This window comes from Mya arenaria, chromosome 12 (genome assembly GCF_026914265.1).
Source record: "Mya arenaria isolate MELC-2E11 chromosome 12, ASM2691426v1".
In the NCBI taxonomy this organism is placed as follows: Eukaryota; Metazoa; Mollusca; class Bivalvia; order Myida; family Myidae; genus Mya; species Mya arenaria.
The window spans coordinates 318,552-390,640 of NC_069133.1; the positions used below are offsets into that span (position 1 = coordinate 318,552).

The 72,089-nt window shown below is 33.9% G+C and overlaps 2 protein-coding genes across 5 annotated transcripts; one reads left to right on the top strand and one right to left on the bottom strand.

Annotated features, from left to right (window-relative positions):
- Window positions 1-21,207: 21,207 nt before the first annotated feature.
- Window positions 21,208-32,219, top strand: LOC128210275 (alpha-(1,6)-fucosyltransferase-like). Of its 4 annotated transcripts, XR_008257135.1 has the most exons (13): window positions 21,208-21,628; window positions 21,765-21,960; window positions 22,809-22,914; window positions 24,272-24,462; window positions 25,349-25,466; window positions 27,344-27,584; window positions 27,917-28,154; window positions 28,460-28,543; window positions 28,938-29,030; window positions 29,116-29,272; window positions 29,936-30,088; window positions 31,210-31,476; window positions 31,986-32,219. XR_008257135.1 is itself a non-coding variant. In XM_052914507.1 (12 exons), exons 1-12 carry the CDS (start codon window positions 21,526-21,528, stop codon window positions 31,363-31,365), a joined length of 1,836 nt encoding a protein of 611 aa, XP_052770467.1. In that variant the 5' UTR covers window positions 21,208-21,525; the 3' UTR covers window positions 31,366-32,219. The 4 variants fall into 4 exon arrangements, 3 of the variants coding, with proteins under 3 accessions (XP_052770467.1, XP_052770468.1, XP_052770470.1); XM_052914507.1 differs by having other exon boundaries at window positions 31,210-32,219; XM_052914508.1 differs by having other exon boundaries at window positions 27,950-28,154; window positions 31,210-32,219.
- A 24,806-nt stretch (window positions 32,220-57,025) lies between these two features.
- On the bottom strand, window positions 57,026-68,631 carry LOC128211988 (alpha-(1,3)-fucosyltransferase C-like). Its single transcript, XM_052917190.1, has 2 exons — window positions 68,548-68,631; window positions 57,026-58,216 (listed from the first exon to the last, which is right to left on the bottom strand). The coding sequence occupies exons 1-2, from the start codon at window positions 68,567-68,569 to the stop codon at window positions 57,138-57,140; spliced, it is 1,101 nt and encodes a 366-aa protein (XP_052773150.1). The 5' UTR covers window positions 68,570-68,631; the 3' UTR covers window positions 57,026-57,137.
- Between the last annotated feature and the right edge of the window lie 3,458 nt (window positions 68,632-72,089).

Below are 72,089 nucleotides of genomic sequence, written 5' to 3' on the forward strand. Positions count from 1 at the left end.
TTTTGATGGGCGAGTATTAGTTAATTATTATGTCTGTGAACCGTGCATTGGAATTTATAATTAGAACGTGAACAATTAAACGACCGAATAAACTTTTATTCTGATGAAATGTCGGTTTGTTATTTTAATTAAGGTACAACATTGTGAGTTTAATATTTTTTTAAGTAGAATAAATGCACATCAGAAGAAAGATGGGAATCTAAAAGGTTTGACATTTTGACATTAGACAATTTTGGCTCGCTGGTACAATTTTGAGGGGAAACAAAATAATGAATATGTATGTCTTTATGAATTAATACAAGCTATGTATTGAATTTACTTTGATTAAATATAAGTTGGCATACATTGACAATATTTCATAGAAATGTCATGTACAACACAGATTTATGTTTATGTATTATCATCACACCTGGGAATGGACTGGTTGAATTGTTTAGAGCTTCACTCTCACAGATTGAACTTTTGGACATAAAAAATTTGTTTCAGATTAAGCTAACTTTTGTATAACTTTTCGATTCAAGCACAAAGACCACAGTAAATTGCTAAAAAACTGCCAAAGATTACAGTCTTTAATGCTTTGATAGCGCATCTTTAACAAGTCTAGACTTAGACATATATAGGTTGTGTCACATTTTCTAATGGTTTTTCTATCACGGGGTTTTCTAACTTCATGGTGATGAATTTGCCATATTGCTGTATTATATCAAATCTGCATTTCAAATGTCTGAAAGCCTTAAGCTTTTTGTGTATGTATAATTTCTTTTTTCAGTGACTTGACGTCCGTTTGCAATTTGACCTAATGCCTGAAGCCAAGATATCGCAGAATGGAACTCACATTCGTTGTGGAATGTTTTGTTGATGTTTGTTTTAACAGCCTTTATAAATTGTTGTTTGACAAGACAGTGGAATTTTAATCATACAACATTTTGAGCAAATGAAATGCTTATGTTAAGGCAGATTTACAATGACATTTAACATTACTCAAACATTCCATTTTTAAATCTTAGGAATTGATAAAGATAGTAGTTTTTCCTATGTCTATAAATAATGTTTAATAAAAAACAGCATATATTTGTTATTTCTTATCATACGTGTCTAACACGGTCAAACCCTACCTAGGTCTATCCCGTATAAGGTCCGTACATTCATCCGTGTACGGGTTCCGTATTCCAATATCGTACATATTGCGTGTACGGGTCCGTATATCCATCCCGTACACGCTGCATGTACGGAGTCCTATATCCATCCCGTACACGTTACGTTTATGGGGTTCATATGTTCACCCCATACACGTTGCGTGTTCGGGGTCCGTATATCCAAACCGTACACGTTGCGTGTACGGGGTCCGTAAATTCAACCCGTACACGTCGCATGTACGGGGTCCGTTTATCCATCCCGTATACGTTACATGTCGGGGTCCGTATATTCATCCCGTACACGTTGCATGTACGGGGTCCATATATCCATCCCGATCATGCGAGTGTACGGGCTTCGTTCATCCATACATATATTTTTTGCCAAAATATTCTATGCCAAAAATATGTATTTATTCAAAAATACGTGAAAGAAATAAAAAAAATTTTTATATACATTGATAACTCCGTATATCAACGGGTACGGGGATTGATATCCGGAAGTGCGTACACGGGGTGTTTCGCATACGTATTCGTGTACGGGTCGCGTACACGTTGGGTATACTGGTCCGAACACGCCCGTATATTCAAGATGTACGGGGCCGTTCTTTCCCGTATATTCAACCTTTTTCCGCAATGTGAGTACCAAGATATAATCCAGGATGCCTTCTCTACATTTAAGATTGCGAATGCTACTTCAGATTGTTTGAATTCTGAGCGATGCACATAAATGATATATATTATACTTTTCAAACTGTCCAATACCTGCACTCATGTAGGACAATTTCATAAATAGTTGAAACATTACATATGAACTTGAACTTTGCTGTCTGCCGGCGATATGTAACATAGATTCATTGCAATATTAATGGTGGTGAACTTCAAAATAAGTGAATGATCATGGGGAAAACATGACACACGCTTTTTATTGTTTAAATCAATTGTATTTCAACTGGATTTTAAGGAAAGTAATGTTTGTCATGAACGTGAAAAGCTAAACATTTATTTTTCCAATCTGAAGCGTTGCCTTTTTGCGTTGAAACCTATAGGAAAATTACTTAGTTATATTTTACCTAAAGGGATCAGAATGCTTTGTTAAAAAAGTGTCATTTTAGGTAAAATGTATTGCATTTCACAATATCTGTGAAACTATCTGCATTAAACGCATTAATCCTGTCCGGTTGAGCAAAATATGTAAAGCTATGTATAAATGCATAATTTGATGATTGAAATGCCATTTGAGCCAGGTTCATGTGAAAATTCTCGAATAATGATTTTTTAGCCAGAACGCATGCGCACAGGAGCTTGAATGACAGACAGAGAAACTAGAAAACCTGACACAGACTTTCAGATTGAACTAGAGTTGGGTGTATTCATGTATTAATGACTGATCGAAATTGTATTTTATAAACATGCAATGAGAGGGTTTAAATAAGGATATTCATACACTATCACTCTAATACTCATCACTTGAAAATGTTTCCACTTAAGTAACTTAGTTTTTCTGAATTGTTTGATGTTAAAGGGCTTTCCATTCGTAAATTTGTTTGCAAGTTTTTTTTTACGACATCTTTAACCCTTTTCCATATGCCAGATGCATGTAGCATATCATTCTCGCTTCGTAATATCTTTATTTCTTCATTTCTGTGACTTTACGAAGTTTAAAGATGTGTCTTGCAAAATTACTTTCATATTGTTCATAATATGGACACACATAAATTAATATGACTGTTCCTGATCGGCTGAAGATTAGTTATTTGAATGAATATCAAGTTCAGGATATTCATACAAAATTTCACAAGATTCAGTAAGCTCTGACTTATGTGACAATGCAATGGTTTGGTCATTATCGCATACTAATGTGTACAATTGTAGAGCTTTTAACTGATGTTGTCACAAGTTTGGTTTGTTCTGTTTTGTAGAACTGTACAGATATTCGACTCAATAAGAGTGAGGTTTGTGCACTTAAACTGGTTTAAACCCCCAGTAAATTTACATTTTACTGACCGTTCCAAAGCGGTACCTAACAATCCTTAATAAACATAGTTTTTTATATATAGTATGTATTCACTGTGCTCTTGTGGAGTTTTGTGCTGTTCTTCCATGTTTTTTGCTTGTGATTTTTTGTCAAATGTCTTTGGCGGATACCTAGTGCCATTAAACCGTGTTTATGTTTAAACTTTTTGCTACTGAGCTTGTTTCTATAGCTTTTTGCATGAATATCAATAGTAAAAGATGCTGTTGTCTTAATTACAAAAAGGTTTATACTTCAGAGTTTACTTTAAAACCATTATCTGAGGTAATGATATGATGCACATGTTTTTTCCATGACCAAAACTGTTTCTTGTTTGGGGATATATTACTTATTTCATACTATTTGTTTATTTAACTAAGGAAAAATGTTTCTTAAAATGTATATGTTTTCCCTATAAATCTTGCTATATTGGTGTGATTTATTTTTTATTTCAAATATTTACTTCAGTTTTTAAGTTGTATGTTTAAACTTTCGGATACTGAGATGGTTTCTGTAGATTTTCATAAAAATATTCAATTTTGAAAAATAGTTTGAGTTTAAAGATATTCATATCATAGGCATTTAATCTGGTTAAAACAATCTCTTTTTGACGAATGGAGGTTACTTTGAAATTTTCAAAGAGGACAGTTTCGCAGTAAGATATATTTCTTAAAGTAGTTATCTGCTGCTTTTGTCTTGAAGTGACTTATATTCATTACTATTTCGTGTATAAAATTATTAAGTATCTTTAAATAGTGGAAATACAAATTAAACCATTCTGTAAAAATCTAATGTCAAATAGAACAGTTTCGTTGTGAAGCGAGTATTAGGTTTTCGTCAATTTAGACCGCGAAACTGTTCTAAGTAACATATATTTATAAACGCATATTTTCAAAAGACATTTGTTAAATTTTGAGTCATACCTGTATTTCTGACATCACTTTTTTGCAGATTTCATCCACGGCAAGTAATAAATTCCTTAACAACCATTGAGTTCCATATTAGTCGAATTCCATTTCCTCCCATTTCCTCCATTGCAGCTTTAACTTCCGTTTTCGCCGTTTGCATTAGTACTATTTCTCCTGAAGAGACAAGAACGTTTTCCTCTGGAATATCACTTTTTTGTGTCATTGGCAACTCTTCCGTTAAATGAACACTAGATTCAGAACTCTTGAAGCGCTTTGGACATAGACTTCTATGGTGGCTGTTTCTCTCCCCACAATAGACACACACTTTGTTCTTCTTACACTCTGCTGTTTTATGTCCAACCTTTAAGCATCTAAAACAACTCTCCTTAAGCACTTGTTTACGCGCACTGAATGTCCGGTACTGGAGACACTCGTCACTCCAGTGATGTTTTGCGCAGTATCTACACATTTCCGAGTAATCTTTTCTTGGTTTTGATTGCTGCAGCGTTAGTTTCTTTGTATTTGCAACCAAAGCCTCAGCCGAACTTATTGCTTTATAACCATAGTTTGATTTATTTGGTATTCGATCACGCTCCGAACCACGATACAGCGATTTCCTAAAAATGACACTTCTAACATAGTTTTAATTCATATAACATTGTTTATCACAAAATAATTGATAATTTGGGTCATTGTCATAACAATGGTCGTGCAGTTCATATATGTCATCCATGTCATTAACTGGTTGCCTACTATCCAATGGATTACCTGGTACTCAGTACTTGGGAGTTGTATCCTTTGGGTGGAAGAAATGGCAACATCGCCCAATGAATGTATATTTTACATCTTTAGCATTACCTTTATGACTGCCTTTATTATTTACTATGATCAAACTTAGTTTAAGGTATTCCACAAAAAGCATATGTCGACTGTTCCATCAATCTGTTATGTTTAGTAAATGCACACTTAGGATTGAATGGGTGGATAACATTTTCTCTTTGATGCAATATACTATCATTATATATTATCAAAATATGTAACGTTTTTGCTGTTCATCCCCCGGTAATTGCCCACAACTTTAGTAATTCATCTTTGATTCAGTTTCCCTTGTTAATTGTATGTGGTCTTTTATTTCAGACAGTTTTTGATACTATGATTATTTTTCGAAAGTCAGGATGATCGTATTTTTTTGTTCCACATCCACCTTTAATTATATAATTTTTTACTTCTTTTCTGTGGTTCCATTTAGGCGAGTTGTGTAAACAAATCGTTGTATACTTTTGAGTAAATATTATGTGTATTAAATCTTAATTTACTTTAAGTAATAAAACTAGAATCAACTCCTTCATTTTATACAACGCTGTCATTGTTTTAGCAATACATTTATTTTGACTAACTTGTTGAGGAATGTCAATTGATCAAGTTCCATTTTCCTATTTTGATCGATTAAACTGTTAAGACGATTGTTTCCTTTTTGTTTTGAGATGTTCCTGTTCTTCTACATTATTAACTGATTTCACCCCAATCTTCTATTTTTACTGCATTACATGTCTAATTTCTATGTATCAGGTTTAAATAGCTTGCTTACATATCAATATATATGCAAAAAGCTACAGAAACATACATAGCTCAATACTAGCTCCTTGTTTTAGTTAAATGTTACGTTTTTTATTATTTATGTTTTGCTGCAGATCTTTGTTTCTTTAGAAGAAACTCTTTTCTTTCCAGTTATGACATTGTAGCAAACATTTACAAAAAAAACCATAAAGAAATACTAGCAATATATTTATTATCAAGATTACTTAATCTTGACTTTGTCATAACTACACTATCCTTAGTCTTAATTGACATCTATCAACAACTATTAACACTTATTTACGTTATTGTCCATTGATAGTAAACTGAATATCTGAAATGTTTGTACATGTTACGATAATTTCGTCATTCTTTGTATGGGTTAATTGATTTTAATTCTTTGTAGAGAATGTCATAGTAAAAATAACGTCCCTGAAGCTTCTTAAGTACTCACGGCATTCTGTGACATTTAATAGGCTGTATTTGAGGGGAAGCATGCACTTTGTTAGATGGAGGTTACCCAAACGTATCAAAATAAAGTGAGAAATTATGCAGCATCATAGTGTAAATTTCCAGTATTTCGTCATTTGAGATCAGACATTCATTTTTATCTTAAATATTATCCTTATTTTTTTTATAAATTTGTCTTAACTGTATACTAGTACACCCTTAAAATGATTCATTCCTAGCTGCGTTACCCATACAATATTTTCAAAGTTAGAGATTGGAATAGTTTTAGATAAAAAAGGTTATCCGTGAACTTATTCGATCGTCTTATGTGCGAATCTACTTGTAAATTTCGACCAATATGCACTTGCAATCCGCTACTACGATCCACCTGAATCCTTTACTAAATATATTTGTGCTGGTATGGGTACCGCTAATGCCCACAAAAGTTGTAAAAAGGCACTTCATTTTGCCATAGAGATAATAATCTAAGTGAAATGTTACCGTTTGATTTAGTAAGAGAACTACGTGGTCCCTTGGTGAGATATGGAACAGCATTTGTCATAATTTATGTTTATTTTTTTGTTTTGATTAAAAATTACATTGTCTTCCAATGCTGAACTAAATATTATACCATTTCCATTACCCGTAGCTAGTGGAGCTAATATTTTTGGAGCAAACTTTGCTACCATTTGAAGCATACAAGTTTCAAGTCTACCATAGTTACATTTCATTTGGATTTGTATATGTTTTTCATTTTGGTGCCGTTAACGTAAGTAGAAATTTGCTGGCCAAATTTAATCTAAGACTAATTGGATTTTTTTTGTTATATTATTTTGTCAAAGATTGCTTTGGTCACCCGTTAAATGTGTTGAATTAGTTTTTAGTTATTATCGTACCTTTTTTTTAAATGACAGGTTCGTTTTTAACTGTATCATTGCTAAACCTTTCTTCGTATACGATTAGTGCCAATACCTTGTAGTTGATAACATCACTCGAATATAATATAATAAGAAATATCTGCAAAATACATATCCTAAAATAATTGGATTTTTTACAGCTATATGTGACGGGAATGCGTAAACGCTTTTGTAAGAAATGAACTGGGAACACATACTATGTAAAGTATCAAATTGTTTTTTAAAAAGTATTAAGTATGTGAGTAAAATCACAAAACTCAATGAACAACAGAACAGCTGCGGCCTTTATTGGGGCAATAAAAAGGTTAAAACAATCACCAACAGAACAAAAATGTCAACATAATTATTTTAACATTAGGTATGAAGTCTAACCTGTTGTAAAAAATATAATCAACTGTACAAACTTAATAATCAGCCTTACAAATATTTCCAAATGAGTGAATTGAGCCTGAGTAACTGTTCTTACTTATCCAAACCAGACTTGAAAACCAGATATTAGATATGGTTTACCGCAAACCCTTCTGTTACATAAAACTATAAAGATGGAGTTCCATATCAAAGAAAGCGATCTTGGAAAGTACTCTAAATAACGATCAATTTAATATATTTAATCGGTGAACCTTCTGTAACATGAATCTAAATAAGGTACATTCAATAACAAATAAAGAGATCTTGCAAGTTACTCTTGATTAAGACCTATTAAATATGTTTCATCGGTGATTCTTCTGTAACATGAAGCTATATAAGGTTTATTCAATAACAAAGAAAGAGATCTTGCAAAGTACTCTTAATAGCGACCTTTCAAATATGTTTCATCTGTGACTCTTCTGTAACATGAAACTAAGTGGTATCCATCAAATATAGAGCTTGAAATACATGGAATTTGATTTTGTAAATAAAATCGTTAAATGTCCCAATATTTGATAGTTTAGGTATGTTTATGCATACACATTTACACTAAACCTAACTCTAGTCCCAACCCAGCAGTTATATTAAGATTACAATCACATATGATTGAATATAGTAAAAGTCAATAATTACTCATTAAACATATTATTGGCGTTTATTCATCGGAACTGCCTGAAAATACAACCAACGATAAACATAAAGCAATACGTAGCCTTGATTGAATTCTACACTGTTAGTTCAAAATACCTAAAACTGATAAAAATTGTTATCCAATCTAAGACGCTATAGAGAAAACGTAATTGCAGTTATCAATAATAAATAACAAATATTCTTTCTAATAGACCAATGTGACGTAATACCGTAATACTTTTATCAAAGTTATATTTAAGATATAATTAAGATTTAATTAAATGTATATGTGTCAACATACTGTATGTTTAGTAATGTAGGGCATATTTGATTGTCATTTGAATATGGAGATGGTTGACAGCCGACCTGGTACAAATGTACAAAATGGTCATGTTAATTACAAAAACGTGTATTCCTGTGGTTGTAAAGCTGTCATATGTAGACAACAAATTAGTATAAGAGAGATGATTTGGGATGTGAAAAGAGAGTTGGGTTAGGCAAGGCAAGGAACGCGGCCTTGGGTCCTTAATGGACGGCAGTTAGGATGTGGGATTACCTTAAATGTCATGCTGTATTATATACTGATTATTATACTTAGAAAGAACGTGGAACAATAAAGAACTGACATTCGAACGGTTGTTGTTTAATAACTTAAAGACTTCCAACAGTTTAAGTGAACACTTAGAGAGTTCTGTGGCTGTTACGTCACACCTGATCAGTGCCTGTCCTATCCAAATGAAGCTATGTTCATTTTATGCGTTTCCAACCATTTGTACTTTCTATCTCTTACATTTGAATCATACCCAATACTATTGTTTATCAGAATAGATGTGAACAGAACAGAACATAACAGAACATTTATTGTTAACCTGAACATATACAGTTCATCATTGTTATCAAGTGTATTTTGGATGAGCCCAACCAAAATTCATTCATATACAGAAGATGAAATTAACGCTTCACTAAAGATATTTGTAGTTGACTATTTAGATGTTACATTATATTTTCCTACAACACGAACAGAAATTTTCTATGATTTCCCTACAAATGTAATTATTTTAAATATATTTCGCACTGAAATACAGACTGTGTTAGGTTGTTACATGTGTTGTGTTACGCCGTCTGTTACACTGTCTGCCGAATTAACTTACTTCACATTTGAAAAAATTTCGTCCTTATGATCCAGATACGATAACAATCAACTTTTGTTTATTAATTTATATTTTTGTGATTTTTCCACATTTTCGGCGTAAAAATTAAATGCTTCTTTTCATCGAAATTATTGTTTCAAATGCCATGCATTGCAAATAAAGCTTTTAACACTAAAATGTTTGTTTCTAGGAAAGGCATGAAATGTGGATTATGTCTTCAGGTAATATGTAGTATAGGTCTTTAAATTGTTCTTTATGTGAACTTGTATAAGGTTGCAAAACGACAAATGTTTGTCTAATATAGGTACGACATGTATGCAATGTTGTGACATTTTTTGACCTCTGAGTAATGATTTATTGCTGGGAATGTTTTCGACCATTTTATCCTTTTTCAAAATGTAAAGTCAACTATTTATTTTCATTGAGCTGTGTGATTTTACTCACATTTTTAACACTTTTCGAATAACAATTTGTTAGTTAAAAGATAATGTGTTCCCAGTTCATTTTATACACAAGCGTTTACGCATTACGGTAACCTTGAGCTGTAAACTATCCATTTCTTTAAGAAATTGTCTTTCTCTAATATTCATATATTTTATGTAATCGAAATTGATTACTTTACACATTCAGAATTAATTCACAATTATTGAACACGTGATAATTTTGGCTCTTGACCAAGAAACAGTATGATTTAGTGCCCTAAATATCTCTAATATTTATATCAGCAATGGAATTAAACATAGTGAGAGAAACACACATCATATGTTATAAACCTTTTGCTATCAGTATCAAATTTCAAATCATCGAAGTTCTTTCTTTAATATTGAATGTATGCCATATAGGTTAAAGTTATAGAACGGTCGACGAGGAATCATTTTGAATCCTTCGAAATTAAGTGCGTTTTGAATCAGTTTAAAAAGGAATTTGAGAAAATTCAACGCGAAGCTGTATATTTTTTCCGGTGCAACATATTGTGAACCTTTAAACAATCTATATGTAGCAAGGTGCATATTTCAGTATTTTATCAGTTTGTGTGTTTGGTATGGTTCTATATCGTGTATTGTTTTGTATTGTTTGTGTATCGTCGTGTTAAGTGTTGTGCTACGTGGTTATTGTCCTCTTTGCGTTACTGTCCGTCTATGTCCGTCAATGTCCGTCTATGTCCGAGTGCGTCAGAGCGTGAATACTGGTTATGGGAGTTTGTCCAAATTTATAGAGTGATTGATTGGTTCATAATGCCTTTTCCCCTTTTTCCCGCTTCATTGCACACGCCCTTATTTATATATGCACATATATCATTCCGTTCTAAATCACCATCGACGTAAGTCAAGATTGCAATTGTAACAGTTGTTACTATATTCGCTCTTATCTTAGAGCTGAAATATTCTTACTTATTTAATATTCGCTCTTATCTTTGAGCTGAAATATTCTTTCATATATAATTATTATTTAGACGTGTCTGGTAAGTTTATTACTCATAGTTCTTAGAATGTTTTATGTATCTAACCGCGAAGTCTCCCTTGATATATTGACCGATCACTTTCCATTGTCTTTGTATTTTGTGGTATTAATCATATGATTAACATATACTTTTATATGTTTTATTATATGTTTTAGATTTCATTCGACAACGTAAATAAATATATTCGAACTCCGAAGTTGAGTGGTTTCGTCTTTGTACACCCACACTACAAATGGCTCCCCGATCGAGGTTGGCTTAGTCCAGAGCCAGGCCGTCGTGTCTCCAGACCAGACGTTGAAGGGATTTTGTCTGCGTTTTGACGCCCAGAAGAGGTTGAGAAGTCCAGCAGATCCGCCGGCACCTCCGTATTGGTATACCTCCCGTCCCTTTCCCCACCCATCCTCCCTGATCGTGCAATATACCCCCCAGTCTTTTCCCCCACCAATCCTCCCTGATCGTCTAGTATATTTCGGGAGAGACTCTTATCCTGTTTTATTTATCTGTCAAATTTGACAGTTATCAGCTGATCGCGTGTCACGTGACAGAAGAGGAGCACCGCTTATGGATTTCTGTGTTTTTTTCTGTGATATATGTGTTATTTGTAATTGTGGATTGTATTTTTTTTGTGGTGTGATTTTTTTCGTTGAACCGTGAGTACCCTTATTTTATACATAACTTGGTAAGTTTTTGATATTTTGGCTGTAACTATTTATTCCTTTTGAGTAAACCGGTTAGTTGACATTTATAAAGTGAAAATAGCGTGACCTAGATTTTTGGATTACTTTTTGGATTTATTGCTTTATTTACGGTAAGAGTACATATATTTTTCGTTTACTTCATTTCATTTAGTATTGATTTTGTCCGTTTTGCTTGAAATTGTTACTGTCATTTTGTTCTTTGTCAGTCATTTCATTTAGATCATATTTATCATTAGAAAACTTAAGTGTATTTATTATTGTGTTTTCCATCCTTCACAATATTACACATATAAATTAAACTACACATATACACATTACCCCTGCTTTAACCCATCCAAATTTCCCCTTGCGTGACCGGTTAAGTGTGGGCAAGTTACTGTATTCATTTGCATAGTTGTTTGTTTATTTGTTTTTTGTGTTTCTGTGTTCTTTGTTTCTGTGTTCTTTGTACATTATATGTTTCATATTTTGACCTGTCAGACTAGGTTATAAATATTTGCCCTTTTTCATATAATTTTCCTACTTTATTTCCAGTTTCCCTGTGATTATTTACATTTCAGAGTGTGATCTCACAGTTTTGATTAATTTGAGATTCTGAAATCATTTATTAAGTTTTGCTCACACACAATTGAGTACTTTAATTATTTATTGTTCATAGTAACTGTGTGATATAGCTAAACCAGGTGTATTTATGGTAGCTGTGTCATAGCTTAAGTAGAAATAGTTATGTAAATATACTTTGTATTAAAATATTTAGGGAACACCTTTTGACCCTGTTTGACCTTGAACTTGTAAATTAGACTGGTCCCCGGCCATTAAACTTATCACTTGTATTATTATACTTTTTAACGGATCTGTCCTTTGCTTTGTCTTTGGCCTTTACATTTAATTTCATAAATTTAATTAAATTAATTTATTTGTCATTTGAATTAAAGTTTAACATTCACATACATCAATAGGATAAGTTCAATTTTTTATTTCAATAAATCAACTTTGAAATTTATTTTCATCATAATTAATTAGACTTAATTTACACACATTAAAATTTAATTACACATACAGTACACATATAGTTTTACACATCCGTTGATATATTTTTTTTAATTGAAGATATACATTGGCATTTATTAATAATTCACTGGTGAGCATAGCACATTGTGATCACTAATACACTCATAGTCACACACAGTGTAGTGGATCATAGCCGCTTTCTGTTTTATTAATTTATTTTGTTTTATTTGCCCTTTCTTTTCTACTGTATTTTCTGTACATCATTTCTTCATTCTGGGTTTGTTATACCTTCTGTTGTTGTTGCTTTCTGTCACCATGAGTGACGAAGAAGCCCCCATGTCCGAGGAGAAGCTTGGTGCAGTTGTGGTGATATGTCATACCCATCTGAAGCTGAAATGTTACAGTTACTGTCCAGCAAGTATAATTACACCTAAGCTTGCCCCACCCATTTTTGATGTTAAGCCCAAACCTCTTTCAGGTTCTAATGTCAAGCCAAAGCCCCAACCATTGATGTCCCTTTTGACCCAGCCTTCCACGCCCCCATCTCATTTTGCTTTTACACCTTCTTCTTCTATGGCGACTAAGGCACCGAAGATCCCACCGTTCTCTGGTGATGATCCTACGCCTAAGTCAGAGATCAATTTTTATGAGTGGCGCCATGAGGTGCGGTGTCTGAGGAAAGACGCTTCTTTGTCTTCTTCCTTAGTGCTGCAAGCTATCAGGTCTTCATTACGGGGTACAGCTCGTCGTTTACTAGTTTCACTTGGTGAAAATATTACAGTAGACACGGTACTCCGGAAGCTTGAAGTGAATTATGGCGAACCTTCTCAAAAGTCTTTATCTATGAAGGAGTTTTTCAATTTGGCTCAAAGACCAGATGAGTCTGTCACATCTTTTGGTTGTCGGCTCGAGTCGGCTTTGACGCAAGCTTTTGACAGCGGCCGCATACCCATTGACAAATCGTAACGAACTGCTTTGCGAAAGACTATGGTCTGGTTTGCGCACAGAGATGTTGCGCACAAACACACGCCACAAGTTAGACGCAGCAGCAGATTATGACGCGTTTCTCCGGGATGTCCAGGTTGATAAAGAGCTGTCCCTTTCTTTACCAAAGTCCAAATCCCCCCATGCTTCTAGCCAACAGCAATCTATGCCCCCAGTTCTCAGCACCCCAACTTTGATAAGAAGCTTTCTGACTTAGAGCAACGGCTCAATTCCCGGATATCTTCTGTCCAGTCTGGTGTTGATAAAAAGTTTTCCACTATTTTACAGCGCCTAGACACTCTCACACTTTCGCCTGATGTTAGTGTACCCCCACCCCAATACATTCCTCCTTTGTTTTCCCCTTCCCAGGCGGCACCTCCCAGACCGCATGGTTACGGCCCTCCGACACCCAATGTATACTCTGGTGGTAACCGTGGTTCTCGCGTGGTAGAGGTGGTGGCCGCCATTCTTCTTTTGGTCAGTCCCCTAGTCACCCAAACTTTTAGCCGCCCCTGCCAGTGGCCACCCAGGGGTTGGCGCCGTTTTCGGCCAGTCTGTTAGTGTTTCTGATTGTTGGTGCGTCCAATACATCCAATGTTGTCGTTGATTCAGTTCCTACTATAGGTCTGATAGACAGTGGTTCCATGGTCACACTATTAGTGATACTTTCTTTAGGTCTTTGCCTAGTAAGCCTCCTTTGAAGGAATTGTCTGATTTGAATATCGACATAAATGTTACTGTTGCCAATGGTAACAAACTTGCCATTTTTGGGTATATTGAAATCACTCTGGCTGTTCCTGATTTGAATTTTGAACTTGATGTTCCAGTACTTGTAGTTCCCGACACTGGCAGTCATCCGGTGATTGTGGGCACCAATATCATTAGACGTTGTAAGTCAGCGTCTGTGGCACCCGCCCGTCCATTACCTGATTCTTGGCAATCATTTTTTGATGCCCTAGTCTGTGAACCTATTACAGTAAAGTCTACTAATGAGCATACTGTAGAACTTGGTCCTTATGAGTCTGTTACCCTTAACGGAATTGCCAGAGGTCTTAAACATGATGTTCAGAAGATTGTTACTGAGAACATTTCTCCTGATAGCCCATACCTTGTTAGACCCCATGTTTTGAAGGCCCCTCACCATGGTAATTATGTCAAGGTCCCTGTTAGGTTGTGCAACATGACTGCCAAACCCGTCTTTATCCGGCCAAAGTCAGACATATGTGTTGTAGACGAGGTCAAGGTCGTTGATAATCTTGCTTCTTCACTTCCTTCTTCCTCTTCTTCTTCTTCTAGTCTTGACCCAGTTGACGATCTTGGTGTCAAAATCGACATCGATAACTTGTCACCAGATCAGATTCTGCGGGTTCGCCAAGTACTTGGTAATTGGCGTCATATCTTTTCTACCGGCCCTACTGATCTTGGCTGTTCCAATATCGTCAAACATAAGATAGTTCTTACCAATGACACGCCCTTTAAGCAACCATACCGCAAGATTCCACCAGGAATGTATGAGGAGGTACGTCAGCATCTTAAAGATATGCTTGACTGCGGTGCGATTCGCGAAAGTGATAGCCCGTACTCCTCTAATGTAGTTCTTGTGCGAAAGAAAGACGGCTCATTGCGTTTTTTCTGGATTTCCGTATGTTGAATTCCAGGACACGTAAGGACGCCTATATGCTGCCAAGGTTCGATGATACCGTCGACACTTTGGTAGGTTCCAAGTTCTTCTCCAAGACTTACAGGTTACTGGCAAGTCGAAATGGAAGAAGAAGACAAGCACAAGACCGCATTTTCTGTAGGCAATCTTGGCTTCTTTGAGTGCAACCGAATGCCTTTCGGTCTGACGAACAGTGGCGCTACATTTCAGCGTCTTATGGAGAAATGTATGGGCGATTTAAACCTCAGAGAATGTCTTGTTTTCATTGACGATATCCTTATCTTCTCTGACTCTTTCGAAGAACATTTGTCCCGTCTCGAATCTGTTTTTCAACGCCTCCATTCTCATGGTCTTAAACTAAAACGCTTTAAGTCGTCAGTTACCTACCTTGGCCATGTTATCTCGGCCAATGGTATTTCCACTGACCCGGACAAGACATCTGCAATTTCTGATTGGCCCGTCCCTAAGAATGTCCAGGAGTTGCGTAGTTTTTTAGGGACTGCTGGTTTCTACCGTAGGTTTATACAGGGTTACTCTAAGATAGCCCATCCCCTTAACCAACTCCTCGAAGGGCACGGTTCCACCAAGTCTCTAAGAAGTCTAGGAAATCTAAAAGAAATTCCCCAGCCCCGTGGTCCTGGTCCGACGCCCAGCAACATTCTTTTGATCTTTTAAAGACTAAACTTACTTCTTCTCCCGTCCTAGCTTTCGCTGACTTCAGTAAACCCTTCATCGTCCATACAGACGCGTGTGGGACCGGTTTAGGCGCAGTTCTTTTACAGGAGCAGGAAGGCGAGGAGAAGGTGATTGCTTATGCGAGCCGAGGTCTTCGGGCAGGTGAGCGGAATTACCCGCTCATAAGCTAGAATTCCTCGCGCTCAAATGGGCTGTCACCGACAAGTTCCACGACTATTTGTTTGGTAACACCTTCACTGTTTTCACGGACAACAATCCATATGACTTGTCGTCTGCGAAGCTTGACGCGACAGGTCACCGCTGGGTGGCGGCCTTGTCTGCGTACAACTTCGATATTGTTTACAAGTCCGGCAAATCTAATAACGACTGTGATGGTTTGAGTCGTAAGCCACAGATGTTTTCTGAAGCTGTCAAAGCTATTTGTCTGGCAGCTACTACTTCTTTTGCTGCTGTTGAGAGTCTTTCTTGTGATAGTGACGCAGTCCTTGGAGATGATATTTTTTCAGATACTGTCCCAGTTAATCCTGTCGATTGGGTGCAGGAGCAGGCCAAGGATGCTGATGTTTCCAGAGTTGTTTCCATCCTGCGGTCCGGTTCTCGGCCGAGGGGGAGGAGTTGTCTCGAGAAGTCCGTTGTCTACTCCGTGACTTTCATCTCTTTCTCTTGATAATGGTATACTTTACAGAACCGCTACCGTGGATGGTGAGCAGGTCCGTCAGTTAGTTGTTCCTGCTGCTTACAGATCTGTTGCTTTTCGTGGTATCCACCATGATGTCGGTCATCCTGGCGCGACAAGACTCTATGGCTCGCCCGCCAACGCTTCTTTTGGCCTGGTATGGAATCCTTTATTAAGGATCATGTTTCTTCCTGTCTATCTTGTGTCTGTAGGAAGACGCCTGTGGTACCGCGCGCAGAACTCGTACCCATCAACACCACACGACCGATGCAGCTTGTATGCATGGATTTCTTGAAGCTCGAGAGGTCCAAGGGTGGGTACGAGGATGTCCTTGTCATAACGGACCACTTCACTCGTTATGCTAAGGCGATTCCGTCGCAACCAAAAGGCGACTACCACCGCCAAGGCCCTATATGAGCACTTTATTGTGCATTACAGTTTTCCCGAGCAATTGCATTCTGATCAAGGGCGTAATTTTGAGTCCAAGGTTATTAAGGAGTTATGTACTATTGCGAATGTCCACAAAACGTGCACTACACCTTTTCACCCTACGGGTAATCCTTCTGCGGAACGTTTCAATCGCACTCTTTTACGTATGCTTGGCACGCATAACGATGATCTTAAGGCCAACTGGAAAGATTACCTTCCAGCCCTTGTTCAAGCTTACAACGCAACTAAAAGTTCTTCTACAGGTTTTCCCCACATTTCCTGATGTTCGGCTGGCATCCCCGTTTGTCTGACGCTTTTATGGGCACCAGTCCGGGTAACCTTGCTGACTCTAATTATTCCAGCTACGCCGCAAGGTTACAGAAACGTATGCACTATGCATACAAGGTTGCCAGAGAGGCCGCACAAAAGCGAGCCAGCCAGAACAAGGCCCACTATGACCGTCGTGTTCACGAGAATAAGCTTGTCGTTGGTGATATCGTTTTGGTCAGGAATGTCAACCTCCAGGGAAGGCAGAAGCTCGCCATCCGATGGGAACGTAGCCCCTACGTTATCGTAGACGTTCCGTACGATGGTCAGCCGGTGTACAATGTTCGCCTGGAGTCCGGCAACGGACCTGCTTCTCCCTTTTCAGTCAATTCCCACTGACGAGGAGTCACCTGCACCTCAACCTGTCCCAAAAGCCAGACCGAGGACCAGAGCAGCCCCTGTGACAAGGAGTATGATGGCGACACTAGCTCGGATGAGTCAAGTTCCTCCGCTGTCTATATCATCCCTCAGCGTCGAGGTCTCCGTCGTTTCAGTCCTTCTCAACCGGCCACACGTCAATTCTTTAGCCCCGTCCTCCCTGTCCATACCCCTCATATTGTCCTCCACCTACGCCCAGTCCTGTCCCGTCCTTACGTACTCCTGATCCAGTTATTTCTAGACTTAGTCCGAGTCCTGTTACTCCCATACCCGTGCCCAGGCCGCGACGTACTAAACGTCCGCCTGATAGGTATGGCGAGTGGGCTTATCAGCAAACAGCTGAATTCTTTGTTTGAGACTAAGTAGATTGAGTAGGCTTATGTATGTTGTACTGCTCTCATTATAGCATTTCAGGTAGTTTTCACAACAGTATTAGTAGTTTTATTATTATAGCGCAGTGTACTATGGTTTTACCATTATAATATTCATATTGCGTTACAGGCATTTTCATTGCGAAGCGACTGCTGCCCTTTGTGACATATATGTATTAACAGTGTATCTGTTTGAGATATACTCTATTCTATTTGCCACATCCTTTGTCTTATTTTTTATATACAATACTTAAGCCTTTGGTTTACATTATGAGATTTTATTCTACTCGTAATATTATTTGAATACACTATCGTTGACACTTAATATTGATATCCATCATATTTCATTTCCTTGAGATAAAGTTATTTACTTTTTTTACCCGAAAGGTATGTTTCCTGAATGTAGGGTACATTCCAACCATGGGGGGAGTATGCAGCAATGTGCATATTTCAGTATTTTATTAGTTTGTGTGTTTGGTATGGTTCTATATCGTATATCGTTTTGTATTGTTTGTGTATCGTCGTGTTTAGTGTTGTGCTACGTGTTATTGTCCTCTGTGCGTTACTGTCCGTCTATGTCCGTCAATGTCCGTCTATGTCCGAGTGCGTCAGAGCGTGAATACTGGTTATGCGAGTTTGTCTAAATTTATAGAGTGATTGATTGGTTCATAATGCCTTTTCCCCTTTTTCCCGCTTCATTGCACACGCCCTTATTTATATATCACATATATCATTCCGTTCTGAAATCATCGACGCAAGTCAAGATTTCAATTGTAACAGTTGTTACTTATTCGCTCTTATCTTGAGCTGAAATATCTTACTTATTTAATATTCGCTCTTATCTTTGAGCTGAAATATTCATTCATATTAATTATTATTTAGACGTGCCTGGTAAGTTTATTACTCATAGTTCTTAGAATGTTTTATGTATTAACCGCGAAGTCTCCCTTGATATATTGACCGATCACTTCCATTGTCTTTGTATTTTGTGGTATTAATCATATGATTAACATATACTTTTATATGTTTTATTATATGTTTTAGATTTCATTCGACAACGTAAATAAATAGATTCGAACTCCGAAGTTGAGGGGTTTCGTCTTTGTACACGCACACTACATATACATCGGAATTGCCCTAGAACCACTAAGGGACAGAATACGCGAACAAAAGCTCGTCTTATTTTACATGATGATTGTTTTAATGACTCCGCACCACTTGTTGTCAATAGTACCCTTCCTTGTTGGAGATAAAACAACATATCATCTTCGTAACTCGAGAAATATCCGCTACAGCTATTCGCTTAGCTACAGTCACACTATTGTCTTCCTTTTACTATCTCTTCGTGAAATGCCCTACATGACGAAACTCGATCAGCCCTACTCATTCCAGCGTTAAAACCCAATCTGAACAAAACCAACATAACTTTTCCTCAGTTTTATTACGAAAAATATCGAAAGTCGAGTTGGCACCATGTAAGGCTACGCATGCATTCAGCTTTCTTAAGTAGCACTTATTCGCTGAAAAATGGTGTAGATTATAAATGTTGCCTGTGCGGGAAAATTAAAGGCACATAGCACTTTTCTTCGTTTGCCCACTTTACCCAGAATAAAGAGCAAGCTCACTTGACAAGTTACACATCCTCATACCAAACACACTTCATCTCTCTTAAAGTCTCTTGCGAAATACTATTTTTCCCAAAGTTTTATATTTTTTTCCAATTTGATAAATTCAGATTACGTTAATAAGAAAAGCAATGAATTTCTTGAAAGATAAACAAAATCTTGACAGGACTTGCTCTTTCACAGCATAGTGTATGATCACAAAAGTTAAAACATATAAATTTCCCATTATGTTAGATGTTTTGGCATGATTTTGTTTTTTCCACAAGTCAACTTTTTTCGAAATTTGCAAGGCACCGGCGGTAAAAATAATTCACTGGAAGATGATATTGGAAGTGTAGTCAAGAACATTATGTAAAAAAGAAAAATAAGAATGCCTAAGAATAGCATTGACCTTCCATAGTAAATATTAAATGTGTGTTTCATGTACACGACAAGAATTTGAGAAAGAAAATAAATATACAGCCAATTATTGCAATTGAGTATTGCTCTTAAGCATGCATATAAAACAAGAAGCATATGGTGTTGCCCTGTTGACTGAAATACAATTGATATTTTTGACATTTAACAAATTATGTGTACATCTTAGAGATTTTTCTTAACTGTATTCCAGTCTTAATTAAACATGGTAAATATTTCACACATCAAACAACATCGTTTTCATTTGACGTATATACGTTTAGGAAGACACAAGAAATAAAGTAGTTTAAAATGACTACGAAATTTTAGTACATGAATCTAACGTCGTGTATAAATATAAAACTTTTAAACGATATGATTGTTAATTTCGAATATATCGTTTAAACACAAGTAAAACTGAATAAAATGTGCTCGTTCTTAAGTTAGAATTTGTTGTAAGGTCGTTTATATACTTCCCTACTTTGAAAAGACGATCCAAGGTAAAGGCAAACTAAGAACGACTGTAGTGATTCCTTGCATCTTAAGTGAAAAGTTTAGGAAATATTTCCATTTAAGGAAATCTTACATTATACGAAAATTATGATCGACGTTAGGTGTATATTGTATACCAGCCCAGGGCTTTCTTTACGATTTATTTCGACTGAATCATCAAATTTCTTAAATTATGTTCCATAAAGGTTTCGTGTTTGGATTCGAACTCAAACGATATGTTCGTTTAATATTGATATGTATACGATAATTATGCGTGTAATTTTAATAATATACTTTTATAATGGCCTCATATGATTCTCGCAAAATTCAATATACAAAATGTGCAATGCATCGTCTTACTTGTCAACACGTGTCTTTCACGTGCAATTGCAATACTAAACTTTTGTTATGACACCATGTGTGTGACGCGAGATTCAATATCCAAAATGTGCAATGCATTGTCTGACATTCAACCTGTGACTTTTACCACCTTAGGTAGATCACCATAAATGTTTCAGTATTTCCTAGTAAATGCAATAAAACTGAAACATTAAAACAAAACAAGCAAATGTATGTCTAAAGGCCATTTAGGACAATTGCATCTCTTTTGAAGACGTATCCTTCACAACCTTAGAGGTACCATCATGAAATATTCAGTATTGCTTCCAAAATTTTAATTTAACTGAAACGCCATAGAAATCAATACAAGCAAAAGTATGTAATAAGGCCTCAATGTAACCCAAGACAGTTTTTTTCGGATTAAATTTGTTTCGTAACTTAAGACTTTTGTTTAAAACGGGTTTAGTATTTGTTCACATCGGAGCGTATGCATAAGTTTTCAATGTTGGAATTTGTTAATACAAAAATTACATGGATGTTAAAATTAAGCAAACATTTAAACCTTATTCAGCAGTGACTGATTACATTTCGTTCACGAAGGAATATTATATTTGTTTTTTAAAATGACATGTATATCTTTCAAATTTTAAGATCGGGAAATAATCAGTATTGCTTCCAAAAATGTCAATTAAGTGTTACACCAAATAAAGAAAATTCAAGAAAATGTATGTAAAAATGCCTCGTTGCGATTAAAAAATAACTTCACATTCGGATTGAATTATATTTTGTATACAAATGTCACGTATGAAAATAAAACAGGTTCTATTTGCGATTTTGGGGGCAGTTTTAATTATCATCATCTGTAAAGATCAGTATATCAACCATCAATTTGATCTTGGTAAGTACCGATTTACACATATTTTAAAATGGAAGATTTGTTTGTTGTAAGATATACGACCCTCGTGCACGCTTTATTGTTTGCACATTTACAAGAACCGTTAGATTCTGAAAATCTCCAATTGAATTTTTTTCAGTTAAATTGTGGTTAAATGCACCAAAGGAAAAATTCATATGGACACCTACGAAACTTCATTCAGTTCAAACGGAGATGATGCTACATTTTGCTTCTCAAGCAAGGAGACACCTTGTAAGATTTGCTCAAAATATCAACACCCTGTCTTTGCAGAACTACGTGAATAGTACTCTATCGGATGTAAGCGCCTTATTAGAGTAAGTTTTAGCTGTTTCGTCAATGAAGTGATTTATGACATAAGAAGCGTTATGGAGATCAACCTAAAATCAACTCATCTCATAATATTTATGTCGAAATTTACAGAACATTTACGATTAAGTATATTAACATTGAAATGAATAATAATAAAATATAATAAATCAGATACACATGTGTATACCTAATAGAAACTATGGCGTTGCCTTAACGGGCTTGAAACGTTTTAGCCTGAAACGAGATAGTTAGTAAAATTTTATCGAAAGTTAATGCAACTCGGAATTCTTTCGCCCAATTAATATTATAAGCAGTTCTGCTGTAGTTAACAATACATACAATACAAACACAAACATGTGCAATAAAATAGTTTACACTATCTACACTTATTTATATCTATAATTTAAGCATTACATAATCGAATATGATGCACACATAAAAAGGAAAAGTATTGTTTTATTGTATAACTTATGTTGATTAAAAGCTATGATAACTATCTCTATTATTCTTCGCATAAACAAGGAGTTTGACGGAAACACACCTCTGACATTTTGTAATCTGAACTTTATACGACTGTAGGCCAAATTATAGTTTAGTTTGACATTGGGCGCAGTCAAAAGTGAAATGTCAACTTTGAGTTTTCACAATGTCAAAGAAAATGTTAACTCAGTGAACTTAAAAATGTATATTTGCATTATACGCATAAAATTTACTGAAAAAAATCATCCAATTGGTAATAAATTGCAGTACTAATCTCGGTCAAATTCTGGTTCTGATTAAAACGTAAAATTACATCTTCTAACATAACTCATTAGGGATATTTAAAAATACACATCTTTGTTTACAATTTCAGAGTCAATGAAAATATGTTCCGTTCCTTAGAAGAAAAATTCTCATCTACGCAGATCGAGCTTAAACTGCAAGACGTTGTACATATGTCGCTATCATCTGCAATGATAGTATGTTCGACTTTGGGTAGCCTGACGTATCTTTCAAAAAGCTTTCATAAGTACAAAAAAATCAAAATAAACCAGAACATACTTCTTTTAAATTAGATTAAGAGATTAAGACGTCTGAGAAAAATATGATAATATTCATAAACAGGCTTTTTGTGATAAAGATGTTTTAATAACAGTGATGAACATACGACCAGCGGTGCAAGAATTTACATGACACGATTTCTGAATTCATATCGCCTTAACCTACATTATCACAGATGAGTTATCAATAAAAGATGTAAGCTTTTAAGAGGTTATACATCCAAACCCTGGAATACGTGTAAAATGCTTTTCGAACCATCAAACAAAATGAGCCGCAACGCGAGATTTCTGGCCGTCAGACATACTTATTTGAAAAAAAATAATGATTGATAAGAATGCTATCCCTCCGAAAAAAAACAACAAATAATGCGTTCAACATATCGTATACCCTAATATTTATTCGAAAAAACTACAGAAACAAGCCCAGTAGCAAAAAGGTTTTAAACATAAACCTGGTTTGATGGCACTGGGTAAACGCCAAAGACTTCTTTCTTTAACACTTTATTATTTTTATCGCAACATTTTCTTTTCGACTTATTACTCTTTTTGAAATCATGTCTTAGTAAGTGTTTAATTTTTTTTTATTTTTGGTTAATGGCCGGCCTTATTCAATAGTCTTAAGGACCAAAAATAAATAAACTGTTGTTACTGTTCAGCGCGAAATGCAAATTGAATGACTAAATATTATCAAGTACGTATGTGCAAGCTTCTGAAGAACTCACTTTATAAAATACAATCAATTGCAAATGGAAATTGCAAAGATTTTCTTCATCATGACATAAGTATTATCAAGTGTCACGTCAAACATTTTCATTCAAAGACTCATCTATGACAATAACTTACATTTTCCATAGCAATAACGTCTTTTTTCCTTACTTCTTCCAACCATTCATTGCTTTCTTTTTCGAATGTCAGGTTGCTTTAAATTAACTAAAATTTAACGTTTAAATGAAGATCTGTAGTAGGATAAACAATTATACATTAAAGGCCAGATTAAGTACTAACTAGTATTTGTAGCGCGTCCTCGCAATAATTTACTTTTATAATGACTTAATATGTATGAGACGCCGCTTTAAATATTCGAGTTCGCAACTCATAGCCATGCTTGTAAACGAGTTTAAAACAAATGTTCATGAAATGTACAGTACTGCCTCTAATTGAACAAAATACAACATTAATTGTACAAGACGTCTTGATGTCAAACATAAATGTAGTATGATGATAAGTTCGTCATATGCAATATACACATGAACACCCATACTGAATGTTGTTTCAGGGAAATGATCGGTTGCCGATAAACACAGACTCTCAAAGGGAACTTGTACAAAGTTATCGCGAAAAAGGATATTATTATTTTGCCGAGTTTGTTCTCAAAAGATGTGAAGGTTTAAAGGAATTGTCTGCAAAACATTTTGGAATAATGCAACCGTTACAACATGTGTGCAAGAAGCTTCATAAACTACAGACGTAACACTCTTCGAACAGCAACTCATTTCTTCAATGTTTTGCGCTTAATTCATTAGTCCCCTACCGGTTTTATCAGATGGGAGTACAGGTTAACCCTTTGTCCGTTCGTCTGTCAATCCTTCAGTCAGTACAAAATAGCCGCTGAAATAACTAAAGTATTCCAACTATGTGAATGGAACTAGATGTGTGGATATACGGCCATTTTGAGATTAAGAACGTTTTTTGTTGTTCGACAAATTTGGTGGTTGATATGGCAACCAATTAGTAGAAAGACCATCTTGGACATGATCTTGTATAACTAAAAAATAAAATAAACCTACATTAATGAACTTTGTTTCGTAGGAAGAAGGCTATAATGAAATTGTGCACTTCTTTTGTTTTTTGTCGGATATAAAAAATGTCTTTGCTATGTCAACAAGTATCACCTCTTAACCTGATCTTGACATAACTCAAAACTATGAAAGCTACATAAATGACACTTTAATGACACTTTCAATGTGATTTCAAGGCCATTCGGTCTATTTTGAAAGAAATGGATCATGCAATTACTCAAGAAGTATGCAAGCTTAATATATGAAACTTTTTTTACATCTTGTTAGGGAAATTATGCACACTCATTTGAAAATATTTTTTTATGGAAATAAAACCGTTTGGGGACTATTGTATTGCTAGCAATGCTCAATGATATGCTATAGCTGTTTTGTGTTAAATCAAAGCATACTGGTAAATGTATAAAACATGGGATAAGTTTTATTAAAGGTTAAATAATTTCGGTGACAATATCAAATATGTTTCAAAACAAATAATTTATCTAATATAATTGGTTCTATTTGTGACACAAGCGACAATTATTATTTCATAAAATTTGATTTATTATACATACCAGTGAGATCGCAAAGGAAATGCTAGAAGAACAAATCAGACAACAGATGTGCAATGAATGGAATAAACAAATGTCACGTGAGCTGCAGAGTGTGGTCCAACATGATCTGAATCAATACCAGGTACACGTTGATTAAATAGGATTATGTACTATATAAACTGCCGTCAGGGGTATAGATTGGAGGAGTAATAAGAACGAAATAAGAGTAATAAGAACGAAATGAATTGAAGAAATTTGATTCAGTAAACTGTCTTTTTTAATTATATTTAAACAGGTATTTTTGCCTTTTCTTTTCTGTAATGATATCTAAAGAAAAATTGTTATTTTGTTATTAATTGAAATTCTATTTTTCGTAAAGCCTTAACTGAGACAACATAATAGTTTAAATAAATGATAATTTAAAAACATATTACGTCTTTTAGTATTACCTTTGAACATTTCTGATTATTACTGTTATGGAAGTAAGTATATATTCAAATCAAACTGTTTCGTTATTATAGTGTTTTGGACATCAAGATCGATAAGATTTGATAGCATTTAAGCTATGCTAGCGTTTGCAGTTATAACAAGTGCTCAGTCTCAAACAAACTGATAGTGCTACTCTAATACATTTCATGCTCCACTCTCTTTCAACATTCTTTGTAACCAAGACTAAATTCGGTGCTTTGCAAGTGTCTCTCCGTCGGTTGGTCGTTCAGCATGTCTGTTCCATCCGTCCGTCGGTAAACCAAAGCTTTTACGAGTGATATCTCGACACCCTTAGACCTCTGACCATCAAACTTGCCATGAAGGTCGTGACTGGTCTGTAAATGTCACCTTTTGATTTTCTGCGGTATTCGGGTCAAAGATTAAGGTTGCAATGACCTTTAATTCGAAAAGATTGTCCGAGTGTTAACTCAACAATACATGGACCTATTGTCAGCAACTTTGACATAGTGACTGGGCCTGACCAGTAAATGACCTCTATTGAATCAAGATGTCATTGAGTCAGATTTCCAGGTCAAAGTGATCTCAAATGCAAAAAACTCTTCAATGGCTGACCCCATGGCCCTCAAATTGACTTGAAGATTTGGCTGACCAGTAGATGAACCCTATCAATTCTAGCAGTCATCGGATCAAAGGTCAAGGTCACAGTGACCTTGAAGGACAAACAATTCGTACGTGTTATGACTCGACAATGCCTGCACCAATGGCCCTCAATCTTGATATTAAGGTTAGGGTGTAAAGTGTATGACCCCTATTTAGTTTAAGGGCATAGAGTGAAGGTCATGTCTCGAATTGGTCATCAAAATTTATTTCATATTTACTTATTCCCTGCTGCTTAGGGGATACATGTTTTTTTGGAATTATCAGTAATTGTCTTAATATGATTAAAATCTGTACCAACTATTCTCTCGCTATGAATGGTCATAATCTTAAAGCATCCTATGATAATGACAAATCAGCTGTCATTTCAATCCATGTATAGTCATTCAATTGTCCAAATATTCCTGACAACATGGCATTCGGGGGGGGGGGAGGGGATTTTGTTTGTTTCTGCTCTTTTTTCAACTGAAACTTGGCTATTTATTGGCTGTCTCTCTGCAACCCTTTTAAGTTCTACGATTGCAGTTGGTCAAGATGCATTTACATACTTATGTATCGGAATGTGTCAGATATCATTCAGCCAATGGTAATATTAATTGGATGGAAAACAGTAACAAAAGTAAGGTTTAGTTTGTGATTTTTTTGTTCTGTTAAAAGGTGTTAAAGGAAATATGTTGTGTTATTTGTAGCTATTACTCGAAGAAAGAACTCAAGTTGTTGACATAGCCTTCGTGACGTCTATTATCTGTGGAGATAACAAAATAACATTTTCAAACACACACTAGTTCGGTATCGATAAAATGAAGCGGACTTGACTTTGTTTTTGATTTAAGCTATTTATTCATCCAAGCCAACCACACCGTAAATGGCCTTAAATCAAACATGTGTTTTTTCGTCTTTTGTTGTTTCTAGGAGTCTCCCCAATGTAACTCAACCAGAATATTGACGTGTTTACATGAGTTAAGGACAGGCTTCGGAAGTTTCATACATAGGACCCATACTTGTTTGGTTGCTGCTCTTCTCTCGCAAAGAGTATTGGTTATAGATGCTAAGAACCCTTCATTTATTCCGAATGATTTTGAAAGTTATTCTAATTTGAAACATAGGCAACAGTGGCCGTGTTCAATTTCAAATTCAAAGGTCATTGAAAATGGTCAGTTTTATTGTGTTATTAAAGTTTCATTTGATAGTGAACATTGTCTTAAGAGAATGCTAAAAATTAACGTGAACAACTAAAGCATTTGTGGCAGTAAATATTAGGTTTTTTATAATTTAGAGCGAAACGTTTGAATATATTGTTTTACGTATTCCAACTGTCTTAGAAAAACATACCTATTCTATTGGGTTAATTTTATACATCTTAAAGTATTGATATTATTAATAACAATGAAATAGTTCAACAAATTAGGATATATTTTTACACGAAATAAACACGAAAATTGATTTTCATTTTATTTATCATTCTCTATTATTTATCATTTGTAGAGAAGGACTTTGAATTGTATGCTTCATTTAAAGAACTGACGAAGCACGCAAAGGGAGATGGAATCCCAAATCCAATGGAAATTCCAAGTCATTTGGCCAACAAATTGATTTCCTTCAACAAACAACCTTCCGCATGGTGGATTGGATTTATGGCAGAATACATGCTAGGAAATGATACACTTTCGAGAATTGTCCAGGACGCCAGGCAGACAATGCCGTTTTCATCTCCAGTAGTCGGGTACTGGTAGCATGTCAAGTGCTTAAATTGCATATATATGAACTTAAAAGCACAGAAAGAATATTGCATAACACACTTTAACATATTTAACAGTGAATAGAATATACCCGATTTCTTGAAAGCAATCCGATTTATTTCAAAACGATGGAGAAGAAAGTCACTTGTAGTAATTAGAGCATATTCACCAAGAGTAAACTCACAAGAAAATAATAGATACCAGATAAGTCCATCCAATTGTATATTGTATATAGGCTAAGTATTCATGCCTGAGTATGTCTATCGTAACTGCTTTAATGCTTTTCAAGGGTGCATGTAAGAAGAACTGACAAGATTGGTACTGAGGCTAAGTTCCATGCATTAGAAGAATACATGAACCATGTTGCTGATTGGTTAGTATATTTTGGAGGTCACTGCTAGGATAAGTATGCCCTTCATAAATCAATAAAGAAACAAATTGAGTTTTCATTTCTGTACTGACACGGACTCATAGTTCTCCCTATTGTTTTGAAATTCGATCTTAATTATCTGCAAGTTAAATTCAAGAAAATATATGTCAACACAGATCGTGTATTAACTTTAGGCTACATTTATGTAGCTGTTTACGTTTTGTTGTATAGAATAACTAACATAAAGCATAATTTTTGAGTACAGTGATACATGTGTGTAGCTTACGACATATTATGTATATAATCACACATATCAGATTCAGTTATACAGATATGTAGATGCCTACCTTTTTGTATCGATTGTATCGATTGACAATAATATAACTAAATTCACTAGGTACAGTGCATACGAGGCAGTTAACGGTCGTGTAGAGCGGAAGGTTTACTTGGCTGCGGACAGCGTCAAGGTTCTCGATGAAGCCGAACAAAAGTTCGTAAAGATTGGCTTTGATCCATTGTCAACTTTAATCACATTATATGTTTAAAATCATAAACGTGAATTTATCTTTTTACAGATACCCTGAGTTTGTGTTTCTGTTCAACAAAACCATCACACAGTATTCCACTGATGAGAAAACACGAACGTCAACAAAAATGGCATTATATGGAATTGTTCAAGACACAGTTTTGTTGTCAAGATGCGACTATCTCGTGTGTACCATGAGTTCCAATGTAAGTACAAGGTATCAACAAAACTAATGTGGTCAGACCCTGAGGCAGTAAACGGGGTTATGTTTAAACTTTTAAATTCTGGACATGTTTCTGTAGTTTTTCATATAAATATTGAAATGATAATTACTTAATCAAAAATCCTGCATGCGTGTTTGCATTGCAGTTCTGATAATTGACCAATTGACTCGTCATTGCATTGAACGTACGCTTTACTAAAGGTGAACCCATTTCATGTGAAATGAAAAGTGTAATATTTTTCCTGTTAGCAGCGGAATGTGTTTTGAAATTCAAGTCAATACGCCATGGTAAATGACAGTAAAATTCTAGAATTAACGAAATATTATATGTTTTTTTAGTTAAAAGGGGTACGACGCAGTATTGACAAATGCAAATGCTTTGAAATTTCTAAATACAATGCTTTATCATATGAGTTCAACTCAAAATATCAAGTTTTCAGATACTTCCGGTGTTCTGAAACTTAAAGCTTATACGTTCGTTTCTTCGCGTGTGTATTGAAAGTTTGAGCAAATTGAAATTGAAAGTAAATCTTTGGAAAACCTTTTGTGGTCAAATTATAAAAAATGATCATACTTGAGTCAGAATCAAGTGACCTTGATAAGCATCTGTTTTATAGAAATAATACATATATACATTGAGGATTAGGTTTGTCGATTGGCGTATGAACTAATGCACGTACATCACGGGGACGCTTTCAACAGAGTGGTTTCCTTAGATGTTGACTGGTTTTATTCTTCAATTATATATACTGCAATGATGTCCCATAGTTATCCAGTGTACAGGGAAATAAGTTTTAAGGTAAGAATTTAGTTAGCAGATGCAAAAGCCAAATAAATACATGAAAATCGATACTATGTTTCTTTTAAGGTTTTGTTAATTACCATTTTCCAGGCTGATTTTAAAGAGTAGGGCCCTGTTACTGTTGCTTTCATTATCTTATCGAAAATGGACCTTAAAGTAGTTTGATCAGCGTGTGATACCAAACTCCACACGGTATAAATTTCCCTTACCAGTACAGAATTCCAGCTTATTTTGTACGTTATCTTCTCTTCAAGGGTGATCAATGCGTATATTTTTTCTATAGGCTAGTTTACGCATAAATTTTCGAGCATTAGAGTTATGAATACAACATACTTACCAATAAAATCACAAATCACAAATAAACTTATTAGTACATGCTCGAAGGTTAAACAAAATATTACAATTTTAGGTTTGTTTATACTATTATTAACTAATAAAGCTTAATTGCTCAAAAACAGAAAGAAATATGTGTAATTATTATAGCGGAGACAAGAAATGTTAATACTAAATAGTATAGGAATTTTCAAAAGTTCATGCATCAATATGAATGATCTTATCTAAAGAAAAGAAACACTTCCGAAAAACTCGTGGTTTTATGCTGTAATGGTGAATTCGGGAAGTTAAAATCGTTTACTCGTGAAATCATGAAGTTGACATCTTAAACTCTTAAACTCAAGAATCGATTTCAATAAATCATGAATAAGAAATCGTGAAATCAGGAAGTTTTGTAGTCAAAGTCTTCAAAAGTCAAGTTGAAGTCGTGAATTGATAAAGATGAAATAGTTTGTACAATAATACCAATATTTAAAATCCTCGGTTTAATTGAGACTGTTCAATAGCATTAATCAATCAAAGGTAATTCTACTTTTTTAAAGCCCTATAACAGCGACTAACGCGGTACTTCATATTCAATTGTTATGAATAGAGGTGTAGCGGTATTAGGACTTTATGACTTAAATTTCTTTTGCCCTCTAGGCTCTAGAATGATGCAAGGACAAATAAACTGACTCTAAACTGATTCATATCAGTTATTTCCTTGAATGTTTAAAATCATTTTGTTATCAGTGTCACAGCTGTCATGAACGAAATTATCAATGAAAACTATTCTTCAATTTAAGGTAGGTGACGTCATCATACTGGACACCGACAAGCAGAGTCAAGTTCAGGAAAAGGGATTTATTATTGGCAAGAATAGAAGGACCGGACAAGTTGGATTAGTGCCAAAATACAAGATTGTTGAAGTCAATGTACAAAGACAATACCCGCATCAATAAGTGTTGCCATGGAAATTTTCTATATTACATGTTGAAAGTTGAAACACAGTCTATTCGATCACATGCTTTCTTCTGCTCACATATTGGAGAATATTCAACAACAACAAATTAGTAAATACTCTTGTATTTCCTTTATTTATTTTTCTCTTTTTTTTGGCATGAAAACTGTCTCATTTTTAAACTGATGAAAATAACATCCAGTGCTTAACTTTCATTGCGACAGCAATTTAAACATGGATAAAGTAGTGTAATGACAGCAATCCTTATAGTAGGCTGCACTTATTCGACGATCAAAAATAACAATTATGGTATTCATGCCTTACTTATATAACTTACTTTCACACATTTTAAGACTAGTAAGAGTAATTTATCATTTAATCTTTTCAAAATAATGGGTCAGGTGTAAATTTGAACCACTTAAAGCCGATAATAAAATTGTAGTGACTTTGACATGACATATGATTAAAATTGTTAATAACACAAAGAACTTTTGTAAACAACTGACACTATGGATTGAATTATTCGTCAATATAATTGAAGCAGTATCAAACAGATCTGCAAATGTGGCACCGGTCATTATGTTAAGTGTAGGTGGTGGAATAAAGATATTTCCGTTTCAGAACTTCGGCTTAACAAGGAATAACATGGCGGCCTTCATTGCTTCAATGCCCGTATTGCTGATAAAGAATTTTATTTTTCTGTATTTAATAATGTTATTTTATATGTGTAAAAAAAGACTGTTTCTAAAACAATTACAATTTAATCTTTCTTAACTTGTTACAATCTAAAACTTATGAGTATATGAATAATGAGAAGTGCATTTTACAATTTTAAAAATAACTCACGAACACAAATGGTTGTTTTATCGTGTCCGTATATTTGAGTTTAGGTTTTGCACTCAGCAGCCAATTGTATAAACAATAGTAAATAATTACCTCGGTAAGTAAAACCACCGGTAAATTCCGTGGTAATATTACCATGGCGGTAAATGCGTTGTATAAAATAAATAACCAAGGCGGTAAATTTACCAGGGTAAATTTTACCAAAATGTCCCATAATGCAATAGAGTGACGTCATTTTCCCGCACAGCTGTCAGATTGGAGGTATCTTTTTTATACAAAAATGAATGTCCACATTCCATTTTTATAAAAAAAATATATCTAAAAGGCAGGTTAATGACAAAATTCATCAAATCGGCCCAACAAGTTACCTGGTAAATATTCAACAAAACAGTACAAAGTATTTATAAGCTACTCCCGTGGCTGATCAATAAAACACATGTATGCAACACTGCAAGGGGTAGGTTTATTCTGAATTCGGGGGTGTTACTCTTTACTTCATACAAAACGGTCAACGAATACCGCGGGAAAATGCGAACATTATTGCAATGATTTGCAAGACATAATGACACAATATATCTGAATAATTTAAAAACAGAAATTAACTGACAAGAAATTATACTTGCTAACACAAAATTCAAAAAATATCTTTGAATGGCATCTTCCGTTTTTCTCACGCTGGCACCTAAGGAATTTATAGTCAGTTTCAACTTGTCATAGAAATGATGCACTGAGTTTCATAGAATTGATTCTCATTAAAGTGATCAATAATTCATATCTTTAATCTAATATGTACCATTGTTTCAGTCTTCCATGTATTTGTTAATTAAAGCTGGGGGTCCATTGTTATATTTTAAACTGAATTATTGCTGAAATTAGGAATATATGCAAGAAAACACCACTGATTCTTTTTTGTGTCAATACAGACACATATTATAAAATAATAATGTACTTCATATTTTCTATATCTTCTATGTGAAATGCCATTTCTTGAAGCATCCAACCACTTTGCAAATTCATAAGATTGTTAAACTACATGCGACATTTGTATAATATATCAGTTATGTTTATTATTAATGACCAAATGATCTTGAATCTTTTTCTTTGATCTTGTTTGTAACATATATATATATATATATATATATATATATATATATATATATATATATATATATATATATATAATTATGTCCCTACCCATAGGCTTGCAGTAACCTCAACTTGGCACTAAAAGTGCAATCATGTATAATTAACTTAATGAACTTATTTTTAGTGTCTGCTTATTTATGTCATAAGTGTTTCTGTTTAAAATAGAATGAAACGTGATCTCTTCAGTTATTGTCAGCACTATTTAATAATATTTTTTAACTATTTAAAAACTAAGCTGTCCCATTGTGGATGTCAAATTGAAGTGTTAGAAGTACTTACTCATACAGTCACCATATTTTCATTTTACAGGAACATAAAGTCAGTATACAAGGAGTGTAACATTTATTTTCTATTTTCATTAAACTATAAATGGTCATAAATTCAAAAGTCGATTCTTAGGTATATACCAATAACCAGAATCAGCAATGTTAAACAGCATAGAATTCACTAGCGGCTCCATGAAGTTCATGTTGTGATGTTTTCTTGACGGCACATTTGTCATATGACCTTGGTCTTCCACTGGTAGCAATCTAAAGATAAGTAAAATTATTTTGTAATCATTAAAATTATTTGTTGTCTGTGAAAATCAGCTTCATATTTTAAATGGCTGATTAATAAATATTGGGTGCGGATATGGAAATATGCATATGAGGTGGTGGGGGTTGGCGGGGGGTGGCGGGGGGGGGTTGACGGCGTTCCCTAGAGGCCAATGTTTCTATAAATTTGAAAGGTAAGTTAACAAGATCGTCGGTAAGAGATGATGGCTTTCACAATAAACAAACCAGTTATTGATATTTTGCTTTCATTAAAATGACAGTATACTGATAATTTACAGAAGAAAAAAACAACCTTATTTTTACCTCACTGCTCTTGGTGTCTTTAATCATGTGCCTGTTATATGTTTTATCATCACACTGGCTCTGCTGGCTTTCGCTGATGAAAAGCCTAAAATGATTATAATATTCATTATCACAATTATAAAATGGTTGTGTACAATTGAACATAAACGTGTTAATCACAGAACTGTATATGTAACAGTATAATTTATATACATTTTAACAAACTCAAAAAATCATACTTGGGTATGTTGTCATACCACAGCTGTTTGTTTTTTTATCAAATATACAGTAAACTTTTATATTATCAAGGCACTTTACAGTATTTTGGTTAGCAGTCACCCCATTGTTTGCCTCTATATAAAAGAAAACTGTGGAAATAGACTATAGACTGAGGTATATTTCATAGAAAATGACGTCATAGCTGTCATTTACAGTATTGTTCAATGTTTACAGGCGGTTCAATTTGATTGTAAATATGTATGTGCAAAATACTCAAAATATGTGCAAAGTGTGATACATTTCAACAAAGTAAGGTCGAGACCTGCAATCAAGTGTTGGTCTCGAACCATTTCTTTGAACTTTGAAAGATTTTGGAATTATTTAAACGCGAAACAAGGTAAATAACTTTCTAAAACTTCAGATTTCTTGTGTCACTGTGTTTGTACATGAAATTTGTTCGTTGGAATATTTATAATGCATTTATTTGTTCACACAGTGGTTATTGACGATTTCTTACCTCTGTATTCCTGTCTTCTATTGATATGGACGTAATGGAACAGTTTTCTAAGGACGAAGTTTCAGTTTGTCTTTAAAATCGACAAAATGAGTTGTGAATCGAGCGTTTATTTATGTCTGGTCGGCCATCTTGATTCTGGTAACTGAGACGGTAAATCAATTTACCCACCTCTTGGAGGAGGGTAAATATTACCGCGGTAAATAGCTTGGTAAAATCTTAATTTTGTTTTATACAATTGATTACCGCCAATTTACCAGGAAAATTACCGCCGGTAAAATATTACCCTGGGTAAATCTGTTTATACAATTGGCTGCAGATGGGATTTAGTGTTTAGCACTACATTTAGAGAACACAATAATAAATTACTTAAAACACACATAAATAATTATTTCACGACTTCGTTTAAACATAAACAAGACAAAATCGACATTTAAAGTTCCTGAGGTTACTTCTACATATTCAACATGATAGAGCATAATAAATTTGCTTTACAATAACTGCTATTGGTACATCAGTTTAAAAGAAATATTTAGTTAAAGGAATGGCAAGATATGTCCGTGAAAACAAACGAACACAATAATAGGTCTAAGTGACACACGGCTGGAAGTCCGAGTGGGAACGAACCACGCGAGCCGAGAAAGGCTAGGCTGACCCGTTGTATTTAGTGTTTATACACCATGTAATAATATTTTGCTAAGGCTATAATGTCCTATGGCCTACCCGTGCTTGAATAGCCTGTTAAGCAAAGTGGGATAACCCAACAACTTCTGTCTGCATTGAAATGATCCTATTGACAACAGTCAATGCAAAATCCGCAAAACAATCTGCACCCTTCTGGCAATGCAATAATGCAACCACCAATTGCCAATAGCCAATGCAACATCAGCAATCTCATGGCATTGCAACGCAACAATACAACCAACAATTGCAAAAGCCAAAGCAACATTAGCAATCTCCTGGCAATGCAACGCAACGCAACAATGCAACAATCAACTGCCAATATAAAATGCAACAACAGCAATCTCCTGACAATGCAATGCAATGCAGCTATGCAACCACCGGGACGCCAAGTACTACGACGTTCCCGGCCTTGAGAAATGTACATGCAGCAGACTCGTTCAGACTGTTATCAGTGTTTTATCTTTATTCTATCAATTCCAAAATAAATTGATTTTAAATTAATAAATCCCAATTAGATATATTAAAGTCCACTTGTGGATTTCCTTACCAAGTGATAACGAGGTGCTCCACCTAGGTCTCGACAAGCCCCAAAACAATTTAACAATAAATTATATATGTATATATGCATTTTTAAACTAAAAGGGAAGACAGCCCAGCCAACTCTCTGCTTGCGATTTTTTCCTGCCAAAATTTACCCCCAAAAAATCCTTTTCAATCAAATGTATTATAGAAGAGCGTCATTAAAATTCTATTCCACGGAAGTTGAGATGTACTCTAGCAATCTCCCCTCCCCCGCCTTAATTGGCGGTTGAAGGGGTTATATTTGCACTCATGGGCGGCGGGGAGTGACTGAAATGTATCCCGCATGCCTTGTCCCACAGACGTGGTTAAATTTGAATTATTTTAACTAATAAATAAGATTTATTTATTAATCTGCTGAATGCTTCATTCCTCTTTAAGCGGTAGTAACGCTTTAAGACAAACACCATTGATCGCCTTTAAGCATTTGTTTCACTTGTTTCAAGATATATGGGTAAAAAAGGCTCATTTCAAGACAAATGATAAAACAGTAAAGACGACAAATTTGTGAGAATACAGCTTGAAATATTAAATTTTAAGAATTCAGTGCGAGGACAATTCTCCAACACACTTGTGCTGCCCTTGGGTATATTTCAATTTGGTGTGATGTTAAATTATAGACGGCTCTAGTATTGGATTATAAACTGTCTGCAATCATACAGTTCTAGTTAAAAGATGAACCGCTAACAGAAAGATGCTGCATGGCTCTGTTGTGGTCTTTGAATCGACGGACCAGGCTCAACAACATCCTATACATCAGTTTTTGATGAGGGACTGATTTGAGGTGACTGAAAATAAGAAAAAAACACTTTTAATTATGCTATGTTACTCCAACATTAGTTGATGTAGCAGAAATAAGCAAATATAAACGAAAAAGCAAGCTCCTTGATAACTGTTGTCAACAGGTGGTTAGTAGAACAAAAATTAGGCTCATGTCCGGCTCATTCGGAGAAGACATTTCTGTAAATAATTCGGTAGTTGATTTTTTACTGTAGGGTAGTAAAAGACGCTATAGGTTGTTAACATGTATCATGTAATCGAGAACATTTGAAGCTCGCTACGAACGTATACGAATTGCGGTGTGTATTTTCAACGTAGATTTTATTATCTCATTAGTTTAAAAAAACACACACGAGATTTCTTAGTAAATATTTGCAATTTATCATCAAATGGTTATAACATGAACGTGCCTTTCAGATAAACTTAACTTTATTTATGTTCAAGTATCATTATTAATACCGCTGGCAATCCTACCTTAATGCAATATTGGTAAGATCGGCATTCTATGGCTCAATATGATTTGTAAAACGTATATTACGAGTTCTTTTTCATTAGTTTAACAAATTACACTGAGATTTGGAGCACTGCTGAAAGAAAGTATTTATAATATATATATATATATATATATATATATATATATATATATATATATATATAAGTTGCCAAGTGATCAATACAATATTTATAATATAAAGAACATATATGACATCGCATAGAATACAAAACTTATAACTATTGTATACATATAGAGTAAAATCAATACATGACAGAATATTACAGCGAGAGATCAGTGTGAAATATCGTTTATATAGGCTATCATTAGTCATAACAATAATGATACTTGTTTCTTAAACTAAATGCATACATGGCTTAATTTCTATTCGCTTTAACATTTTCGGATTGCATTAATTCAACAAATATTGGTAAGTTTGGTCTAATTCGATAATACTTAGTGATATATGACTTTCGTAATTCGTTTTACAGAGGGCATTCAAGAATAAAATGAAATTCATCTTCCAATACATCTCACAAAATACATTTTTTATTTTCAAAAGATATTCGTTCGGGTCTATGCTATCTTCCTGCTTCTATTTCTAATCTAAAGATACTCTTAATTTACATAGATCTATTCTATATGTATATATATTAACATTCGTCAAAATAAGGTTGCAACATAACATTACAAAACATTGTAAAAGTTCTTGCACGTGATGAGTTATAAAGTTCTGACCTCCAGTTTTTGATAAATGTATCATTAAGTCTAGACTTAAGTCCCAACACCTTGATTCAACCAAGCATAATGGAATCCAAGAGATTGTAACAAAGTACATACAGATTTCGACCAAGACTAACAATTTGGCTGTGTTTCTATGTAACTATACACATTTGAGTGTAAACACCTTTAGTATATTTATGATCTTCTAATTTAAGAACTTTTAACCAATATATTATGATATTATAACAGCTCTTCTGCTTAACAATGAAGTTCTACATAACTCTCCATAGATGAAATTATAATATGAGTTTGATTTTAACACCGTAAACCTTTTTACAAATATTTAAATAAACTCTTTCTAGAACAATATAATTATTTAGACCCCATTTCTGATCCATAATTTTAAATTGGAAGAATTAATTTATCAATCAGATCTAAGTTATTTTGCATGGAAATTGAAGGAAATTTATTAAATATGAATTTAATTTAAAAATAGCCTTAGATTCTTGTTCTGCTAGTGTATCAAAAGTTGTTGTAAAAGAGCCTCCGCTTGTTAAAACAATACCCAAGTATGTAAAATGTCTGAATTTCTCTAAATGTTCACCCTTATATAAGAATAAGAATATAAGATAACATTCCTTAACCTGCCACCCGTTTATAAAAAATCATTACTTTAGTCTTGGTTGAATTTACACTAAGCTTCCATCTATCACAATACTCATCTTACAATAATAAACCTTTCTTCAACTCATTCTCAGAATCAGCCATGATTACAATAATATAAGCATATAACGACATAATTAATTTTAATATACCCATATCAATGCCATTGAACCCATTCAACATGTTATGTTCTTCTATGTCATTTAAATACATTGAGAATAAAAATGGAGATAAACTTGCTCCCTGCCGCACACCTAAGAAACATGTAAAAACATTCATTACTTACTGTATTATAAAGTTTAATTCTTGATTTAACATTTGAATACATAGATTTTATAACATTAAACATATTTCCTCTTACTCCTTATTCTAAAAGCTTTTACCATATGATATCTCTCACCAAAAAAATCGAACGCCTTCGTAAAGGCAACAAAAACTGCATACAATTTATTTTTATTCTCTAACAAATAATTAAGGATACCATGTAGAATAAAGATATTATCCAAAGCACCCATATTCTGTCTAAATCCTGCCTGAGCCTCAATATACACATGATATTTTTCAGCCCAAATATTCAACCTATTATTGATCACTTTAGTAAATAATTTACCAAAAGTACCAAATAATGTATTAATAGTTATTAGCATTATCCTTATCACATTTCTTGTGTAATGGAACTATAAAGCCTTCTTACCATGCCTGTGGAAAATATCCCATATAAAACAACTTATTAAACAAAGTACAAACCGCATGCCGTAACAATTTCAGCATGAGTTAAAGATTCATTCATTTCCTCAAACATAGTAAACAATCCTCCAAGTACCTATCTATCATGGAAATGTAAAATTTGAGTCAGGGTCATTGATAGCTTTTCTTGTTTTTGTGTTTGTTGTCTATCATAAATATATTTCTTTCTTCTATCAATATTTTATACGTACTTCTAGCTTCTACCTTATTTTTGCTATTTATATCACATGGATAATTCCTGTATACATTCAAATTCTTGTTATAACAATGTTTTAAGAATCTAAACTCATCATCAAAATATATAGCATCATCAGTGTTATTATTACTAGAGATTCTATTAGTAGTACAACTTTTATTACACAATGGTAAACACACATCTTCTATAATATTGCTAAAATAATTCAGTTCTTCATCTATATCAGAAATATTCTGAGAATTTTCATTTTTTTCACTAAGTGTTCCAAACTTTTTTGTAACAAAATCATCATTTAATGCATTGACATAATAAATTTTCCCATCACTCCATTTGTACCTATATGGTAAGCCTTTTCATAAAAAATCTTGTTGAACAACTTAAGCTAAAACTCATAATGCAATGATCAGATAATATATTGGGATCTAATACCTCAAAGCTATTCACATATGAAAACATATTACTTTGACATAAAACTAGAGCAATGGTGCTACATCCAAGAGAATTAACCAATTTATGTTTGCCTATACCCGCATCTAACCCAACGATGCCATTCAAAATTCTCAATCCAGACATCTTAAAAAAATCTGATAACAGATTTCAATTTTCATTTACAGTCTTATCAAAGTTGCTTCTTTGTAAAAAATCAATATTGATATAGTCATGTTGTAAAATATCTTATAGACAAGAGTGAGTATTGTCATTTAAGACAAAATCAGGCCTTTCACCTACTCTGGCATTAAAATCCACATAAATAAAAAAAATACATGCATTCTCAAACATAGTATTGAAATTTAACATATCATCTAATATAAATTCAAACACATTGTTATCAATCAAATATTCCCTACAACTACCTTGTGGAACATTATAAGTAAGACACAACATAATATCATGATTAGTATTTAATAATGTCCCATCTAATTTCATCCACTGGATACAATCACTTGTGTTCTTGACAAATGTAACAAAACTGTTTTAATTTATCATGAATATAAATCATTACACCACCACTACTTCTTTTAGATTTTTTTTTACTTTTCTATAAAGAATTTATGCAGTAAAATCAACATTATCATAAAATAAATCATTTGACGTATTTTCGGTAAATAAAAGAATGTCATAATTATTAAACAATAATTTCAATTATTCACAGTCAAGTTTATTGTATTGTTTAACTATTAAGCCTGCACATTAAGTAAACACACTTTGACCTCGTTCTTGACCTCACCGCTGTCCTACTTCTCCCTGGCTGGCTTCTGATTGGTTGTTTCTGCACCCTTGGCCTGTTTCTCATTCCCCACTGTGTTGCGCGCTGTATTTTCTGGGATCCCCTGGACAGATTCTCGATTACCACACTATTTTTGTCACCGCTAACACTACTCTGTCTATTTTTATCGCTTGTTACACTTGGCTTCCCAGCGCTCGTTTGAGGGTTCGTCGTTCTAAACGACCTCCAATTTGTGTTTGCAAATCCTAGATTTCGCAAACTCAAGTACCCTTTAAATACGGTGTAATCGAATACTGGCCTATAATTTCGTTAGATGACTTCATTTAGGTATGATTTTGATGTTTTTGTTTGCGAAATGTTTTTGGAAGTTTGTCATATTGACCAGCCAATTTCGGACCCCAGCGGGTTTTTTTGCAGAAAAACACGGGGTTTTTCACACTCCCGCGGGATTTTTCTCCAGTTTTTCAAAAGCTGGGGGAAAATCCTGCGGGGTTTCAATTATACACAATTTAAGCTATTTAAGCACAAAACAACATCTTATATCAAAATGAGCATTATGCTTCGACACCGGAAGTGAAATAACGCGAAACAAAAAAACAGCTTTTCAGTACGGGGTTTTTCTCCTGCGGGATAAAATTCCCAGATTTTATTAAAAAAAACTCAATCAATTCAAGCCTTATGTTTTTGAGCTGATTTAGATTACTTTTAAGAAAATAATGACTTTGATGGATTATTTTAGAGTCATTTCTTTCATTTGAGAATTCCATAAATTTAATGCATATTTTACGGGAGAAAAACCCAGCAAAACCGAAGTATGCCATTTAACGAAAAATAGCACGATAAATGCACATTAAATTTCAACTTTCCATCGGTTGGATGTTGTTTAGGATGTAAAAATGTTAAACATATTTATTTTGAGTGAATGTAATAAAGTTAAAATGTGATTTTAATATATTTATTTTTTTAACTTTTAATTTCAGAATTTAATAATAAGTTGTATGTGACCGTCGGCATCGTCGATATACAGACGTCTTAAAATCTAGTTATGTTATGGCTATGTCACCATCAGTGATCTTCCAGTTTTTTTATTTATTTATTTTTTTATTAACTTTTATATATAATATATAATATATATTAATATATTATTACATCAGTTAATATTATACACATACTACTGTTGAACTAGTTACATGTTATTAATATCCATGTATATATATATCTTACAAAGAAACATATACAGGTTATGTTAACAATATTTAATGCTGTTGAGGAGAGTGTTAGATAGAGATTTAAGGTATGTTAATTATAGAAAGAAAAAGAGAAAGATAGTCCGGTTCCGCGTGAAAACTGAACAAAAATTATCGCAGTCAGGTTTGTACGTAGAACTGCTATGTTCATTCATGTATATATTTTTTTAATAATAGAAAGAGGCAGAGGGTATGTTTTGCAAAGAAAAACTTGTGAGTTATGTGGTTATTCCAAGACCAGTCGATTCCATTTTCTATTATATATGTTCAGTTTGTTTTTATTTAAGGCTATATGTGCTTCCATATCTTTTTTTTCTTTAACGAATTTAATAAAATATTCGTATTTAAGTTGAAGTTGTTTCACCTAACACTTGTAGATATATTATTTTGCTGCTAATATAATGAAGTTAGTTATTACGGAATAATCTGTTTTGGGCTCCACACCAAATGCTACTGTTTTATAATTAATTAGTTCTGGGATATTATTTTTACTGATTAGTTTTTTTTATATTTGACCAAAAATCTTGACTATGAGTTTATTTATTGTCTAGATGATAACTTTCATTAAATGCATTAAAGATTTCATTTAAGAACTACCAAGTGATACATAATTTCGTTTATATAATGGATAACTACCCCCCCCCCCCCCTCTTCCCCTACCACCAAACATTTTAATAATGATCTGGAATGATCTTATTGCCTAAAAACCATTAAAGACTACAATATTTATAGTACTACCCCCCCCCCCAATACATTCACAACCCATTTTATACTCATGTAAGACTTTTGTAATCTATACCCTGCGTACACAATGTTTTATACCGACTGTCAAAAGGTTGGTAAAACCTTACGGATAAGTGCATATAATAAGTGCGCCCGATATGGGGATTAAACCCATGACAGACAATTCACTAGCAATTTGTCCCCTACTCAGCCCAGGTTGCTGATTTCGAACCACACACACATTAAAGGGACTTAGACACCAGATGGACCGAAAACGTCAGCGAGTTATCTTTAAAAAAATAGCTCATAATGGTTTCCCAGTTTATAGTAAGATTATCTACCTTTATCATGTAAAAGTCACATGAATAGTACAGAGAAATACACGAACGCTACCCCCCCCCCCCCTCCCAAACATTCACAACCCATTTTATACTCATGTAAGACTTTTGTAATCTATACCCTGCGTACACAATGTTTTATACCGACTGTCAAAAGGTTGGTAAAACCTTACGGATAAGTGCATATAATAAGTGCGCCCGATATGGGGATTAAACCCATGACAGACAATTCACTAGCAATTTGTACCCTACTCAGCCCAGGTTGCTGATTTCGAACCACACACACATTAAAGGGACTTTGACACCAGATGGTCCGAAAACGTCAGCGAGTTATCTTTAAAAAAATAGCACATAATGGTTTCCCAGTTAAAGGAAGATTATCTACCTTAATCATGTAAAAGTCACATGAATAGTACAGAGATATACACGAACGCTACCCCCCCCATACATTCACAACCCATTTTATACTCATGTAAGACTTTTGTAATCTATACCCTGCGTACACAATGTTTTATACCGACTGTCAAAAGGTTGGTAAAACCTTACGGATAAGTGCATATAATAAGTGCGCCCGATAAACCCATTAGACCCATGACAGACAATGCACTAGCAATTTGTACCCTACTCAGCCCAGGTTGCTGATTTCGTACCACACACACATTAAAAGGACTTAGACACCAGATGGTCCGAAAACGTCAGCGAGTTATCTTTTAAAAATAGCACATAATGGTTTGCCAGTTTATAGTAAGAATATCTACCTTTATCATGTAAAAGTCACATGAATAGTACAGAGAAATACACGAACGCTTTTTTTTAAATTTACTGGGATTTAATGGAATATTTGACAACATCAGTAAGTAAGATTCAGTGCACAGCCATAAAAGTTTGATGTTAAATTTTGACAATTTTCTCTTTTCCTTGCAATATAGAATCTGGAGTCTAGTCCCTTTAATATCAGATTCTGTGAAATAATTACTTTCAAAAAAATTGAAGAGCTGCATGGTGTATTGAATACAGTAGTTTAATGAATTCCTAGCTAAATAAAGGAATTAGTGTAAACATATTTAATATATAACACTATATTTATCACTCTCGTTGGCACGATTGTACGCGAGAGTGTGGTCTTGTGTTGTGGGGGAAACCGGAGAACCCAAAGAAAACCCACTTTTTGTCCGGCTTGGTGACCACAAACCAAACTCACATGCGGAATCGAACCGGGGTCCCCTAGATTGGAAGCGAGTGCGCTAACCGGACAACTTAAGGAATAAAGGAATTAAGGATGAACACACAGTTGTAAACCACATATTAGAAGTTCTTGGAGAGCATTATATGTCAGCAAATTTAAATGCAAAACACGGTTGGAAAATACACAAAGTATTTTTTTTTTACATTTTATTTCCATGATACATGGCAATCAACTACTTATCATACAGATTCCTAACAAAACATTTAACCATTTATTAACTGTTCATTTAAAATTTAGTTTGATATTGGTATAATACTGTTATATATTTATAAATCAAATACAAAAACAATATTCCAAGATCGAAATTGATAATAACTTTAAAAATGAAGAAACAAATGAAGAAACATAAAAATGATAGTCAAGTGGTGGTATATGTATTCAATATGTAACTTAAAGCTGCACACTCACCGATGCTTGTTGGAGGTGGCCGAGTTATTACGATTGGGTCGAGTTATGGCCCCTTCCGCTTGGCATAATTGTTGTCTGTGTCAGTCAACTTTCGTTTTATTGGAAAGGTAAATAATGTGTTTTAATGCACTAAATGCTTATTTTGTGCATTAAAACTTTCCACTTACATGGTTAAATATGAAGATAAACCTTTATGATCAATTTCAGCCATAAAATACACCACTTGATACAATTTCAATATTTTTCAAAACACACCCGGTTTTTGCACAAACCCGTTTAGACGTTAGGGATTGGAAGAATCCCGTTGAACACGTCTATTATTTTAGACTAACACTTTGGAGCAGAAAACTCAAACAGTGTGGTTACACAAGGAGTTCTAATGAAGAAGATTTTCATTCATAAAGGTATGTTTTAAACCTTAGTTTTATGTGAAGTAGTGATGTAAAACGTTTGTTCGGTCACTGACTGTAACTTGAGTAAATGACAATTTTTAAAAATAGTGATTTTCAATATCAATCATATGATTATTTGATATTTCAAAGTCTTGAACTACTCTCAATAAAAAGTCAATAGTGCGTGTTAAGATAACTTTTTGAACAGTTTTACATTGTTCCAGCACGATCAGAAATAGTCAAGCAACTCTGTGAAGGCAGTTAATATTCGGAAAAGTAATCAGACAGGCAGATAATTATTGTATTATTGTTAGTTAACAAGATTGAAAAGTGACCATCTTCAAAGTACTCTTGTCACTTATGCAACAGTCAGTTTTAACCCCGCCCAGCAGGTCCGGTTAATTGTGGATACTTTGCTGGCCAACTGCTGGTAAAGTCTCAGCCAAATGCCACACACCAGGAACCCTAGATGAGGCCTATTTTGCTACCTTTGGCGAAAAGACAAAACCACCACATTCATGGAAGGTAAAAACATGGCCCATTTCCCTGACTATGCCCGGTATACCCTCTGACCTTTGGGTGGGGGAGGGAGCGTTGTTGGAATTGACTGGTGCATTATGAGTTATAATATTGGTGTTGGCATAATGATAGCAAGGTGCTACCCTTTCCTGGATGCTGCTGCCTTTCACGTACAACATTTTGTGCTCGTCACATCAATTTCCACACTTATTATCAAATGATAAAGATGTCATTTGTACTTGAATGGTAATGTTCCTTAATTTAAGGTATATGTTTTCATGTGATTATTCATGTTGATACTGATTAATATCACATTGAATGTCTTAAATGATGCTGGTTTGAATTACAGGTTGCAAGCACTTACCCTGTGGACAGTTTCGAGGTGATTATGGAAATTGGAAAAAACACTAAGTGAGTGACTCTAGTTGCATAAAGCAATTTGTATAGACATGCAGGAATCACATCGAGAATTTCATTATTATCCAACATTTGATCATTGGCAAATCCAGATATTTGTTTATGCATTAAAAAAAACTTTTTTTTTAAGCTACACTCTCACAGATATACCATTTTTATAACTCTTTTATTTTTTGTCTTGGAAAGTGCAATTTTTTGCGTAAATATCTCAAACCAACGGTATAAGATTGTGTTGCACCCTCACTATTAAACCGCGTCCTATACACTAAGCCGTTCAATCATATAGTTATAAAGTCAAAACAACCACGTCCGATGATACAAGTTTTATTGTTAGCAATTATTTGTTTCTTAGTTCCAATTAATTTGTTCTATTAAACAAGAGCAAAGCTGACTCTGAGATCATAAGCTGGCAGACTGCATAATCTCGGTCCTCAGACCTGAAGATTTAAACCCAGTTACATTCTCGACTATCCTAACGAGAAGCAGACTCCAAACTCCTCCTCTTAAGCTCCAGATAAGTGTTTTTATATTTCGCAATTGACCCAAATTGCACTTGACCATTCAGAAGTGTTTCCTAAATTTCCTTCGTAGTTTACGATATTAGGTGATACATTCAACCTCACGTGACCATACTCAAAGTATCTTACTGGCTATTGCCACAAAAAGGAGCTTGTCAATCAATATATCTAGTGACGTCAAAATGGACTAAACCCCTTTGATAGGATTTTACTAAACAAGGTAATTAAGCTCATCTCTAGACAGTAATTAAATTAGGTATTAGCGGTTGACCTTGGCCGTTGCTGATTGATCTTCGATGGTACCAAGTAATATATGGGTTTAACAGAAAGCAGATCATTTGATAATTATTATTCAAGCCTTAGTGCCGTTATTTAAATATGATAAAGTGATTAACTTTTCCATCTATTCTTATGAAACCTAATTGACACCTGACGGTAACGGTAATGAAGCTCAAATGAAAAAGCGCTATGGTATTTTGACTACTTAGTAGCTAAAGAAACGAGTAATGACCTTAGCAGATTGGCGAGGGTCATTGTGTTACAATTGTTGACAACAAATCAGATCGTAGATTTTTATATTTCCGTTCGGAAATTAATGTTTAATGGCTGAAACCGTTACTAAAAAATGCATAAAACATAAATTTATCACTGGTTTTCATGGATTTTCGCAAAAATTGGCTCGTTCCAAGACAAAAAAAAAGTTGTCAAATTGTTCAATCTGTGAGAGTGCAGCTTTAAAATAATAACCAATTTAAATATTGTCTCATCTGACATGTAGATACATTGTATCTGTCAAAACGTATTCTATTATTTTCTTTGATATCATTTAGATATAAAGTTGGAGATTATTCTAACTAAAATGAAATACTTCTATTGTAAGATGACTCACGTCAGTGAACATTATGTTGCAAGTTGTACCTACACTGGTATACATGTATATTTTTGGAATTTAGTGTTAACCGCATTCTTGAATTATTTATCATCAAATTTTGACAATATCCAATAACAAGTTTAAAAAACACACCATATACATAGCACATGGAAAATATCTTTCTCTTCATTGTAATGTATAAATGTATGGTCATATTAAAGCTGTACTCTCACAGATTTACCATTTTTACAACTTTTATATTTCTTGTCTTGGAAAGAGCAATTTTTCGCGTAAAAACCTGCAAATCAATAATATAAGATTGCTGAAAAAAATCAGATCATAGATTTTTATATTTAATTTCCTTTCGAAAATTAATGTTTTATGGCTTATACTGTTACTAACAATTTAAGAAAAATGCATAAAAACATTTTTTAACTTTAATATAAAAATCTGCGATCATATATTTTGTCAGCAATCTTATTTAACAGATTTCCATAGATTTTCGCCAAAATTGGCTTGTTCCAAGACAAAAAAACTTCCCCAAAAAATTCAATCTGTGAGAGTGCAGCTTTAAACCTTTTTGTTATTTTTTATTGTGCAAAGAATGTCATAGTTTTAAATGAAACATTTGCATTTAGGTCACAGCTATATTTCTTTCAGTATTTAAATTTATGTGTGCTTAAGTTTTTTTTGTGTATATTTGGGAAAAAGATGTGGTGTGAGTGGTAAATGATCTGTGGAGGTAATGATTCGTGTCATTGTGATTGTTCTGTGATACCAGTAAGTCTACAGGTCTTCTCTTTACATTTAAATTTACAAGCTCATTTGATCTTCAATTTATACCACATACATGATTCTTTCTGTAACCTATACATCATGAACTTTCATAAAATTATGTACTGGAATGGACATACTGAATATAGTGTTAATAAATTAAAAATATTATACTATGAAATCCTAAGTGATACAGTTTGGTAATATTTATAATACAATGAGTCATGTCATAAAATCATTTATCACTTTCTTTCCTTGAATTGACAGATGAAGAGAAGACCAAATCTGGATGATTTGACAAACTGTGAAACTATTGATCAATACCGTCTTGATCGTGACGGGATTGAATATGTGGAAAACATATTATCAAGACAAATAACGCCAAAAGCATTTCGAAACCATGTCATCTCTGCAAGGAACAAACTACTTTTAACCTTAAGGTATCTCGCGTCTGGTCCAATCCGACTGAATGAATGCGACATTCATGGTGTAAGTCAACCGACTGTTTCAAGAGTATTGAGAAAAATGCTGAATGTCTTGTCAGATCCAAGGCTGGTACGACAGTTCATTTCCTTCCCCACAGATGCAGCAGATCTGAGGAGGAACGCTACAATTTTTGAGGGAATTGCAAAGTTCCCAAAAGTGATGGGCCTCATAGATGCCACCCACATAAGAATTCGAGCAGCGTCAGATGATGAATATATGTATGTAAACAGGAAACAGTTTCATAGCATAAACGTGCAGGTGGTTGTGGATGGGGTTGACAAAATCATCGACATTGTAGCCCGCTGGCCGGGATCTGTAAATAATGCCAGAATTTTGCGAGAAAGTGGCCTATCCCAGCAATTGGATAATGGGTTTGGAGGTCATGAACAGTTCCATCTACTGGGTGATAGCGGATATCCTAGTAAGCGATGGCTGCTTACACCATATCTGAATCCCCAAGGGTTAGCACAATAAGCTTACAACAGGTATGCAGTAATTGCTTGATTGTATTTATTTTACATATGATATTTCATTTTTAATTTTTCTAAAAGATAAGTACGGCAAACAGTTGTATATGATCACAGTATTATTAAATATACATATATAAACAATCACAGTTCTTTGAAGTGATATTCAAAATTAATAACAATCACTGGCTCTAAATTTCACTATTCTATAATATAAGTCCTATATCATCACAGAATGAAAACTTAAAATGTACATGTAGAAATGTATAAAATGATTAAACAGTTTTCATCTTGAAAGGGAATATCAGACATTGATAAAACATGTTGTGTCAACAAATTGCTTTGTAGATAGTTAATAATAACAATTTCTATAATTTATTCATTACTTAATACCAACATTCCTTATTAACATAGCAAAGTTCCATTAAACTTTTAAATGCCTTACAGAAGCCAAAACACAACAAGATCCAGGGTAGAGAAAGCCATTGGACAGCTGAAGAGGAGAGTTGGTGAGCTCCATACAGAGATTACCCTTTCACCAGAAAAAGCCTGCAAGTAAGAAGCACCCCAACTGTTTGACGATTATACTCTCTACATGAAATGTATATTAAGGTATCCGAACCATCACAAACGAAAAACACTTTGTTAGATTTGTATATCTAAACCTAATAGTTGATTGTGTTTATACCTGACTTTATTTATGTATAGTTGTTTTGATATTGGCATCTTACTGGATACAAATAACATATTTGAAAGCACGCTTTCCATTAATCTTAAGTCTAATTCATAACTTTCTTGGGAATGAGCTGTTTTTTATAATCTCAAGGTATGAATAATTCCAAAGATAGTCTTGGTTTAAACAATACTATTTAAAAAAAACCACACATTTTAATGACACACAAGGTTAAAGCAGTAGAAACAATAACGGATTTTCAGATACAATAATTCATGACGTGTTAACAATTGATATACGCAAAAAAATGAAATATAGAATATTCAGCGTAGAATATCACCGTGAACAAATTGCAGAAGTTTCAATAAGTATCATCTGCAAAACGTCAAGCATAAATATATATCCAGAAAAAAGTTACACTTCCGTGGAATGGGGAAATTGTTTTAATTTAATACTTATATTTTAGTATTGATCACTACCAGCGATTCAGTGATTATGGCTAGGATGGTACACCATTCTCGTACACAAAAAGTTTGCACGCGCCATATGTAATCTTCCGGAAACATGTAAACGAACAAGGTCATACGTTTATTAGGAGAAATATTATTTGGCAGGACGACTGTTGTCATGTAAGCTGATTATTTATTATGTTTATCACACATTTTGATTGTATGATGAATCAATTTGAATGCTTGATAAAAAATGCGTATTTTTTATCAAGTTCTTCGGATCACGGAAACCAGTGAAATTTCATTTAATTTGTCGTTTTTCATTAGAAACTCCTTAAATTAAACACAAACGGATAAATATTGTAAAAAAAATAAATCCACCCCCAGTTTGGCCATTAATCATGGAATTATTATTAATCTTCGTAACAAGGTTTCGTAACAAGTTTATATTATTAATTGTAAACAAATGAATGTTACATTTACAACTATAAACATAAACATAGGATAATTAAGATGTTACTATACGTATATGACTTTGAATAATCTTCCAACCAACAAGTAATACCAACAACTGAATATAGTCATGTGACAAAAGTTCGAGAATGAGCTTAATATGAATTTAAAAATACTAATCTATATCAACTTGCAAACGTATACTGAACAATTAGTACGTATTTTGCTGTTTCAGAAGGATGACTCTCATGATGTTCTTACGATTTTGTTGAAATGGATATTACAGTTAATTAATTTGATTTTAATACATGGTTTTTACATAACTTTGACTTTGAACTTGTAGGTCAAAACTTTCTTGTACCTTTATTATAAATGAGTCCACTTACGTTCTGTATGCATACATGTACATGTAATTATGAAACAACGGCAGTCAAACTAATACTAAAATGATCCTATCCTCCCAACCCCCATTGTTTCTGATAATTATGTTATCTTTGTCATTTTTTTAATATAAGGCTGTTTTAGAGTTTAATAATTATCCCATATTAGTTTTGTTTTCAGCAAGAATGTCCATTCTGTAACCAACCCATGGTTGACAGCAAACCAACCGTTGCACTCCGTGATAAAGGTTGCGACACCATCAACAGAACCGGCAGGGATAGAGACTTGAACATCCATGATTCTCCTGGTCAGATAGTCCACACAGAGTGTAGGCATGATTTTATTGACCCTAGAAATCAATGTGATAATAATAGTTTTGATAACAATTACGTCACACAATTGTCACATTTGATTGTCAGAACACATGTATTTTTTGTGGCAAGCATGCAAAGCTTAATAGTAAGAAGAGAGGTGCAGATGTTTATCCGGTCAGAACCATCGAGTTTCAAAATACTTTAAAACAGAAATGCATCGAACGAAATGATTCATGGTCCAATGAAGTACTTAACAGAATATCGTGGTTCTTGATCTCCCTGCTGCAGATGCTGTATACCACCAGAAATGCAAAGTAAACTTTCGGACCACAAGGCAAATTCCTCGATGTTACTCATATACATATGAAACACCACCAAAGAAAAGCCCAGGAAGGCCTGACTATGTAGACATTAAGTTTCAATAATATAGTTTCCTACGTTGAGGTGCATGAAGGTAACATACTTACCCTTAGTGAGCTGGTCATGGTAATGGAAGAATCGTGTGGAGAGAGGGCATATACAAAGAGACATCTAAAAAGCAAATTACTGGAACATTTTGGTGAAAATATATCAATAAGTACTCTTGAAGTAAAGGAAGACAAGGTGTGTCTGAGAAGAACACTTTCAACAATTGTTCACACACATTCTAAAGATGACTGTGGGTCCGAATAAGAAAAAATAGAAAAACATCATACAAGAAGCAGCAAAAGTTATCAAAACTGAGATTAATGCGATTGAATCCAACAAACTGATCTTCCCAAATGCTAGTTCCATTTCTTCTACAACAGAGAACAATAAGTATATACCCGAAAGTCTGATAATGCTCCTGTCTTCCATGTTCTCTTCTTCTGACGATGTCAAGTTGGCTTCTAATGGCCAGGCTCTATCATCAAGCATGTCGCTCCAAGAGCATTCTTGCTCCTTTACAGCTATACCTAGGGGTTCAGCTACATCATCAGTTAGGATCAAGATACTTGGTCGATCTTCTAAACAAGATGGGATTTTCTGCATCGTACACTAAGGTTCAGCGATTAGAAGCCAATGCTGCAGCTACTTTGAACACTTACCTGCCAGATTTTTTTCCCAAGGAAATTTGTTGCTGAGAATGTTGACCACAATGCATGTATATTGGATGGTCATGGTACATTCTACGGAATGGGCATTATAGCTTGTAAAAGCCATGGATCAAAAGTAAAGATGCCTATACCCAAGAAAGAAATACACTTGGAAGAAATTGTAGAGCCTGGCAAGATAAGCATTAAGTATGTTTCTCACTCAAATTCTGTTGAGCCCCGCTAAGTGTTCGAAAACATGCAGTCAGAGTCTATCCACTTGGTTAATGAATTACAAACAGAGAATGAACATTTCTACCAATTTTCAAAAATCATCTGGTCTCTGAACACAAGAAGGCCAAGCTGGTCAGGTTTTATGCAAATGTTCTACAAAGCAGAAGAAGAGTATTCGGAAATCCATGCCAATGATAAATTTGAACCCAGGTGATTAGACATGTATAAACTCAACCTTGCACTTTGTCTGTTCACAATCATCGAAGTTTGGAGTTACTCCAGTGATCGCCTTCGACCAGCCACTTTTCCAGAAGGCCACTAATATTGTTTCATATTGCACAAGCACAGATTTTTTGAAGAAAATAATTCTCAGATTGGGTTCTTTTCATACTGAGATGAGTATTTTAGAGAGCATTGGGTATATTATGTCTGGTTCAGGATTTCAAGAGGCTATCGAAACAGTGTATGCACCAAACGCAATAACGTATATGATGAACGGCAAATCTATTGCCGGTGCGTTAAGGAGACATTTCATATTAGATACAGCTCTACATGCTATGCTGTTATCAAAAACCTTGAATATTGACATGCCTGTCCTGGAAGAGGGAACTGATTCTCAGACAGATCAAGTAGAAAATAAAACAGATGCAGACGCAGATTTTCAAGATTTAGTATGTGCCAACGAAAGAGACTTACATGGACACTTATCAGAACTCTATGAAAAAATAACAAAAACGAGATCAGTAGCAGTTACGTAACACAGAGTGACACTTTGCAAATAGTACCTGCTGAACTCAAAGTAGAAAAACAGAGACTTTCCCAGAACAGAACTGCATTACTTTTGGTTCCAGTATATGGAGATAAATTCATACTCCCATCAATTTATTAGGGCTGAACGTGTTGGTGACTGGAATAGACATCTTAATGCTGTGAGAAAAATGCTGCCATATTTTGCTGCTTCTGGACACAACCTTTATCTAAAATCAGCTTACATCTACCTACAAACTATGTTTAAGTAGGAGCTAGACCACCCTGATGTTCACAAGCAGTTTATAATGGGGAACCACACCTTACGCAGAAGTGAACGGTACTGGGCTGGCCTTTCGACAGATCTTGTCATAGAACAGGTACTAATGCGGTCATTGAAAAGCACAGCATGGGATAACAAGAGGCCGTGGAATGTCAGAGACGCAAATGGCTGTATGGTTGATGTTGTTGCCTGCTAATGCAGAAATGAATAACCCTATGCAACAGTTCACCGGAACAACGTTCACAACAAGTGACCAGCATAAGGACACAAATCCTGCAAGAACAGCAAGAGATGACAATGACACTAGAAAATTACTCGCATTTCTTCAAGATCATTCACCTTTTGATGAAACAGATGGAGCACTGAGAAATATTGAGACTGGGGTCGCAGCAGATAGCAGAGTTAATGCGGAGCAGGCAAAGGCTATCGGGGAAAAGTTTGTATAAAATATGACTGGGCAATTTGTGGATGGATATTCGTTTAAGAGATCAAATCAAGTCGTAACCGTTGGTGTCAAAACATCAATCAAAATTACTGGAGAAGCAATTACTATTGACCCTCAACTTTTTTTTCAGCGCCTGACTGCAATAGCAGATAGATAAAGATGTGTCTGGATTATTCCCATACGAACTTTCTAGTGTGCCCTCCTCCCTATTTGACAACACCGGTCTCCCACGATTAGCACAGAAGTCGCAGCTAGCTGAGGCAATTTGGAAGCTTCGATATTGTGCTATTGACCCAGCTAAAAATAGCACTGACAAAAGAAAGCACTTTGTAATAGTTGGTGGATCATTGTTGCACCGAATTACTTGGGCAAAAAATATTACTTTTGGTTCAATATTTGATCTATACCTTAATTATAGCACACACAGATATTCTGAAGCAACTGTCGCATTTGATGGCTATTTGGAGGGCCCATTCATTTAGGACAACATGCATCTACGACGCTGTAATGGAATCATTGGAAATCAAGTCAAATTCGGACTAGACACTCCATTTAAATCGAAGAAAGACAGCTTTTTAAGCAATTCAGAAAATAAACAGACTTTCATTAAGCATCTTAAGCGGCATGCAACTGGGGATGCAGATTTGCTCATTGTAGAGACAGCCATTGAACGTAATCAGCAAGGGATCACATATATCATTGGAGAAGACACAGACCTACTTGTACTTCTTTGTTATCATGTACAAAACTCATCACATACAGTGTACATGTGATCCGATATTAGGCAAAACAGACCATCACTGAGAAAGATCTGGGCACGTAGTCTGTTCTTACCAGAAATGTTTGCGACCTGTTACCGTTTATCCATGCACTTACTGGATAAGACTCAACGTCTCGGATATTCGGAATGGGAAAGGCGTCTGCATTGAAAGAACTGGTTATAAATGCAGACTTGCAGATTGTCGCGTGTCAATCTGACAAAGATGTAGGACAACTAGATGAAAGAGCCATCGTCATGTTATTAGAGACCCATGTCTGTCTCTAGATATACTTCGATATCAAACATTTACAATGAAGGTGCTGACAGGAAAGTCATTTGTGCAGGTTCATACATCAGACGCTGCATTCTTCCATATTCAACGAGTATATTTTCAGACACAGATTTGTATTAGAAATACAATGCTAAAATTCTAAAACCTGAAAAATGGGGATGGGATATGACCAGGAACAACTACACATCCGTTTAGTGTGCCCTGCCTCCTGCATGTGACAATCTGCTAAATGTAATTCGTTGCAATTGTAAAAGTAATTGCGATAATAAAAAATGTACTTGCAGAAAACAAGGTATGGAATGTTGTCTAAGTTGTGGATGATGTCGTGGTGTTTGATGCTCCAATTCTCCAACTCTAGCTGAATAAGATGTTGATGGATTGTTTAAACTAAAACAATTTTTGTAATGTCTTAACAAATTGCGACAGAATACTACTATCGCATAATTGATGTTTTTTAATTATATTTTTATGATTTCAAATAGAATTATATATATATATATATATATATATACACTAATTGATGCAAATGGCTATAAAATGTTGTTTAGATGTGAACTAATCAGTTAAATAATACAAAATATGACAGAATGCACAAATTATCAATGAGTATAATATAGGGTATGATATTATAAAAAAATATATATACTCATTGTTGTTATTTTATTAATGTAAAATGATTATAAAATGAAATCATGCGTATCAAATTGAGGCATTTTTATATTATATTTGAAAAAAAAACTTAAAGAAAATAAAATAAATTCGAATTTTAACATTTTCTTAATTTTTATTTTAGTGGGTGGGGTAAATTAAGCCCTAAACATATTTTGTTTTTGCAAGATCTCAAACCAAAATGGTTTGCCAAAACTATTGCCAGTTTTTATACCCTAATAAATTTTATAACATCACTCTCGAGTATACTATGGTGAAAGTTTTATTATGACGACAATTAATGCTTTCATTTATCAAAAAAGCAAGCATGCTCAGATTTTGTAGAATTTTATCGTTAAGTAAGTTCAAAGGCATTTTTTTTTTCAAATTTCCATTAGTATTCTAAGTCCAACTCTTTTTTCTCTAAAGTAAACATATTCTTTTAACAGGAAACATACAAATGATTTTTTTTTGCAATTTCTTCACACTTCGATGCTATTTTGAGCTACGATGAATAACCTAATAATCTCGGTAGCTTGTTAGCATATACCATGCCTTTCTTTTATCATTCTTACAAACTGCTTTTAATGGTGCAAATTTTGTTATAATTTGTAGATTTTTATCGTAATACTTTTATGGATTAGGTGTTTTTAAAGAGCAAATGTTCATTTAGATTACTACAGTGCATCCGCAGCTATACTCAATAGTACAAACAAGGACTTGATGATTAATTCTTGTTAAGGTTGTACTAAAAGGAGGGCAAGGATTGAGGAAACAATTTCTTTCCGAAAGTGTATTACAAAAATTAACAGATTTCCGAAAATTTTAAGAGGTTGTATTACAACTCAAGACGGAATAGTTGTAGTGAATTTTTTTTTATTTAAGCGTTTGGCAAGTTCTTATTTACGATATGATTTAAACAATAATATATTGAGACATCCGGATTGTGACCTGTTCGATTAAAATGAAATACTCAGTTACACTAAACATCATTTGGTTTAATGCACTGTCCAAGCTCGTCTTCTGCGTCAATAATTGTCTTTTTTTCAAGAAAGGGATCATTCAATTTCCGGCAAATATCACATAATGAATTTTTATATTGCTCTCCAAGTCTGCCCCAAGCTTGAAATTTATCTTTCTGAATTAAAACATTCGAATACAATGTTTCATTTTCCGACACTTCAATCATAAAACGAACTAAATCACTTGTGTTTCTGAAGTCCTTGGTGTTGATGAAGGAGTCTTTTGAAAATATTTCGGTATAATTTGCTCTTCCGCGGACAACATTAATAACGTCATTGTTATAATTTGCAAATATTTTTTCCGTTACATAATCATCACAAAAAGCATTTTCGAACGCTAGATAAAATTTGTAATCATAATTTAGTAAAGAAGAAAGTTCACTCTTTGAAATCTTAAAACGGCCACATTTTCCAAATATATCGATACTCCCGTTTTGCAAATACATATTCATTTGTGTCACAAATTTGTCTCTTAAACTGTGTGCATTGCAGTGACTGACGGCCCATGCTGCAAATTTGTTCTTACGTTGAAATATCATGGAGTAGTCCTTTGACAATGGCTTTAATCTTTTTGATACCCTTCCAGACGGCATAAAAATATCTGCAGAAGGTCTATAGTTCCATGTCCAATTGAACACATTTTTCCAATGTTGATTTCTGTAATCTCTGATCCTAGAGTTTTGCACATTTGTTTCTAATGAGAACGCTATCCAGATTTGATTTTGGTTTCTCTTATTGTCTTTTATTGGTGGTTTTGTTCCCATCCCACGATCTGCTAGGGAAAACACCACTGCAGAGCTTTTATGGAAAATACCCCTGTTCGTTGCAGTAATACAGTTACCACATTTTCTTTCATAGGTTGCAAGCCACGCTGGCCTATTCCACCATAAAATTATATGTGTTACATTCGAGCTTTTCAAATCCACAAATTCCTCTAATATTGCCGTCCGGATCTGATCGCTGCTTTGGAAGATGTGGTAAAAAAATGAAAAGTAGGTGATAGCAACAACACTGCCAATGAAACCAATCACTCGCAAACCTGTCAAAAATAAAATAATAAATCTGAATTATACAATGGTCTTTAAATACTTTATTTTCTTAAATTCCGATTTGCAATGATGTATGATATTATATCTAAGAAATAAATGGTATGTTGAATACGTTTGTATTAATTATCGCCAGTATCAGTATCACACTAAACACCAAGTTTGCATATGTTTCTAGCTTAGTTTTCACTTTTCTAGTTCGGCTAAAATAGAGTAGTTATTTTTTATAACGTATTTTTTGGCATAGCGGTATAAGATGTATATATACTGAGGCTTGACATACGTTGTAAATAGAAGGAAGTGATTAAATACACAGAAATAAAAACTGTTTGATTAATTTATGAGGGACGCGGCGCTATACTAAATAGGTGTGACTTATAGACATATAGATACATATAATTGTTTAGCATTTTACGTAGTCTCTAAAAAACACTGAATACAAGTAGAAACGTACTAAATGTTATTTAAATGATGTAACATCACATAGTAAAGTAATCTTTCTTATTATAATGCTTTTTATAGTAATCGATCGTCGAAATATGGCTCTTACCGTGTATCGTAAATCTGAATTCCGAACAGAACTGTAATTTAAAGCGGTTAAAAAATATGATATTAATAACCGTTTAAAAAGTACATTTTTCAATTGTTCTAATATCGTTTGAGTGCATCTTTAAATATTGTGTTTTTTTTTATAAAGTGCATTTGACTTTTAGCATATTTTAAGGTCTGCTGAGCTTGATTACCATTGTCATGTCTAATGTTTTAAATCATCCGTGCATTCGCAATCGTATGCAAACTGGTAATAAGAAACGTTTTATGAGTTTGAAATCAATCAGATTTCATTAGTTTGTCTTCGAAATATTATTTTTTTCAATTTTAAGTATATTGAAAATCTTTTAACTACATATATTTTAAGAAAATAAAACATAAAAAACGACATTTTTTGCCAAGCGGCTATGGTTCATGCTCATCCGGACATTACAATAACAAAATTTAAATATATATACGGAAATTCTCGCAAAGATCATGGCAAAAACGCCTTTAATATTTTGGCGCTATTTGTAGATAAATACTGTTCTCTAAACTTTGGAATGATTTGAATTTCAATTCGCATACAGAAACAATCACAGTAGTCGAAGGATTAAAAAAATACTCCGTTTAATGGCACAGGGTCAACCCAATCCCCCCCCCCTTTCAAAAAGATCGTCTAGATAGGTGGTGTTGAAATCTCGAACTCTAATAACGACTACTTGGCACTCTTAAAGAGAGCCACTAAAACGCTTTCACACGCAATTCTAATACCATACTTATAGTAGGAGCTTTTAATTCCAATGTTTTCAAACTCTCCTTAAAACAAACTTTTGACACTTGTTTCATCTTGTAATGCACATCAATTTATTACTAAACCTACCCACTCCGATGAAAAGTCATCGTCCTTCAATGATCTTATGATCGTGAACTATCCTGAACATGTTATCACTAGCTTCACAGCGGAACCTTTTAAACCTGACCTTGAGCTCTTCCACTTTCCAACTGTTTCTTTATTTAAATTAAATATTCCTAAATTCTCCTCTTTTAAAAGGAAATTATGGCGATACGACCAGGCAAATTTCAACAGTTGTGTAACTTGTAAATGGTGATTGGAGCAAAGTAACTAAAAGTAACAACCTATACCGAGCTTGTGAATGATTAAATGAAAGTTTACTTAATGAAGCCTTAAAAAACTGTCCCATCTTAAGTTGTCACCATCCGCCAACATGATATTCCTTGGGTCACCTCTAGCCTCCGCAAATTAATTCATAAACGTAAAACTCCAAAAAAAGGCTAAGTTGACAAACGCTGAAAACGCATGGTCACACTTTAAATGCAAACGTAATGAGGTCACAAGAGAAATACGCAACTCGACTTTTAAAACAAGCTCATTCAACGAATAAACAGGGAAAACATAAATAATAAATAATGGTTCAAGTCAACTAAAAAGCTATTGAATAAAAACAATCAAATTCACTTCCCAACCTAATAGCAAATGGAATTAATGCAACAAACGACTTAAAAAAGGTAAATTTTCCGGACGCGTACTTCTGTCAGCAATCCATTGTCTACGACGAACGCCATTCTCTTCCTACTTCATTCCCTCGTGCAGACTGCAACCTGTCATCAATTTCCATCTCCCCGTAAGACGTCAAGCCAGCACAACTATTATCCCATCTAGATCCTGTGGCCCGGATATGATCAGTCAGAATTTCTTTAAAGAAGGTTTTGATTTTATTGCGCTTACCCTATTGTTGCTATTTAAATCACACTTTCCTTCAAATTAAAACCTTATAAATGTATCTCCGATGTTTTAAGTCTGGCCCGTCTGCTCCCAAGAACTACAGGTTTTTTCCCTTCTCAGCTGTGTTGGCAATCTAATGGAACGATGTGGTCACAAACACCGTTATAACTATGTCACCTCTAACCACCTTCTCAGATCCTGTCAATCTTACTTCATCCGCGGAAATTTAAAGGTAAACAAACTCGTTTGCATCTTCTTTGACATGTTAGGCCATTGACGAATGTAAGAAGGTCGGTGCTGTTTTCTGTGACACATCCAAGGCTTTTTACAGTTTTTGGCACGAGGGCCTTCATATCAAGCAACATCATCTCGGTACCCAAAGTAGTCTACTGAACTGGTTAAATTCATACTTGTCATCTCATAAACTAAGAGCAGTCCTCGCTACCGTGCACTCAAGTTGGTCAAACATCTCAGCCGAATAAATCCTTTGCCCCTTACTCTTCTTAATCTATATCATTGACATAGTCACCCATATCCGTTCCCATGTCAGACTGTTTATTGATGACACTAATATGTGTATGATTGTAAATGATCCTGCTGGTTGCGCAGAAAGTTTAAACACTGATTTCCAAGCTGCTCACGATTGGTGTAAGACATGGCTTGTTTTCTTTAACCATACAAAAAGGGAAACACTACCATTCTCGAGATAGATAAACAAACCAGACCATCTTTAGTTATTATTTGATGATATCCAATTACATCCAGTTTCTTAACACATTAACTTAGCATTAACCCTTTCAGACAAAGTCGCATATCACATCAATAGTCAATAAAGTCTGACAACGACTCGGTTTCCTTCAAACACTTAAATTTCTTCTGAACTGAGACTAGAAAAACTATTTCTTACAAACATTCGCCCCTTGCTCGAGTACGGTAACGTGATCTGCGACAATGCATCATAGCAGCTCAAAGCTGACATTGAGGCGGTACTTCTCGAGGCCGCAAGAATCATAATCTACTGCAAAAGTATAAAACTCAATGAAATTAGTTTTAAACCTTTAAAAACAAAACGCGCAAACATAAACTTACAATATTGTATAAAATGAAACATAATCTGACACCAACATACGTATCGCCCTTGCTTCGCGGCCAGTACAATCATAGACACCCTTTTAGAAACCACAATTCTTTCCTTCCAATTGCTTGCAAAATTCAACTCTACCAAAAATTATTCCTTCCTTCTACAATTCGTGAATGGAATCGCCTTTCTCTATCCGTTAACTCACAGCCGTCTCTTGTAGCTTTCAAATCAGCTTTAAATCCTGTTCCATGTCTACAACCAAACCCGCTTTTCAATGTAGGTCTGAGAAAAAATCAAATACTTCACGCCCGGCTTCACCTCTCCTGTAGATCACTTAAATGACCTCCATCGGCGTTCTCTCATTGACTCACCCTTATGCTTTTGTGGCCAATCTGAAAACGTAGCCAATTTCCTTCTGTACTGTAAAAATATGAGCAATTACGCCAAGTCTTATTTTCGAAGCTTCAATGCCCCCTTAACCCATGAATTTAACAAAAAAAATCATATTAATACAAGCCCGACTCTATTGCGTGGAGGTCTCGAGTCCCATGACTTTTTATACCTATTATTTATCAGCTACATTTATTAGACATATATATCCTCAATTTTGCTATGACAACTGCTGGCTTTGCATAATTTACATAAGTTTGCCAGACTTGTGTTTCCTTTCCTTTATACATTTTTGTACTTGTTTTTTATATGTCGATTTACCCAAATAAATATGTTAAAACAAAACAATACAGTATATATATATATATATATATATATATATATATATATATATATATATATATATATATATATATATATATATATATATATATATATACTAATTAAAACATAAGGGATGTTTATCAAGGATTGTTAGGTACCACCTTAGAATGGAGAATAACATGTCAATTAACTGGGGGGTAAACTAGTTTGTATGCACAAACTCACTATAAAAACATTGCATATATAATCTTGAACAGAGATAGTCGTTAGATAAAGGATTAAAATATTGATGAAATAAGATTAAGGTCATAACTACATGCATTTCAATGACATATACTAAGTATGTTTAAATTGCATATTGTTATCTTTCACTGAATTAATCTACACATTTTATATTGAAAATTGAGATTGCTGTTACTGTTTTTAATAGGTCACTTAATATTTCTCGAAATCATAACATCCATGCTTGTAATAAAATAAACACCAATAAAAGCAAAAAAAAATCTCTAGCGTTGCTTTGATCTTGAATTGATATTTGAATATTTCTACTACTGAAATTTCCTGATATCATATAACTGGATTTTTGTGCTCGTGTTTAAAGTTAATTCATACTTTGATAAGATTTACCTTTTGCGTTTTTTCCTTTATTTAGGATTGTTGGGATAAGAGTGAGGTTTGTGCACTTAAACATGTTTAAACCCCCATTAAATTTACATTTTACTGACCGCTCCAAGGCGGTACCAAACAACCTTGATAAACATACCTAGTTTTTTATATATAATATTTATGACATGTGCTGTTTATGTAAGTTTGTGCTGTTCTTCCATGTTTCTTGTTTGTGATTTTTTGTTTTTATGTTCTATGTCTTTAACGTTTACCCAATGCCATTAAAGCTGCACTCACACAGATTAAACGTTGTGACAACTTTTTTTTTTATTTTATGTCTTGGAACGAGCCAATTTTGGCGAAAATCCATGGGAACCAGCTAACAAAAACTGATGACAAAAAATTAGATCGTAGATTCTTGTATTTCAGTTCAAAAATAGATGTTTTATGCATTTTTCTTAAACCGTTAGTACCATAAAACATTAATTTTCGAACGGAAATATGAAAATTTACGATCTGATTTTTTGTCAGCAGTCTTATATCATTGGTTTGTAGATATTTATGCAAAAAATGCTCTTTCCAAGACAAAAAAAAAGAAAGTTGTAAAAATGGTAAATGTATGAGAGTGCAGCTTTAAACCGGATTTATTTTTAGGTTTACTACTTTTAACATTCAGACCTTATTCAGGAAATGCGCATTATAATGTTTCTTGTAACGCCCACATCGTGAGATACATACGAGGGCTGATCTGAAAGTTGGTTGACAGGAGCAAATTTATTTAATCAATTTATTTCTGTGAAAAAAATATAACGTATACAACATTGTATTCAATATATTATGAACGACGCAATGAAATATTCACACAATATTACTCTTCGGTAGCCTTTCAATGTGAACTTACAAGCAACTACCCTTCTTACCAAAGGCACTTTCACACGCCATGGCTACCTGGAGTAAAACTGTGATTTACTAGTTTTGCTTTACTTTATCTTATTATGTGTTTTCTTCAACATGTCATATCAATTAACTGTAATTCAAACCTACTTTATGATTTTTTTTGCCTGTGTATTATAATGTGAGCTATTTTAAGGTTCTGCAATGTTCAAGCTAATCTGAGGCGCATGACACAACAGTTGCAATGTCTGAAACCTTTCGTTTTAAGCCGGAATTGAATGAAACATTCACCTAACTATTGAGAAAACAGATGTTACTTTCAATCTACAGGTGTAAGGGTTAAATTGTAAAAAAACTGCATGATATCTTTCATTATTTAAATATAGAAAGCTTAAGACAATATCACATGGTAAATAATTAATTGAAAATCTAACAGGAAAAAATGTCGAACATTGATATGGAGCAGTGTAATAATGGTCTGTTACTAAATGGCAAACATCGATTTCTTTCTACTTTATAGTCCCTTTCAGTTACTTCTTTACGATTACTGGATAACATATCTAAAGTATAATGCGCTTGTAGTGTTAATGGTTATACAAAAAATTACTTTCATCCTACTATTGAGAATGTTGGTACACGAAACCTTTATCGTATTAAACTTTCTTTTAGCAACAAGGGTATATACCTTCTCAATTTCAATGGTTAATTAAAACATAAAGATGTACAAAATGTACTTTGCACTACTTTAAGAATAAAGAAGTGCCAAAAATGTTATAAATATTAAACGCCTATTCAAAATTTCATATTTAACCATATTAGTAGAAGGAGATAACATTTCTGCAAAAACACCTTCTTTTTGAGACTGTAAAGACTCAGTTTACCGCTACGAAGCTGTTGGAGAGTTTAAGTTAAAATCACTCTCCTAAGGAAACTGCTTAATAAAGGTCCTAAATACCGGAGAGCATCTGAAGTTAATATTCCATACAGGTAAATTAGAATTGACAGAAACCTTATCTAAATAGTGTCAAAGCTGGTGTAGAAGAGGATGGGTTAAACTTAATGCCTTAATGGCATGAATTTTTAAAATACCGTCCCTAATGGAAAAAAATAGAGTTTCTTTACAATAATTCATTGGCCCTCCCCCAAAGTTTATTTCGTAAAACTTCAAAGCTGATTATGGAAATCAAATCCCTACATAAAAATGGTATTTGTTCCACCTTACGAAGCAGCTCATAATGAAATTATATCTTGACGTTATGTAAATACTCATTGAAGAGTAACGACCTTCTAGACCACACGTACCTAGCCAACTCGATGAACAAAGTGTTATTACAAATCATGATTCTGATGTTGAATTCAAGTTGGGTTGAATGAATATAAAATCATTCCAACACTGTTATCTAAAATGCATAAAACTGTAGTTATTTTCATTTCTTGTTAAGGAAAAGAGGTTTCGATTTTATTTACACCCTGCTTAACTGTGATTAAGATGTTAGTGGCAATTATGAATTTAATGTTTTTTGTTCAATTAACAATTCTTAAGATGTAGATAATGATTTCAAAATAGACGATATAAGGCTTTAGTGTTTAATACATATGACTTTTCAACGCTTTATACATCCATTTATCAGTATTTAGTTACAAACATATTGACTCCTTATAACTCAAATACGTTTGCTAGGAAAGTCAATGATAAAAAAAAGTTTTTTTACCAATGATCGCTCGGTTAATATTGCTATTGGACATGCACATATGTCATTGAAGTATTAACTTTTGTACTGTATAGTTTATTTTCTAAAATTCGGTAAATGTTGATATAAGCAAACGATAGGCAATCCAATGGGTGCTAACTATGCACATTTACTTGCATACCGCATTTTCTACTGCTATGAAAGTGTATATTTGTTGTAAATATCTAAGTCTGGAGATCCTGCCCTTGTTGATGAATTCAATAACTCTTTTACATAAATTGACGATATCCTAAGTGTGGATACTCTGGTAAGTACATAGTAAAATCAAATCGATATACCCACACAATTGCAACTTAATAAATATAATACATCCAATCAAAACTCATCCTATTTAGATCTGCAACACGCAGTAACAGAGGATAAATTGAATATCAATCTTTATGATAAACGTAATGATTTTAATTTCAAAATTGTAAATTACCCTTCTTTAGATTGAGCTTTTCCCAGCTCATTATCATATGGTGTTTTTATTGCGCAGTTGATATAATTCGCTTATAATCGCTTCTAAAATTATATTAAAGTACAATAGAAGTCTTTAATCGTTGATTGCTAGTATTGATCATCCCGATTTTTATGGTGATGTTTTAAAGATAATTATCAAAATTGAGCAGATAGACGATTCCGAATGATGATATAATCCTCATACAAAATATAAATTAATGTTGAATATGGCGATTCAATAAATATTTTGCAGATTCATTACCTTTAAAACCGTTTTTGGCTTGTTAGGAATTTTCCAGCGTGTGACGTATATTTTTTTTTAAATTTTACTAAGGTAATCATTTGGAAGAAATGTTAAGCAAATACGTCGTGTTTTTATTTTAAGTGATCTTAATGTTGAAGTGCAATTATGCCTTTCATTATGAAACTCTATGACTACACAGTTTTAATATTTATATCAAGACAATTTATGTGCTAAGGCAGACGGTGTATGATGTTCATAGCTTCAAACAAGAACTGCACCTAATAATTAGAGTACTATTACTAAATATTATTTGTTTTATTATTAAGTTAATGCATTCTTTGATAAGATTTACCTTTTACGTTTTTACTTTATTCGGGATTGTTGGGATAAAGGTGAGGTTGTGCACACAAACTGGTTTGAATCCCCATTAAATTTTCATTTTACTGGCCGGGCCAAGGCGGTACCTAACAAACCTTGATAAACAAACATATTTTTAAATCAAGTATATATGTACTGTCATTTATGTGGAGTTTTGTGCGGTTGTTCCATGTTTCTTGTTTGTGATTGTTTATTTTCGAAATCTATGTCATTGGCGTCTACCCTGTGCCAATATTCGTGGGTTATATTTAAATTCTTGGCTACTGAGCTTGTTTCTGTCGTTTTTCATATAAATACGATATGGTTCAATGTGCATAATCTGTTTTTAAATGATCTGTAAATTGTGACATTTTGAAGGTTATATCAACATAAATATATTTAAAAATATACAAAGCTTTTTGATGTATTTAACAAACACCCCTCTTATAATTTTTTTATATATTTCCACTTGAAACATAATTGGTTGAGCATCAGATTCAGCTGCGACGTATATATATTCACACTTAATCCATTAAACAAAATATAATGCTTGTATCGTCACCTTTAAGAAGTACAACTATTAATGTATTTTACATTTCCTCGTTACTGTTTAAAATATATACTTTGAATTTCTGTTAAAGAGTAGTATGCTTATGTCAGGTATTGTCAGGACCTGTATGTAGGTTATTAGCATATATGTCTCAAGAAGTTTTGTGTCCAAATGCCAAAAATGTGAAACTGTTACAAAACAAATAGATTTACACAAGATAAAATTTGGTAAACTCATCAAGAGACGATGTATAAATAATAGTTTGTAAATGTCTTTATGCCAAAGTTTTCCTTCAATTTAGACACATTAAACCGGATGATCAATTGATCGAACTTTTAACTGGTTGTTTTCCGCTGCTGTCCCGAGAGAACATGTCGTGAGTCAAGGAGAAAAACGTAAATTACACACATAATGAAACTATATATGCATGACAATACCATTAATACAACATGCACATTCATTCTGCCCTACTGGTAAAAGGTTTATTTGCTTTGTCGACTGACCTAAAAAGATCAATCTTCATTCTTAAACGTCACTGAAAGAAATATGGGAACATATTTTGTAAACAATAACAGAAACATGAATAACGGTAAAATATGAAATGATGAGTGATAAAAATGATTCCATTACTTTTTTTAAGTATATGAAATAAACAATACCAAACTGTTTAATTGGTGTTTCCTTGATTTAAATGTCAAATGTTTACAGTGCTCAACAAATTGCAGGATCTCAACTGTTAACATTGCATTAAAAATGAATAATATCCTTTTAATACTAATTGTTATACATCGTTCATTGTTAGTAATTACAAATGTCATGTCGCAGAATTATGCATGGTGTTACAAAGTACAGTTTTCACGTACATCGTGTACGGAATTATGTACTTTGTGCCCGTTTAATATGTCCGTTTCTCACAGAACAACTACGATAGAAATCCGAAATTAATTCAACAGAAAGTGTAATTACTCACATTGTTTATGCACTGGTAATGTACTTATAAATGGTATATGGAAATGTTTGGGCAGGGTCACCAAAGTCTTATGTAATTCAGGAGCATCCATCTAATATCGTATATTAAACAGTACGATCAACAACAATAATACAAGAAAACTCAAACGCAATATAATCGCATGCTAACACATATGTTTTGGTATTATGTGAAAGATATAACTCATTCATAGTGTTCATAGTGATCGAAAAAATCAATCGCTAATAACGGGAAAACAATACAAAATAATACCCTTTTATTCAACGTTCTGAGAAGCTAAAACAATACAGTTTGCGCTACTTTTTTCAAAATGACTAATGCATTTCAAATACTGTTCATATTATTTTGTAAGGTACAAATCATATTATTAGTAAAACGTGGTGTTAACAATTTTGTAACAAACATTAGGCAGACTTGTAATACCTTGAGGTTTACAGATATCCATTTTTTCCAACAGAAATGAATTGATTCAAAGATACTTTTATTTAAAAACCAGTTCATGAAAACTATTTAATTTCAAATGCTATCAAATTTCAAATAACAATTAACTCTCATTTCTAATTGGTCAGGTTTCCAATTCCAAATCCATGAATTGCGTAAATCAACCCGTACTGTTATTTCAAAACGACGAATTTATCAGCACATTTTAACCGTATGTTTATGCCATATTAGCCGAGTTAATATCCGTTTTGTACTAAATTGTCGTCTCAACTCTCCACCGTTTTACTGGTTATTAAAATTCTATTCTATTCTATTATATATATATATATATATATATATATATATATATATATATATATATATATATATATATATATATATATATATATATATATATATATATATATATATATATATATATTCTTATGCCAATTTAGTTCTTGGAAAACGTAGAGGTTACACACAAAAGTCTAATCTTAAGCACCATTAAGCTGAAATTACAATGTGTTCATCACTGAGGACCTCACTCAATATAGACAGTCCATCATATCAGTTTTAAATGTTGCCAGATAAAGCAAAAACGTCAACTCATTTTGGACCAATGATGGTAGTGTGGAGTGACTCTTGTGTAGACACACCAATGATTGTGTTGTATTATTCAAGTATAAACACTCGTTAATACAAGTATTAAACATGTAATAAGATGATACGATGAAACCATATTATCATGCCATTAAGCGATTTGCACAATAATTTAACTTTAATTTCATAAATCAGAACCGTCGGGGTAAACCCAGGGTGTAAACAGATTGTTTATTCAGTAAATTTCCAACATTTTTTCAAAGGTCTAGAGAAACCCACACATGATTTCAATCTTTAAACATTTAAAGTTGGTATTAACATGATTTGTCTTTGTCTAGGAAATAGCAAGTGTTATATAGTTCATATTGATCACATATGTAAGCTACTTGATAAGTGTCATTATGCTTGACGTTTTGTTCCAAAATTACTTGTCATGTTATCTAAATAATTATTTAGATGAACTAATTATGTCTTCATCAAATTACCGGTGTCTTTAAATTATTATTTCTCTATGATAATGCAATACTTTCCCTTACACTCAGTAGATTTATGAGAATGACTAGTTATCTACCTATTCATTCCTTGATTTATTTATCTATCTTTACTCTTTCTTTTCTTATGTCTGACACATTGTTTTCTATAGTGTGTCCAATATATACTTATCTGGGTATTCAGTTATATGCGGTCATTTCGCTGGATGCATCGCTATTTCTTACATATCTAATTATTCTGAATAACATCATGCTAAACATGGGTTTTGAACAAGACCAATGGCGAGCATCCATCGGATTGTACTCCGCGAAAAGAAATGGGACAACTAGGTAAAACACTAACATTTGGTCACCAATTGCTTTTGTCTTAGAGTTTATCCTCACCTTTAAGCGGAGGTTGTGCTTTTTGTTGATCAACTTGTGTTTTTTTCACAGCTTTTCCTAAATATTTGTTTCATACACATTTCAAGTGACTTGAATGAAACGTATCTTAGTATGATAAGTATTTTTTGGGTAGACAGTACTCTGTCGATAAAAGGTATATATACGTATATGTACATCACTTTATTATTAATCGTTTTATCTAACGACGTTGAACAGAATCCAAGACCGATTACTGAAGAAGGTTGTAAATTCGCTATCAATTATTCATCTGAATATTCGCAGCATAAGAAATAAATTATCATACATAATGGAACAAATATCAGATTTTGATTTATTATGTTTTACTGAAACCCACCCTTCAAGTGAAATTTCAGACACGATTGTAAAACTAAATAAAGTCAACACTATGTTTCGTAATGATGTAAACAATATCCTCAGGTGGGATTCTATTATATGTCAATAATGACTTAGTATCGAAACGTGTCACCGAGCTTAAGAATTTTCTTTTTCTGTATCATTTTGGATTGAATTAAATGACGGTGTTAACAGATATTTAGAATGTACATTGTATGGGTGTCCACATACTAGAGTTGAATTTTGGGACAGATTTGAAACTAGCCTAGAACGAGCATTTGAAATTTTCTCACGAGTAGTAATCGTTGGTGATTTGAATGAAAATCTCTTAAATAGAAATAATAAACTCACCCGGACAATGATGACATTTGATCACAAAAATATTATAACGCAACCAACAAGAGTCACTCAAATCACACAGACAATACTTGATCCAATTGTAATATCCAACAACATATATTTTCAGGATTGCGGTATAGTAACAACTCCAGAGAACATTAGCGACAATTTAACACAGAATACACACGCACACACACAAGTTGTCTATGATATTGAATGGATTGGAACGAAAGCATAGCTTATAGAGTTCTTCTCCGTAGGAATTAAATTACTCGTTTACCAGAAAAATGTTTTATGCGAGAAAGAATGTTACTAATGCTAAAAAATAGGACTAAAGATTTTGTTTTTAGATGTAGTTCGATAGTTCACAAACGATATATAATAGATACAAAATTTATGGCATAAGATATTGTATAAATTATATATAGAAAGTGTGTGAAAAGATATTTAGGAAGAATATAAGTTTGGTACATATCATATTGGGGAAACTCTGCCGGTCAGCCCATGATCAGAAACGTTTCGAGTCTTGTATGAATTTATGAAGTTTTAAATATTTTGCAGTTGTTTTCGTTGTTTAGGGTTGGATTGCCATATAAAATGAAACAAATATTAATTTCTGTGATAACTGACATATTACGAAAGAAAGTTTATCGAGAGTCGGTATATAAAGGACAATGTATAATATAGTGAGTACTACTTTCAACTTCACCACACTCGCAAAGAGGAGATTTGGTAATATTTAAACAATAAAGGTAATAGTTAAGACCACTGCAACTAGTATGCAGGCGAGTGTGAAGTACTTGCAATCGGCGGTTACCGTAATAAAAGTAAAGCGGGCAGACTGGCAATCGATTACGAAGTGCATACTAAAAGGATGCAATTGAACGGCAATCCCGAGCATTCTGTGGAAGTTCATTCCAGGCACGTATAGTTGATGGTAAGAAAGAGGAAAATTAAGAATATGTGCGTGACATAACCGTTATTATGTTTGATGCATTCCGTAGTGGATAATTCTGTGAAATGACATTTAAAGGTGCAAGGGATGACAGGTATACCGGGACAAGGCCGTTTTTCATTTTGTAAGAGACATAATTTGTGATAAATGCGTCTGTCTGACAGAGTAGGCAAACATAGTTCCGCATGGAGAACACCAATGGAAATTAACTTAGTAGCCTCACAGACTATTCTACCGGCTTCATTTTGGATCTTTATTTTTCGTAGTCCGTACAATTATCCCAGACAACACAGCATATTCAATAATCGGACGGATGTACGAAAAATAAATAGTTTCTACACATTTTCTGTCCAGACGAAACTTGAGCTTTCGCATGATGTATATCCTTTTAAGGGCTTTACTTCTGATGTACTCAAAGT

What these genes read in the sequence shown, in the direction of transcription:
- LOC128210275 (XM_052914507.1), top strand. Translation starts at nt 21,526, where the DNA reads ATGTCACGTATGAAAATAAAACAGGTTCTATTTGCGATTTTGGGGGCA. An exon ending in AAGCTTCATAAACTACAGAC is followed by an intron (nt 24,463 to 25,348) that starts GTAACACTCTTC and finishes TATACATACCAG; the next exon opens with TGAGATCGCAAAGGAAATGC. An exon ending in ACAGGGAAATAAGTTTTAAG is followed by an intron (nt 30,089 to 31,209) that starts GTAAGAATTTAG and finishes CTTCAATTTAAG; the next exon opens with GTAGGTGACGTCATCATACT.
- LOC128211988 (XM_052917190.1), bottom strand. Translation starts at nt 68,569, where the DNA reads ATGGATATCTGTAAACCTCAAG. An exon ending in GGATATCTGTAAACCTCAAG is followed by an intron (nt 58,217 to 68,547) that starts GTATTACAAGTC and finishes TATTTTTGACAG; the next exon opens with GTTTGCGAGTGATTGGTTTC.